Below are 72,089 nucleotides of genomic sequence, written 5' to 3' on the forward strand. Positions count from 1 at the left end.
ACTGGGAGAACACAGCAGTATCCAATGAGGTTGGAGAGACCTGAAGGGAGCTGTATGGGGGAGGGGAAAAGAAGGCCCAGCAGCAGTTTGGTCAGACACAAAAGGCATTGAAATTGGGGGCACAGTGTGATCAGAAGGATCAAAGACTGAGTCTTAGGCTGAGAGAGGAACATTTTACTGAGCCAATAGGACTTGCATAGTGGAACAATTTTGACATAAATGAGGTTGAACATGAAGGAGAGAGAAAACTTGAATATATGGACTATCAGAATATGGTTTGTAGATTGAAAAGAAATTATTGAGATCTTCAATAATTTTTAAATCAATACACCAGCTGGTGACCATCTTGAGTTGTCCAAGTTGTACTGCAGTCACACATTACATAAGAAAATCAGTTTTCCCCTTTAATAACTGATTTAAGATCCAGCGAATTGAAGTTTGCCAGTAAACAAACTAGAGGTATTTTATGCCATTGTTTAGTGTGGTAGTTATATCATCATTTGTCAATTTGATGATTAAGACTGAAGGGGTGGAGTCCAGCCTGTCAATCAAAATTTAAGCAATGGCTCGTGTGTAGGTATGGCCTTCTCCTGACAATTATGGGAATTCTAGAATATGCTCCTTGGAGACAGGAGGCAGATTCTTTCCCTCTCTCTCTCCCTTTCGGCTTACTCCCTTAGAGACCCTCTACTGACCAGACACATGGCAATATGCTGATAGACCTTATGCCCTGGGAACTAGAGAAGCCACGAGAAGACCCCTGCCACTGCTGAGATGCTTACACCACCACTGGATCCAAAGACGTTCTACCCACTGGCCTGGGATCATCCTGCATTAAGCGTCATTGCACGTGTTTCTTCAGTCTGAGGGGGACTTTATAGATAGCTATCAGACATATGGGCTAACATCGGACTCGGGGCTTGAACTGGACTGTGTTGGGGTGCTTTCTTAATGTACAATTACTCTTTATATAAAACGCTTATAACACATGGCTTTCTATGGATTTGTTTCTCTAGCCTACTTCAACACTCACAAGGCTGAGTGTGCTCCCTGCGGCCACACACCAGCTGACAAGAAGAGCCAGGGAGGTTCTAGACCTGGACCTTGGGTTCTCTCCCCGCGCTCCCAGGAGAAGGTACCACACAGGTGACAAGACTTAGCAAACCCCGGGCGAAAGCACTAACGTTTTGTGCACCAGCTGCAGCCACTCGCTTCCTGAGACGCGCTCTCTTCCCTTTGAGCTGACGAGGGACAAGAGTCTCCGGGAGAAGGCACCGCTGTATGGAAAGGAAACAATGGAGGGGGCTTAGCAGAAACCCACAAGGCAACGAACCTGGGAACCCCGAAGACAAGACCCCCAGCCTGGGATTACCCCTTTCTCCAGCGGGGATTCCCACCACGAGCCCCAACCAATCCAAAAGCTGGGGGATGGGATCGGCGTCCCGGGACAGGCGCTCACCTCTCACCACAAGGGGCGCCGCCCGGAGAAGGGCAGGAGGAGAGAAAGGGGGCTTGCACCCCAGCAGGGCTGCTGGGAGCACTACGGTACCCCAAACTGGCCGCCGCCCACACGCGTGTCCGTGGAGACGAGCGCCCCTCACCTGGGAGCGCTGGCTACACGGTGCTCAGGTGGCCGGCGCTCCTCTGGCCCTAAAGTGAGTGCAAAGTAGGAGCCGTTGAAAAGCGACACTTCCGGCTAGGACACCGCACTTCCGCCCCATCTCCGAGGGACCAGGGTGGGAGGAGCCGGCGGGGTCGGGGCCCCGCCTTCACTTCACCTTTGAGGCGGCTCTGGACCCGCCCATTGCGCGGCTGCGCAAACCCAGGTGCCCGGAAGCGGGAGGGGCGGTGCTGTTTGGGCCGGGGGCGGGGCCGCAGCGGCGGAGCCCGGGAGAGGCGCTCGGCAATAATGGGCCCTCAGCCCTGGCTCAGCCTGCAGCTGCGAAGGCTCAGGTCATGATGGCAACTGGGGTCAGAAACGGTACTTTCCCCAGCGTGGAGTATTAGGCTTATTTGGACGCGAAAACAGAATCAAAGACCCAATTAACGAAGTTTTAGAAGCAGGCTTTATTGCGAAGCTGGCCGGCGGGTTCAGCAACTCAGGGTATTGAGCTATTGAAGCTGCGCAGGGAAAAATCCTGGTGGCGTTTTATGTCCACTGCTGGCAGGCACAGCTGGGGAGGATCATAGCTGGGGAGGATCTGCTCACACAGGTGCTTCAGAAGGGAGAAGGTCGATAATCTTATCTATATGTCAGGGAAGGGTCGAGTGACCACATCTTCAGAAAACATTCCGGCTTTGGGAAGAGCTGGTTCCAGGAATTTGGGGTTGAGCAGGGGAGGGGAGGGGAGGTCAGTTAGGGGTCAGTCTTGAGAGCTAAGATGGAGGTACAGAACTCAAAATGGAGTCTGTTGTGCCAAGACCAGACATCGAGAGGGTGCATGGGCGACATAAAACGATGTTCAATGTACGTATGTAAGCCTGTGATCAGATTCCCCAGATGGGGCATCTTTCTAACTAACGCGAAACGCCCAGCCATCCACCCTGCCACAGTGTTACTGGGCTGAAGCAAGAACTGTGACTAATGACCTTTGAGGTGAAGGACCATAGTGCACCGCAAAGCTTTGTGGTGTATGACTGCCTTTAGGAAAAGAGAAGTACCTAGCATCATATGGTCTCGGTAAATTATGTCAGTGTAACAAAATGTAAAAATAAAACTTAAGCAGGAGCACTAAAAAGTGATGGGAGAAAAGGGGTGGTGGTGGTGTTAAACTTGACTGTCCTTAGAATTGGAGTTTGTACTTTTATCTTGTTTCATTTTGCTTGAATTCTATTGGGGCAGTTAAACTTGACAGTTAAGTTCAGTGATACTTATCATGGTTTACTCACTCTGCTAATTTAATTATATCACTTACCAGAGGTTCTATCAGTCCAGTGGTTTCAAGCGCATGGGCAAAATGTTTCTAGAGACTCTTCCAAGTTGAGAGGTCTGGAATTTAAATTTCCTTCCTCTAAGTAACTCTTGCCTGCTGGGTCTCTCAGAACAAGTGCTTATGGGACATATCAAAGTGAAAAATTTCTCTATTAATTTGCATCCAAAAGGATTATGCTTCTCTTATGCCTGATACACTAGAGAATTTCCTTATGAAAGTTCTAGTCAGATTTCAAAGTTGCTGGTTGAAAATTGAGATATGAGGATTGCAATACTTTGTTACATTTCCCAATATGGCCAGACAGTTGTGCAGATGATACAGAAAACACTGTGTCACTTATCAACAAATATTTACTGAATTAAACTGATTTATGTTCCCAGATTTGATGGAGCCACCTTATCATTAGATCTTGGGAAACAGAGGCTAGATTTTGCAACTAAAAGAGACTTCTTTTAAAATACCTGCCCTGTTAGACTGGGTAGGCTAGAGAAACAAATCCAGGGACACTCAATGTGTAAGAAGGAGCTTTATATCAAAGAGTAATTGGATATCAAGAAAACATCCCAACCCAGTCCAGATCAAGTCCATAAGACTGCTATGAACCCATAAGTCCAATACTAGTCCATAGATTCCTCTTCAGACTCACACAGCACATGCAATGATGCTGAATGCAGAAAGATGACAGGTCGGTGGCTTAAAAGTCTTGTGTATCCAGTTGCGGCAGAATTTCTTAGGGCTGGCGCAAGTCTCTCGTGGTTCTTCTACCTCTCCGAACAGAGGGAAGGTGAAGCAGAGAGAGAGGGTAGCCTACCTCCAGTGAGAAAGAGTAGAAGTTCCCAGAATTCTCATGAGACAGTATAGCCCACCAGGAAGCATCATGGAACTGTGATCTGATTGACAGGCTAAACTCCAACCCTAGTCTTATTTATCAAATGAATATGAAATTATGTAACTACTACACCTGCTTTCATGTGAGTTTTTCTGTCCCCATGGATAAATCATGAATTGTCAAAAGAAACAAACAAACAAACAACTCAGTGCCATGGAGTCAATGTGAACTCAGAGTGACGCTATATGACAGGGTAGAACTGCCCATATGAGTTTCCAACACTAAATCTTTGCTGAAGTAAAAAGCTCCATCTTTCGCTGTGGCGTGAATGGTGGATTCAAAGTGCTAGTCTTACAGTTAGCAGTCCAACTCGTAACCACTACACGAACAGGGATCCCTATCTATCTTTGTAGCTCTACCCACCATAGCACACAAGTGTAGTCCAAAAGGATCCCTCAGTTATACAAGCTACTTTCCATTAAATTGCTAACCTAATGTTAGTGATTGATCAGACCCAGATGTGCCCAGCTACCACTACCAAGGGCTCGAAAAGGAATCCCACTAGAAGATCATAGATAGAGTAGGAGGAAAATGTGGACCAAAATTCAGATCACCAAAGAGACCCTCAACACAATGGTCTTTAGTCACCTCTCAAGTCCAGTCTTTGTGTAAACAAGCCTGTGACAATCGTGGGGTTTGTAGTTGAAATTGCATGGCTATAATATACTAAGAGCATAGTAAAGTCTTAGAAGATAGGAGAGAGAAAGTAAAATAAAGGACTCAGACACATTTTATAGTAGCATACTTACTGTAAGGGTGAAACTGAGGAACAGGAAGGAAGACAGACAGGACAGGACGCGGGAGAGCAGAAACAGAAATAGCTTTATTAGGTGGGGGAGCTCCCGGATGAGGTTCCAGGACCTAGGCCAACAGGTAAGGGAAGTCATGCTCAGCAACTGCACATGAGGGATTTTAAAGGGGTGGTGAAGAATGTAGGGCAATTAGTATATGGGGTCTGGAAACTGGGAGGGAGAATTGCTTGCTGCTTTCTTTGAACCAGTAACATCTGTTTTCACTGGTTATCTGGCGCCCAGCAGCTGCTGACCTTTGGGATGTGCAGGGAAGCAAGTGCAGGATCTGGACCTGCTTCAGCTTAGTCCAAAAAGGGGGCTGCCTAGTTCAGACCCGACCCAAACACTTACTTCTGGGACGGCCATGATCTCAGTAGCCAGATTTACGCAAAGAGAGGGAGGAGGAGAGAGTCAATCTTTACTGTCGGGATATTTGTAGGTCACTATAAGTTATGCACATTCAGTAGTTACATACATCACAAGGTGGGTGGTAACCACAGTAAAGTCTCTGAGTTTACTCCTGAGGAAACCTAATACCTGCACTGGGGGAAAGCATGAGGGGGGATGGGTGCTATGCCAGGAGGGGACAACAAGAATGTTGGCTTCTGTAGAGAGATAGAATCAACCACGTGCTCACTTTAAGGCAGCATAGCTGTTAGGGGAGAATCTGTGGAAATGGTATTTAAAGCAGAATAATGTACTTTGACTTTATCTCTACCATACCAAAGTGGTGGCTTTCCTACCATGGAATACTAGCTTTCCAGATTCCCTCCATAATAAGTTAGGGAATATAGTCCTAGTCATATTTCCCTCTCTCTTATTTTCCCACAGTCCGGAACTAAACTCACCCTGTTGATAGACTAACCAACCATGTAAGTCAGATCAAAAGGACAGTACACACCCAAGGACAGAATTTAGGAAATGAGGAATAGAAACAGGAAAGCCTTGTAGAGAGTGGGATGAATGATAGTGTGTTGTTGCTCTTGATAGTTGCCCTCAATTAGGTTCCAGCTCCCAGAGAACCCATGTACAACAGAATGAAACACTGCCAAGTCCTGCTCCATCTCACAGTAGTTTTCTGTTTGTGCTCATTGTTGCAGTCAATGATTCAATCTCTCACAAGGATCTTCCTCTTTTTCACTGCCCTTCTACTTTCCCAAGCATGATATGCTTTTCCAGGGACTGGTTTCTCTTGATAACACATCCAAAGCACATGAGACAACATCTCCCAAGGCGCACTTCTCAGGAGCATTCTCGATGCACTTCTTCTGAGACAGATTGGTTAGTTCTTCTTGAAGCCCATGGTTCTTTCAATATTCTTCGTCAAATGATAATTCAAATGATGCAGGAAGTATCAAAAGAGGATGGAAGGAATACACAAAGCAAAAGGTAGTGTATGATCAAGGACCTATGGTACTGAAAGAAGAAGTCCAACTAGTACTGAAGATATTAGAAAAAAACGAGGCTCCAGAAGTTGACAGAAAACCTGCTGAAATGTTTCAACCAGCTGATGAAGCACAGGAATCACTCATTTCTCTATGTAAGAAATTTAAAACTCAGCTACCTGAACAAAAAAAAAACCTGTAGAAATTATGAACCAATAGAATTAATACCTCATGCACGTAACATTTTGCAAAAGATAATTCAATAATGATTGCTGCAGTACTTCAACAGGGAGACTCCAGAAATGCAATCTGCATTCAGAAGCGAATGTGAAATATGATGTGATTGCTGACATCAGATGGGTCTTTCCTGAAAGGTACCAGAAAAATGTTTACTTGTGTTTCATTGACTATGCAAAAGCATTTAACTGTGGGTCTATGGCAGGTAGATTTATGTCAACTTGAAGATGTAGGAACGTGTAGTGGTGGAATCCAACCTGCCAGTCAGGTCACAGCTTCATGATGCCTCCTTGGGGGTGTGGCCTTCTAATAATTGGAGAATATTTAAATTTCCCATTGTCTGCCACTCCATCTTCCTGCTTGATATAACTCTCTTCCTTTAGGGGTAGCCCCATGTGGGCTGCCTGAGACTGAGAGCTATTGGTGCCCTTCCATACTACGACTGACCTTGGATCCATCTGATCCTGCAGCCACTGGCCTGTTATCTTCCACATCCAGCTTCACCTTTATACATCATCAGGCTGCAGCTCTGTAAGTGTGCAGAGGACCCTGCCCTGCATCAGACTTGTGACCTTGAGTTAGACACGGGTTGGGTGCCTTGTTGGTATAATGTTACTTCTTGATATAAAACTCTTCCTTATGCATACATGAGTGTCACTGGATTTGTTTCTCTAGAAAACCTGGTCTACCACAGGATCATAGCATTGAGATGAATTCAAATTTGAGAACATTTAGTTGTCCTCATGTAGAACTTGTACATGGACCAAGAGGCCCTTATCTATAAAGAAGAGAATATTTTGTGGTTTAGAATCAGGAAAGTTGTATGTCTGAATTGTATCTTTTCATCATGCTTATTCAATCTATATGCTGAGCAAATCATCCAAGAAGCTGGAGTTTCTGAAGAAGAACTTGGCCTTATACTTTGCATTGTCTAGGAGGAAGGTTTCTAACATCTGTCAGTCTACACGTGACACGCCTTGCATGCTGGAAAGGATGGGAACCTTCCGTATGGATTCCAACGCTATGTAAAGAAAACGAAACTCTCATTACGGGACCAATAGATAATATGCTAAATCGGGGAGATATTGAAATTGTCAGGATTTTACCTTATTTGGACATGTGTGCATTGGGCATATCTGGTGTACAAGACCACTTTAAAGTACTGCAGGGGAAAGAGGTCACTTTGAGGACAGAGGTGCACCTTTTTTCAGTCCCATCATATGCATGTGCAAGTTGGATATTGAGAAAGGACCAAAGAAGAATCAATTAATTTGAATTATATTATTGGCAAAGAATGCTGAAAGTACCAAGGACTTCCAGAAGACAGTACCTTAAGGGGATTGAAATGGTTAAGTCAAAACTGATGAGGTTGGGGGGAGAGTGAAAGGGTTAGCCTGCTGTTAGTTAAAATGTGAGAAATATAACTGTATCAGATTTAGTTGTTGGAATTTTAAAATGCAGCAGTCCCCTACTTGCTGTACAAATTACATCTACGCTTAATTAGTGGAGCAAGTCTTTTAATTCAGGAAGATGGTAAACAAGGCCATTAAGATAGGCAGGCAAACAGCAGCATCCTTTTTTAGATAAGCAATGGAGTCGAATGCTTCAGGGGCTCATGGCCTGCTAACCCCTTGAGAAATATATGCATAGATACTTCTTATCTGTGGATGTTGCACAAACCTGCTTTTTGCCACAGAATTTGGAGTACAAGCATGCACACATACTCCAGCAGGCACACAAACCTGCACATGCCAGATGAACCTCAAATGCCATTGTCATTAAAGTAAAATTGACCTACAGATGACGATGCAACTGCACACATCTGAGCATTTCCAACCAGTTGATCAAAAGGCACTCCTAAGGACCTCGCAAGTGGCACATTGTTTTCCAGGGCTCTGGCTACATCAGTGTAGCTGCATGTGGCTTGTCATTTGAAGTGTCTTAAAGGGAGTGAGCTATAGCCCCTTTGAACCTCCAAAAGAGGTCATGAAGCTGCGACCTGATTGAATGGGGAAAGTCCACCCCTTCGGAAGTTGACAGGAGATGACGTAACTGCACATCACCGAACACCTAATTTTTAATGGTGTGCTCCTTTTCCTTTATTTCCTAATTTTCATTAGTTCAATGATGGGTTCACTTGCCACTGTTCTCAATCCACTTTATGTCCCTGCTACATTACCGGTTGTTGTCTACAAAGTGATGGTTCACAATTCTAGGCTTAGACTATGAAGTAATATCCTAGACAGCCTGCCTTCACAAAGACTGGTTAAGTAAACGTTGAATGTGTCCTACCAGCACAGTTGTACTCAGAGGGATCAGTGAAGGGAGTTTTGTTGGTCACTTAGTTCATTAAATATACTTTCATCTCAAGTCTGACAATCGGGACCATGAGAAAAACATATTAATAGGTTGATCCAGACAGGCAGAAATAAAGAAGCAGAACCAGAGTTCCAAGAGGATAAGACTACAATAAGCATTCTAGAGACTACATTGCTCACCTGTGGTGTATCCAAGTGTCACATCACCTTGGCTTCAAGATCTCATGGGATTTGTGAAACTGGGTATCGACAACATGAAAAGTTGACTCTTCCATCACTTTGGACTTCACATGGCTACCTTGAAACCAGAAATTCACAGTTCTTTTAAAGTCAAGAAAGTTATGGAGAATATTTTGATTTAAAAAACAACAAAAAACAAAACATGGACATACATTTGCAAAATGTTGCTTATTATGGCATTTTTATTATACCAAAACAATGGCGACAATCAAAAACTGACTCTAAATGGAGGGCAACTATCAAACGTCTGTATTTATATAATGGAATGTTATGGAATATCACTTAAAAACATGACTCTTTTAGTCATTTTAAGACATGGACTTAGCAAGAGAACATTAAGATTAGGAATGTTAATTCGTCTCACAAAGATAACTATTTTATGAAATCATTATTATAAGAAATTAAGAAAATGTTGTTTTCATAGTAAAAGATAAGGTTTTAATGACTGCAAGGGTGATGGAATGTGGTGTTGGCCATAAGGAGAAAGGGTCATAAAATTTTGGAGGAAGAGACAGCCAAGAAAATAACTGCATAAAGTGGGGGGAGAACTGGGTCACTTTTACTGATTTGACTTGATGAGATGGGCAGTGCAACTACACAGGATATGTTTTTATTTCAAATAATGTTCTACACACAAAAATCAAAGAGAGGTATTTAAAATATATAAAAATTGATAAATACCAAGATAAATAAATGAGTTACTTTATTGTGACAACCTGGTTGATAAACATGTGAGGTCGGTTGAAGGGTGGAGAGATAAATGTCTCAGTAAGCCTCACCTTTCAAGTTCTCAGGTCTATTCCTTTCTGATGATAAGATCAGGGTGTACCTGCCTTAGCCAGTTCTCTGTTTCAGCTGGCAAGGTTCACTTTTTGCAACACATCCTGAAGAGAAGCTACATGGACCTACCCCGATGCAGCCCTGGGTGCTGTGGTAGCCATGTGGAGACCCCTGCCAGCGCTGAGATGGTTACATGTTCACTGATTGGGCTTTCCTCCTGCACTCGGCATCATTGTGTGTATTTTGTGAGATGGAGGAGGACTTTATGGATTGGTGTTGGACATACGGGCTAATGTTGGACGTGTGGGCTTGGGCAGCATTGGGTTGGGACGTTTTCTTGATGGGCATTAACCCGTTATATAAAACTGTCTGATACGTATGACTTTCTGAGGATTTGTTTCTCTAATATACCCAGACTAACACAATAAATAAAGTAAAATTTTCTTTTTTAAAAATATAGGTTGAGAAATGTGGCAGGGTTAAAAGCCATTCAGATTCTTTACGAATCAGACATCAACATTGCTCTGAGTCTCAATAAAAAAGGGAAAAGAAAAACTGAAGAGGACATAGATTCTTTATTGATATAAAATTCATTTTAACATATGAACAGACTGTTTAAGGCACAGGTATATATTAGGCACAGTTATATATATTTATTGTTTAGACATATTTACTTGGAACTACAGAAACATAGAACGAATTCATGTGCATTGAAAATGACATGGTGTATGGATCTTAAGTACAAGAACAACAGCAATTAAAAATGTAAGACCAACAACTACGAAACAAAAACTCAGGCCCAGATTCTGATCCTGTATAAGAATTATTTACGTAGGATTGTGTTTAGAGGTAAGACTTCTTCTTCTCAAAATCCAGTTTCTTTATTTTTAAAGTGATAATTCTTTATTCCTGAAGTCCTAGCTAACATAGGTCTCAGACATAGATGCCCTTCAATCTCACAGTTCTACTAGGGTTGTCGCTCAGAATTATCCTGTGGTAGTTACAAAATCTCTTCTCAATTTGAGACTTGAGAATGAAGGACTGAAGTTTTGCCTGTCAATCAGGTTGCAGCTTGATGACCTCATTTAAATGTGCTAAAGAGATAAATATCTCACTGTAGGTGGGACACACACTCACTCCCTGCCAGACATTCCTGCAGACAAGACTAACCTCTGGCTTATAGACTTCTTTTGGACTGGGCGGGGATGTTTTCTCAATGTTCAATTGCTGTTGTATATAAGGCTCTTTCTTACACAGATATGAGTGTCTGTGCATTTGTTTCTCTAATCTATCTGAACTAACACCTAACATTTAAAGCAATCCCTGTTGGATTCTTAGATTAACCAGTAAGCCAAAGAATTGTTCATTGTGATCTCCACCTGCATTTCTGACACCATCCTACTTAGCAGTCCCACCAAATGTGCACTGTTTTTTGGTTTGTTTGTTTTTTTGCCTCACTCTACTAAGGGAATAGGTGTAAGTCTCTTAAATCAGTAAAGGCTTATGTGGAAAGAAAAGAAACTCGGTATAAATAAAACACTATTAATATGTTTAAAAAAAAGTAGGAAGTCTTTAACCCCCAGACATTAAGACATATTATATTGCCATGGTAAACAAACAGCCTGGTACTGATATAGCAATTCATATGAAGACCAATGGATTAGAATTGAAAACCCAGAAATAAAATCAAATATTTATACACACCTAATCTTTAATAAAGGTTTGAGACAGAGTAAATGGGGCAGACATAGCCTTTTCTCTCAGAGATCCAAATTATGTTAGATCTTCACCTGCCAAAAAAAACCAAAAAAAATGAAGAGGACCCATACTGCACACCATGTACAAAAATGAACTCACCATAAATCAGAGATCTAAATAGAAACCCCAGAAACATAAAGAGTAACAACGAAAATTTAGGGACAAACTAAAGGGCACTAACACAGGACACAAGCATACTGTGAATGTAATGAAATATCTGCAGTATAGAAGAAATGTAAAGAACTGAGATCACCTGAAAATACAACATTTATGCACATCAAAAGACATCATCAAAGAATTTATAACGAATGCATAGAACGAGAAAACCATTTAGTAATAATACATCAGATTAAGGACAAATCTCAAAATCTGTAGGGAACTACAATATTTAACAAGAAAAATACAAACAACCCAATAAAAAAATAGGCACAAGACAAAATTAGACAATTCATTAAAGACGTCATCCAGGTGTCCAACAATGATGTAAAGAAATGTTAATGTTCACTAGGAAGAAGAGAAAAATAGATTAAAACAATAATGAAATACCACCTGATACCCACATTTTAATCAAAATTCAATAAGACAAAATAATCAATGCTACTGGAGAAGAGTAGGAATTGGAATGCTCATACATTGCTGGTGGGACTGTACAATTTTAAAATCTCTGTGGAAAACAGTATGACACTTCCTTAAACAAATGCAAGCACAAATATAACCTAGTAATCTCATCATTTTTAAAAAAGTACTTTTATTGGGGGCACTTACATCTCATCACAATCCATATATTCCTCCACTGTGTCAAGCACAATTGCAAACATGCTGCCATAATCATTTTCAAAGCATTCTCTTCACACTTGAACCCCTGATATCAGCTCCTCGTTTCTTCCCCCTCCCTTCCCACCCGTCCTCCCTCACAAATCCTTGAAAAGTTATTATTTTTTCCATATCTTACATTGTCCTCCTTCACTGTTCACCCACGTTCCTGCTATTCTTCCCCCTGGGAGGGGGTTCTAGTTTGAGCCTTGTGCTCAATTCCCCCTATCTCACTCCACTCTCCTCTAATCCTCCTGGTATTTCTACTCTTCTTGTTGGCCTTGAGGGGTTTGTCTATCCTGGATTCCCTGTGTTGTGGGCTCTTATCTGTAGCAGTGTTCATGCTCTGATCTAGTCCAATTTGTAAGGTAAAATTGAGGTCATGATAGTGCGGTGAAGGAAGCACCAAGAGAACTAGAGAAACGTTGTGTGATTCATTGGTGCTATATGGCGTCCTGACTGGCTCATATCTTCCCTGTGACCCCTCTGTAAGGGGATGTCCAATCTCTACAGATGGACATTGGGTCTCCACTCCATGTGCCTCATCATTCACATTGGGTATGGTTTTATTCTGTGTCTTAGATGCATGATACCTGATCCCATTGACACTTCATGATCATACAGGCTGGTGCGCTTCTTCCATGTGAGCTTTTTTACTTCTGAGATAGATGGCTGCTTGTTTGTCTCCAAGCCTTTAAGATGCCAGATGCTAAATCTTTTGATAACCGTACACCATCAGCTTTTTTCACTGCATTGATTATGTACACATTTTGTCTTCAGCAATGTTGTCAAGAAGGTGAGCATCACAGAATGTCAGATTGTTAGAATAAAGTGTTCCTGTGTTAAGGGAGTACTTGATTTGAGGCCCAATATCCTTCTGCAACTTTAATTCTTATCGTATAGATATGAGTACATAGATCTATTCCCCTCTCATTATATATATTTACATATGTACATTTTTATATATACCCTAAAGAGATAAAGAATACAACACGAACAGACATATGCACACCTATGTTTGTTGCTGTATTTTCCAAAATATAAAAAACAAGGAAACAACCATGGACACCTATTATAAAGCAATAGACAAACCCCGGTACTTCCATGCAATAGAATATCATACATCAATGAAAACAAAATGACTCTAGGGTTAGGCACAAGTGGAGTGAGACAAGGATGGCAGACTCTCAGTTCCCATTTACACTGCATAGGCCATATCTCTGCAAAGATAGTCAATGTATTCCAAGCCCAGAGAACTTTCTGTAAGAAATGCGGCAACCATCAACCTCACAAAGTGACCCAGTATAAGAAGGTCAAGGATTCACTGTATGCGCAAAGAAGGAGACCCTATGATGGGAAGCAGAGTGGCTGTGGTGGGCACACAAAGCCAATTTTCTGGAAGAAGGCTAAAACCACAAAGAAGATCATGCTGAGATTGAATGTGTTGAGCTTAACTGTAGGTCCAAGAAGATGCTGGCCATTTAAAAATGCAAGCATTCTGAACTGGGAGGTGATAAGAGAAAAAGGACCAAGTGATCCAGTTCTAAGCCTTGTTTTATCTTGTAAATTTGAAAAAGTGTTGAATCAATAGTTATATTATCTGTAAGCATATAGAGTTATATACTTACTGGGGGGGGGCGGGGGGCGGGGGGGGGGGGAAGGACTGTCTAAAACACCACGAGGCATGAAAAAACGTATTATGCTTTGCAAACTCAGTCAATCTTACAAACATAAATATTTAATAACACTAGCATTATAATGAAAACCATACATAAAGAAACTTGGATTATACTTGAAAAGATAAGACTTTGATAACTGTGAAGAGGCAAAGGACGGGGGTGGGGGGGTGGGAGGGGGGAACAGGGATAGGAGAGTGATAGTGTTAGGCAGCTAAGCCTAGGGAATTGGGAAGTCCATTTACGCATGCCCAGGAGAGCCCACCTAGAACAAAGCTGGTTTTTCCCGCTGGTGGGCTCAGATTGGCTTTATACCTGGAGCAGCCCACCTGGTCCAGGTGATTGCAATTCAGCCTATGAGAGCGACCTGGGGTCATTCACCACGCCTCCCCCGGGAACCCTTGAAAAGGCAGGGACAGGAAGGGAGAGGGGCTGGTCTGGTCCTCTTCCTGGGAGGAGAGAGATCCTTGCATGATCCTGAGCAGTCTCTGCCAGGCCACATGGTCGAAGGAATCCTATGGGTGCCGCATAAAACCTGAAGCTTCTTTTAACTCTCATTCAATTCACTTGGATCACGAGTCCAGCTTCGGCATGAAATCTTTCTCGCGCAGAGCCAAGGACCAAGGCTGAAATCTAGCCTGGAGAGAGAGACCTTACAATAGGTTGTTGAGGAAGATGGGGCAGAGAAAAAAAAGAGAGTATTATTTGGACTGTTTAAAATATTACTTTTGATATCCATTTCTTGAGGTGGGCTGTGTAAATATATACAGTGTACATATTTCTTAAAAAATCCCTCAAGATTTCTTATTCCTCCAATCTAAATATTGGTCTGAGTAATTAACAAAAACCAAAAAATTCCAAAAAGCAGGAAAGTAAAACTGAACTATATTAGGCTCGTTAACTATAGAAAAAAAAAGTTCAAACAAAAAAGACAAAGGAAATCAGTAAAGGCTTTTTTTTTATGGGTACCCAATTTACTAAGAATCATTGACTTTATTAATCTGTTATGCTGGAAAATGAGAGCAACATAGTATACGCTTAGTCAAACAGACATAAGCAAAGATGCAGAGGAAGGCTCGGGACAAGAGAAAAGAGGGAAGAAACTGTTGTTGCTGTTTTTTAAATTACAATGTGCTTTTTTCCAGAGTTGATAATGAACACATTTCCCTGGCAGAGAAATTTATTATATCTCAGGGTCCAATAGAAATTGTCCTCTGTCAAAAGTCTTTTAAGCCATTTTTTCCATGATGGCCTGATAATCCCTGAGCACTTCTCACTGTGAGCCCAAATTCTGCTTTTTCACTGGTCATTTCAATAGCAATGAAAAACAAGCCTGGCCACAACCCTCAAAGGGGAGCACCTGAACTGAGCAGTTAGGGAAGGTAAAAATCTTGTGGGCCATTGACCACGGAGGACAGACCAAGTATATAAGGCATTGAATGGGACATTGCAGGATTCAGATTCATTAAAAAAACAAAAAAAACCCAAAACGACACCCATGTGATTTTAGGTGAAACAATGAAATGATCAGAAACCTCCTTACCTAATTTACTGAGGTGTTCTTTCAGAATTGCTAATTTTCAATCCCTCAATGATGTGTTCAGTTGTCACTAAGGTCCATTTTTATCAGGTTAATCCTCACTTTATTACCTCTCTCTCCTTAGAACTGTTCTTAAAGGAAAGACTTAGGCAATTAATTTTTTTTGTTTTTAATATGATATACTTTTTCCTGAATTGCTAATTAACAAGTCAAAGAAGTTGGGAAGCATGCCCTCCACCCACTACTTTTCCTTAGTTTGTCTTTCCCTGTTGTGATTCAAATGCGAGCAGGGTCACCCAGAGTGAAGAGTGTTTAGCAGAACTTCCAGACTAAGAAAAAACTACTAAGAATGGATCAGTTGCCACTCCAGGACCTGAGCTTCACTTCCAGGCCACGCCCTCCAGGAGTCTCTTATTACCTCCAGGCCCCGCCCCTTGCGAATGACCCCCCCCCCCACCCCTACCCAGCTGATGCAATTTCCTGCAGAACCCACTTCCTCTGACTGTGACGGTGCAGCCCGAGTGTCCCACACGGGTAAGTGAGTCTCCATGTTTCTGTGCTGATCCTAGGCTTGGAGTCCCCGACAGGCCCGACATCCCCAGCTGTGCCCCTGTCCCCACGGATATTACAGTTCCTGCACCCTGTCTGCCCGCGTTCCAGGTCACCGCGACCCCCTGGGTTATTTCCAGTTAAATCCTTTCTGAGCTGGTTACAAGCCTCTCTGCCTTCTGCCCTGGGAATACTCCTGTCCCCTTTCCTGCTTAGGCCCCCTTTCCTCTTTCACCCTCACCCCTCACGCCAGAAATGCCCAATTGAGGGCAGGTTCTTGCCTATGGCCTGTTCCCTCCTTGTCAGTTAATCGGGCAAGAGAGCAGGGGATCCCGGAGTGGCCTTTACCGAAAGGAGAGGCCAGCCTTGCAGTCATCAGGCCGCTCCACTGCTCACCGAGTTCTGTATTAGAGCTTAACTTCTCAGCACCTTCCTTTGAAAAAGGGTACCGTAGCAGTGACGGCCCCAGATCCCCGCACAGACTGAGTTCTCACTGGGATTGCAGAGTCCCACGTAAACCTCATTGAACGCCTTCTGACCAGGAAGCAAGGTTGTAGGTAACTGGACCCTCAGGCAGAGGGCTTTGGAGTGTGGATTACCTTCACCTCTCTCCAGGCAGCCGGGGGAGGGGTGGTCTTTCTGAGAAGCTTGCAAGCCTGTGTGTCCTTGATGGAGGTCAGCAAACTGCAGACAGTACAGGGGTCTCCTAGCTATCCCCTATCAGACCTGCCCTGACTGCATGGGTCAGAAGGCCCTGGACCATTCGGAATTGCCTGTCATTGGCCACCAATCATGCTTTTGTAGGCGTTTCTTTTGCCCTGCCCCTCCCCCACAACCTCTTTGTCCCATATCTCAATTGTGAACCTGGGAAGCCATTTCAACCTCCTGTTGGTGGCTTCACTCATCCAGATGTATTTGTGTCTGTGCTGCGTTTGTCAGTTAAGATTTAACAAATGTTCACTTTAAACTATATTTAAAATGGTGTCTCTGTTTTACTCTAAAGCATCATTCCTGCTTGTGCCTTGTCAATCAATTCTGCCCCTCAGAAACCAGCTTGTGCTCTGTTTTAGACTGCAAAATGGACTCCAATCTCAAATATAATTTAAGGAGACCATTTATTAAGTCTTAATAGTGACAAAGAGAATACAAGACGCAAACAGACGTCACCCAGATGAAGCAGATCATTGGTGCAGTTCAAGGAAACACTCAAGTCGAGAATCTAATTACGGTAAATTATATTAGAACAAAGGAAACTGTCACAAGTTCATGATTGATGGACAATCATTTTTATAAGTGGGACTACAGAAGAAGGGACAGGACCATAATTGGGACATCTATATTGTCAGATACAACATTTTACAAGAGTGGTCCAGGGCCATCTGACGTAGGTTTCCTGAGCTCAACTTAAGGAATATAGGACACCCTGGATTGGCTGGAGAATGGTGGAGGCCGTCGACTTTCTCATTTCCTCTGCCTCTAGGCAAATCTAATCTATATCCTTGCTTAATAATCAGAAATAATTCCATGGAGGCCTAATCTACGGGTAGACCCTTCAATTTGACTTTAGGCAGTCACTGTCATCCATACACCTTTACTAACTGGGGTGCTAAGACTTTAATCTCTAAGACAGCCCACTGGGACTTGTCTCCTAATTTCTGCTGATGCTGTAACTTTCCACTTGGAGTGTGAAGAATCCAACTTGGGGATATCTCCCCAAATAAACCTCACATGAGAGATTTGTCCTATTTGGCTCAATTCTCTTTATCACTGCACTCTTCAATCCACTGCTATCACTCCCATACCATCCCTCTTGGCTCTTAGTGCATTGCTGGCCCAGATGTAAAGTCCACTCAATTTTTTGTAGGACTTTTTATTTTCTTTTATATTCTCTTGTTTTGCAGAATCCAGCAATTATTGATTGATGTTTCAGGTCCTTTTATGTATAAATCTGGAAAAAGAATAGGTTTTCTTCCTCTGTAAAGAGTTTGGTTTTGAAAATTCAGAGTAGTTCTTCTCTCCTATAGCGTCACTATGAGTCAATTGACTCAACGCAGGGAGTTTGGGTTTTGTGCATTAATATATTTTAGTGACACATGTCCTCAAGGTCAGCACTTTTTTTGCTATTTTATTTTCACAGTGACATAGAATTTAAATCGGTCCTTTATCAGTTATCCTAGTGCAGCGGTTCTCAATCTGTGTGTTGTTAACCCTTTAGGGCGGGGGTGGTAACATGTGTTACCTGAGACCATGGCAAATCACATATTTTAGATGGTTTTAGGACCTGAGACACTGCTCCTCTGTCTCCTGCCAGGTCCACCCACATGCATATACGCCCACATATGAATACCCGGAGGTGAAGACTCTTACTCATGATACACCATGATTCAAGACAAAATTTCCTTTATTTGTAATTAGAAATAAACATTTCACAATATATAATGCATATTGTTTTCTGATTAATCACTGTTTTAGTTATGATCAATTTGTAGCGAGGAAAATACATCCTGCAGATAATTACATTATGATTCATAACAGTATCAAAATTACAATTATGAAATAGCAACGGAAATAATTTTATGGTTGGGCGCACCACAAAGTGAAGAGAACTGTATTAAAGGGTCGCAGCATTAGGAAGGTTAACAACCACTATCCTAGTGGATACAGAAAATGTTTCTTGCAACCAAATTCTAAGTATGTAAATTCTTTTTATCCTTTTGATTTATTTGCTCTGGTTACTTTCTTTTTCAATTTTTTTTTATTTTACTGGGTAGAACTATGTCCCAATGTTAGCTCCTAATTTTCAAAACTGTGCTATAATTGTTTCTAGTAAAAGGCAACATCCAGATATATAATTCTTATATAAAGTAAGATCTCATCTTATTTAAAATAGGTGACCATTTTCTCTGCCACACTGCATGGTAGAACTTAAATGTTCTAACCTTTTATCCAAGTGTCCTTGATAGAAGGCTTGTTTTATTCACTGGTTTATTGTTCTCATGGGCACTCCAGTGCATTTTGGTAGTGATGCCATGGGCCGTTGAACTTTTCCAGGTTTCGTGGCTGTAATCTGTATTTCAACAGATTGCCACCTCGTGGGACTCAACTGCTTTCATTTCATCAAGCTGACACTCATTTAAGCACTGGAGCAGTAGGGCTTCTTCACTGACTAATGTAGACTTGCCAAGATGACATGTTTTGCATAATAGACATGGTGATTCTTATTTATTATTATTATTTAAATCATTTTATTGGGGTCTCATACAACTCTTGTCGTAATCCATATATACATCCATTGTGTCAAGCACATTTTTTGACCCCGTTATTCTGACATGGTGACTCTTAATGAGAATTATTTTTGTGTTTATTTGCACAGAAATGTTTTGTTTTAGTTCATTCATCAGTATGTGAGCAGCTTCAACACTACACAGAAAATTACAGGACTCTAAATCCACGACTTTCCTAAGAACATGGGTGGAATCTAATTCCACATTTCTGGGTCCTAATATGAACAATATTGCACTTTTGCTCATGCTGTGTTTTAAAAGACTTGTGTTATTCAGCAAGGCAACTCTGTTTCCAGTGTGTACCCTTCTCTCCAGTATAGGTTTAGAGTGTGGCCTGATTATTAGAGGTTCATTGTCTTCCAGCCCGTAAACACACATCTTCACTGTTTGAAAGGTGTTAAGGGCTGTTAAGGAACCTCCATAAAAATGAAGATTCTTGTGACATTGCTGTCAGACAGTAACATTTCCCCTATTACAAATGGTATATTCACAGCTATGAGGGAGGAACAGAATTATAAGACAAGTTCAGCACTTCTCTAAGGCAGCTGCTTTTCTAGGGTCTGTGTACAACCCAAGTGAGGTCACTCCCTTCAGACCTGCAGTTAGCACCATCTTTTCTGGTCATCAGTTTCTATACTTTCTCCTAAATGAAAACTGGTTCTGACTGATGTGATGATCTCTGAAGGCAAATAGTTCACATGCAGTTTTTTTAACTTCTAAGGAAGCCCGATGATTGAATTTATAGATCTCAGGGCTTTGGAACATAAGAATACAAATAGAGATGTTTTCTTGGAGAAAACGATGAAATTCAGAACAGGAAACCCACCCTGTCAACCCCTCTCTACCTGCCTCAGAGGCTGGTTCTTGTGCTCACTTGTTCATCAGCACCCTCTGTAGCCCGTTCCTGAAGGTGAGGTTTGTTCCTGGGTTCACACTGACTTCCCTCACCATGTCTCCCACAGTACTAACTGGCCATGTCCCCCATTCCGCTATGGATTCACAGATATAGCTCATCCTTGGCACCTTCTCTATAGATGACTAATCAGGTCTTCATGAAGTCTGCATATTCTTAGCACAAGCATCAGTTTATATTAGGTAATCCACTCCAAGCCCCATGATGGCTGTTCCGAAAAGGAAGGCACCTGGAAGAAAAATTATATTGATTTATTGATCTTGCTGAAGTAATTCTGGGTGGTTACCATTTAATCTGTCTCTAGCATCCCCTTTATTTCCCAGTTGGAGCTCAGACCAAGGTGATCCTGGAGACAGATTATTCGACGTGGTGAAATTGGGACAGATGTGGATCTCAGATCAGGCTATGCTGTGTGGAAAGATAGTAGATCATTCTTGTTTGGCAGTTTTGTGCTTCTTGGATGGTAAAAGACCCTGGAACCTGTGCACGCGGGCCTATCCTAGGCCAGGTACCCTCCTCCAGTAGGTATGTAATAACAGGCTCAGGGAGAAACAATGTCTTTTGCCTCTGGAAGCCCCTGTGGTTACAGTCAAAGGTATTCAGACCTGTGCCATCATCCTGGCCGTGATGTGTCCACTAGTGACTTCTTTTATTTATTTTTTTCCATGGCTGAAAATCCCTTTATTTTGGGAGGTTTGGGGTGCTCTCCTGTTGATAGTATGGCTGGTTTTAAAAATCTATATTGAAAAATAGTTTTCCCCCCGAGCTTTGATGATGCTCCCTAGGATTCTTGTGCCCAATATAGCTGGCCAGAGGGACTCTCGAGTTTGTCTAAATCTTGCCTCAAGCCGTCTAGTTATTCTTGTTCTGAAGAAAGTTTTGCTTTTTTGTCTTTATCCATAGCATTCTCTCATTGGACTAAACTGGACTTTAGTTCATAAATCCTTCTTTTTTAAAAAAATCATTTTATTGGGGCTCGTAGAATTATTATCACATCCATACATCCATCCATTGTGTCAAGGACATTTGTACATTTGCTGCTTTAATCATTCTCCACTAATGACTTCTTAGTTGCTAATTGGCCCATACCAAGTTCTCACTTTCATTTCAGAGTTCATTGAGATATCCATGTGCCCAGGGTGTCCGGTCAGCATTTCACAGGTTAGGTCCGAGAGGGGTTGCCCCGCTGTTGTTATCATGAGGAAGTATTTGAGGACTTACTTTTCTCAGTGAGAGGAGAACCCCAGTGTGCTCTGACAGGGAGTCCCTGGCACTGGACACACAGAGTATCCTTAGGATTGACATGTTTCCAGTTTGGGGTGAAGATACAGCCCCACTTGAAGTATGTCCTGTGAGGTTAAGCTGTTGGTTCACACAGATCTAAAGATTGACTGGAGTCAGATATTTTCGGGTTATCAGTGCACACTGGTAGAGGAGGTATATAAAATCATTCACTGAGCCCTTTCCCTAGGTCTCAGTAAAAGGCCAATGTTAGTTTTGAAAAGTGGATACAATGCTTCCTATGTATGTACCTTTAATTTTCTGCCTCCTGCATCTTTTGTGACCTGAGTGTCCTGTGGGAATGAGGGGAGGGAAGGGGTCGGTGACAAAATTAAGAAGTAATTAATATGCCTTATTGATCATGGGTTTCGCTACATCTTTGAGGAAGAAACCAGATGAAATTGGGATGTATAAATTAATAAATCAGTACAACTGAACCCTCAGGCACCTTGCTTATTGGGTAACATCCTTGCATATGTCCGATAGCAGAAAAGACTCCTTGAGGCCAGGACAGAGTAGAGGGGAGATCCACAAGACACCTGTCATATGGACATGTTGTTGTTATCATATATAAACATTTATCAACCAGTTTATTTTGCCAACTACCATGAATTAGATGAAAATGATTTAATAGTTAAAAAAAAGAAAAGAAAATGATTTAATAGTTTACTGAAAATGTGCCTGTGATTCCTGGTTTTGTCTGTCTACCTACCTTATTAGTTCCCTACATTTAGGTAAAGTCTGAGAGAGAAGATAGCTCCACATACATACCTAGCAATGTGACTTTCTTGATGGGTTAGATTTGGGTTCAATTTAGGGTTGTAGGGTGCTAGAGTCAGAATCTGTAGGTAAGATTGGAATTAGGTCCTGGGATTAATGTTCCTGGTTCAAGAACAAGAGTCAATGGATAGAAATAGAACATAAGTGTCAGGAGTCAGATGTTAATGGAGAGATTAAAGTAAGGTGACCAGATTTTAACATTGGTAAAGCAAGATACCAGCAGGACACCATTGATCAAACTCAGATCCTGGTGAAATAGCCACATGGCAGCCAAAAACCGGATACTCTAGCTTGTCATGCATTCTTTCCAAAAATCGCGACTTTTTAAAAACACCGCGGGAGGTGAGAAAAATTGTTAAAAATCAAGACGTCTGGTAAAGGGCTTTATGTTTAGAATGTGTCCTGCCTGACAGCTTATGTTTGCAGTTGCTTACGGCTTATGTATTATGGTATAAAGATGTAGAGCTATGATTTAAACAGTACAGTTTGGGAGTTGGTTCCTCAATTTGAGACTTTGAGTTATATAGTTAGGATTTAGGTTATAGAATATATTCCAAGTTGTGTTCCTGATTTTTTAAATTGGAATAAATGAATTAGGCTAAATTTTTTTAATTGGTTTTTGCTATCAGGGAGTGCTCAGGGTATTAATAGCCATTCTGGATGGTGAGGGGCTTTTCAGGTAGTTAGGGTTTCAGTGTTTGGGAAGATTATCAGTGTGTTGTCAGGATGCTCAGCATGTTAAGGTGTAAGGGTTAATAGTCTGGGAGCTGTTGTTTAGCAATTGATGGTTTGTGAATTAAGTTCCCAAAGTTATTTTTACGTATTGAAATGTAGCCTACGTTTTTATATTTATTACCTATTTATGGCATATCTTAAAGATTTCATGGATACAATCATTAATTTATGTTTAGAGGAATTTTTATTTCTCTTTGGCAGCCTTGTCCTTAAAGAAATCTTATTTTGATTACTGTAGTTTTAATATACAGTCAGTTTTTAATATCTGGTGAAAGTGGATATTTTTGTAGTTTTTCTAAGTCTGACATTTTGACCTTTTTTTAAAAAAAGCAATGTTTATTAGCATATTAACCTATTGAAGTATACCCATTTTATGTTAGATTTGTGGAGGGTTTTTTCCCTTAACATTAAAAGCCTTTGATTTTGTTTGGTATGTTTTATGTGTCTATTTAGATAATTGATAATTATCAATTCTTTTGTAGTATAAAAAAGATAATTTGTTTATATTTTTTGGTATATAACAGTGCTTATTTGATGTTAAATCAACTCTAGGACAGATTTCAATTAATTGTGGTATATAATTATTTGGATGTGTTGTCTGACTCAATTTCCAATAATTTTAAGAACTTTTTCATGTAGATCCATTACCAATATCAGTCTACAGTTTTCTTGAAGTATCATCTGACCTTGGTATCAGCTTATTACTGGTCTCATAGAAAATGTTAGTAATGTACTCTCACAATCATGGTTATGTTTGTACCCAATAACTTGAGCTTAAATAACACAACACAAAGTGATTATTCATACTGTATGAATACTCTGGTCTCTAGCTACCAGAATCTTCAACTTTAACCTATCTTATAGTTAACCTTGATGTTTCTCATGGAATTTAATTTTGATTCAGTGATGATAGACCTCAGTGATTTTGTCATTACTTTGTTACACACACACACACACATACACACACACACCAAACCCATTCCTTCTTTTTAATAAGAGAGCTTATGTTCCAGCAAATGTCACATGAAAGGTTTGGCATCAGTTACCATGGAAATAACTTTTGTAAATATAACTTACACACTGGTATTTTGTGCTTGTCTTGGGTACTGATTAGTGGTTTCTGAGGTGGTTGTTGTTAGGTGTCACTGAGTTGACTCCATATCATAGGGACCCAGTACACAACAGAAGGAAACACAGTCTTCTATGCCAGACTCACTGTTTAGGATGAACCGTTGTTGTCGTCACTGTGTCTGTTCATTTAGTTGGGGATTCCTATTTATCCCTGACCTTCTACTTTACCACATACAATATCCTTCTCCAGGGACTGCTCCTTTCTGACAACATTGTCCAAAGTATGTAATAGGAACGCTTACTATCTTTGACTCTAACTAGCACTCTGAGCTTACTTCTTCAAAGACAGATTGGTTTGTGCTTTTGGACACCAATGTTATTTCAGTGTTCTTAGCCAGCAGTATAACTCAAATAAATGAATTCTCCAGTTTTCCTTATGCAGTGTTCAGCTGCCAATACATAAGAGGCAATTGACAATACCATGATTTGGGTGATGTGCACCTAGTCCTCAAAGTAAGATCCTTCCTCTGAAATACTCTAAATAAGCATAATAAGGCATGTATACAATGTAGCTATTGATCTCAACGGTTACTATCACCATTCTGTTTTTTTGTATTTTTCGCATAAGTTATCAGTATTTCTGGAAGGCATTAAAACTTAATCAAGCTTAAATTAAGAATGTTGCTCAGGAGGGGCCTGGAAGCCAACTTTACTCTGCTACCAACCAATGTAAGGCGCTAGAGTTGAAACCTGTGGTTAACACCCGGTGCAATGGTGAGCATTATATTCAAAGTAAGCTTCATGACTGGTATACATGACAGAGTCTAAAACAAATTGCGCTTTTCTCTAGTTGTCTGACTTGCTGATTTGTTTTAGAGGAGCACTAGTCTACACCCCTTATCCTATAACTGCAACCTCACAGCCCTGCGTTCAGAGACACCCTGGGGGTTACAAAAGGGAAGTGACAATGATATCCAACTAACCACTCAGGCTAATGCCTCACTACTTTATCACACCATTGCCTCTTCCCACCACATTCATTTTGTTGTCCTGCCGAACTGGGTCCTGGTGGAACATGTTTCACCAGCTCAAGTCTAGGCACTAGCTTTTCCTCTTCTCCCTAGCAGACCAAGACTATGGATGGGACATCCTAGAACCCAAGCCAATAAGCCCACTCCTACAGTTTTTGCTGTTTGCCATCTGTCAGCGTTACCTAGAAAGCTTGGAATCCAGAATGTAGGCCAAGATTACAAAATCGTTGATCAGTCATTTCTTCCCTGGATCCACATTGTACTTTTAAGCTTCTGGCCTCACCTTGGCTCTTGGGATCACCCATCTCCCTACCCCTTGCCATTCCTTGACTGTAGGCTGCAGTCTTTCCCAAAGGCTTTTAAATTGGACATCAGTAAGCAGAAGAGCTTAAAAGAGTAGCACGTAAGGATTCGCCTGGCTTGTTTTCTTGTTTAGGATATCTCTGTCTTGGCCAACGTGCATCTCGATGTCCTATTGGTGTCTCTCTGTCACTTGTTGTCCACCTCCACAAGAAGTTTCTGTAATTACCATAGTGTTGCACTTAAATGTGCTACCCAACCATAGGCATTTCTTCACACATAATAGATATTGTAAAGAATACAAAGGATGCAAGCAGATTGGAGAAGGTTAAACATGATGAAAAGCTAAGCATCAGTTGGAGTGGCATGTAAGAGCATTATTCAACTTGATCACATTCGCCAAATATGTCAAGGGTTATAGTCTTTGGGGTAGTACTGGCTGGTAGAGAACATTCTTCACAAAATATTCCTTTTAAAGTTAGATTTCTGGTGAAGGAAGATGTTTACCTTCAATGAAGCTTGAGAATTATGAGGCCTTAAATACTTGTACCTTGGAGGGAAGGGAGTGTAGAAAGGGAGAACCGATCTGGGGGATCTACATGTAACCTCCTATCTGGGGGATGAGCAACAGGAAGGTGGGTGAGGGAAGACTCCGGGCAGTGTAAGATAAGATAAAATAATAATTTATAAATTATTAAGGGTTCATGAGGGAGGGGGGAGTGGTGAGGGAGGGAGAGGGGTTAAAATGAAAATGAGCTGATTCCTGGAACCCAAGTGGAAGGCAAATTTTTAGAATGATGAGGGCAACGAATGTATAAGGGTGCTTTCCTCAATTGATGTATGTATGGATTGTGATAAGAGTCTTATGAGCCCCGATAAAATGATTTATTAAAAAAAATACTTGCACTTTATTCTGAAAATGAATATTGTATACATATAGGATGTGGATCCAAAGTTGATAATTATATTTGAGAAATTGGTAAAATTGCTCTGTAAATGTAGAGTGGGCTCTGTTTTTAATGCAAGCACCCTCAGATAAGGGCATGGTTTTGATTCCAAGGGTTCGGGGTGGTCACTATTTAGCTCAAGAAGTATAGGCCAAGAACTTGACATGTTTCTCAAAATTGTCTGCTCATCAACAAAGATTTGGCACTGAGAAATGCAGTCCAGTCTATGGAGCTAGAAGTCTGTTACTACTGTCTTGCACATTGAAGCCTCACAAGAAAGATTTCAACTTCTGACTGGGTTGTGAACCAGATCCATTCACCTGACTCCAAGCAGGGTGAGCAACCCTGGGGCTCCTGGGGGTGGGGCCAGGGTGGAGGAGCTTGAGGGGAAGTAGGGATCCATGCTTCCTGGGGTCTGACCCCAGGAGAGCGCCAGTGTACAGGGGCCCATGCTGTCCTGTCCATCATGGTCCAATGTCTCATCTCATCTCCCTGAATGATAGAATTCACTGGGTAAGTAGTCAATTTGCAAAAGGCCTAGTGGTTACAGATTGGGCTTCTACCTGCAGGGTCAGCAGTTCAGAATTACAAGTAACACCTGGGGGAAAGACAGGGTTTCTACTCTTGTAAAGGGCTACAGTTTCAGAAACTCACCAGGGGCAGGTCCACCTCCTAAAGGGTTGCTGTAGCAGGAACCCGCTTGATGGCAGTGAGTTGGGTTTTAGGTTTGGGTTGCTGATGACAGTGACAACAGAGTGTCTGTTTGCTGTGTCCCCGCTTTGATTAGGTCTCCATTGAATCCTTTCTGATAATTATCCAAAGATGTAGATCATCTTCCCCCAGGGGAGAATGCCTTTGAAGTAGATTGCCTGCACTCCTTTCCAGCCAGCTCCTCTCTACGGGCCTGCCTAGGTCAACTGTCAAACTGCATTAGGTTACCACAAATAATGCTACATTAAAACATCATTTATCTTTGGATTCAAAAGTGCACTCACTATGGGGATATATACTTCTTACTTCATTCCAAAATCTGCACATAAATTTCAATCTATTTTTTTAAAATGTTTTATTAGGGGCTCATACAACTCTTATCACAGTCCATGCATACATCAGTGGTGTAAAGCACATCTGTACAATCTTTGCCCTCATCGTTTTCACAACATTTTCTCTCCACTTAAGCCCTTTGCATCAGGTCCCCTATTTTTCCCCTCCCTCCCGCTCCCCCCTCTCACATGAGCCCTTGATAATTTATAAATTATTGTTTTGTCATATCTTGCCCTGCCCGACATCTCCCTTCACCCCTTTTTCTGTTGTCCGTCCCCCAGGAAGGAGGTCACATATTGATCCTTGTAATCGGTTCCCTATTTCCAACCCCTCTCCCTCTACCCTCCCAGTATCACCACTCACTCCCCTGACCCTGAAGGTTTCATCCGCCCTGGATTCCCTGTGCTTCCAACTCCTGTCTGCACCAGTGTACATCCTCTGCTCTATCCCTACTTGCAAAGTAGAATTCAGATCATGATACTTGGGGTTGGGGTTGAGGGGGAAAAGAAGCATTTAGGAACTTGAGGAAAGCTGTATATAAAAAAAATTCAATGTAATAGATGATATATAAGTGTTTATATGGAACCCTTGTTTTGACATGTGTTAAGGGTTGGACTGCTAATCTCCAGGTTAGAGGTACATACCTATTAACTGCTTGTCATGTCTTTATAGTCTTTGAAACTCTGTCGAGCAGTTCTCCTGTGTCCCATCAACAGCTTATTCATCTAACTCTACTTGATGGGGAGTTTCACAGTGTTTCTAAAGTGATTTTACAATGTATAGTTCCTCTAGAAAATAGTGTTCACTTTATACTAGCTTTTTTATATAGCCCTTTCAAAATGTTTCCAGCTGCTTTAATTAACATAACCATCTTCAAGGTTCATTGATTTATCATTCTCCTTGAGAATCACACAGTAAGGAATTGATAGTTACGTGTGCTGTGAGGTAGGGATCCTGCTTTTTGTTTCTTTTGGACAGCTTATTTGACTTTGTCCAATGTATGTTTGATTGTCCAATCTCTATTTATTATAAAGCCATCTTTACTCACATGTCTGAAGGTTATGAGTTTTAGATTTTATTGCTCATGATAAAATCATTTTTCCATCACTCAGTAAGGGCACAGTTAACAGTATTGAGGACTTTGTGCAATAAGAGGAAGGGAATTGTTATAGCTTTTGGACCTACAGATTATGTGTTATTCACATTGTATTCTCCCATCAGCTTGCAGATTGTGTATCACCAGCAGCGGCGTACAGGAAGGAGGAAGAAGTTCCTGATTTTGGTATTATTATTTCTGGGATGTCCTCATAAGAGATTGAAATTTGTGAACATCTTTATTGCTGATCCAGATAAGACAAACATAGAGTATCCCAGTTGCTGGCAGTGTTCTAAGGACCGAAGAAAATGACCAAGGCCCAGGTGATTCTGATGTGTTTTATCCTTTTCTATATTTCATACTGGGATTGTGGAAACCTGCATAATACAGATCCAGTTCATTGGAAAAGTGGAAATTTGAAATTGTAGACGTTAGAGATAAACTTGAACTCTGATTTCAGCATTGGGCTTGAGATTAGGAATAGATAGATCATAGGATTAAAACTAAACTATTGACATTGAACATAATGCGTCTCTGAAGATTCTTGGGATCACGTTATCATCTAAATCATTCTATGGCCAAACTATGGCAGTCATTCAAATTATAGGCTATGCCTAGTTTTTAAGGGGAAATAAGATCATTTCTTTAGAAGTGTCTGTATTCCATGGGATTTTTGTTTGACTAAGTTTCTTTAATGCTTCTTTCTGAAGGTGATGTGTTACATAATCTCCCAAAGAGCCGCATTTTCATTAATGAATCTAAAATTGAAAACCCAAATTTTTAACCTCAGCCAATAGTGGTTCAAAAATGATTGACATCTTCTCCCCTCCTCTAACTATAGATGCAGGAGAGAGAATCAACCATCAACGTCAGGTCGGATTCATATGAGGCAGAGCTTAAGCATACCTGTACTCTCCATACTTTTCCAGTGATGGCACCAGTTATTGTTCCCACAGTCCTCTCCTACTGTGCTCATTAACTTTTTGCAGTGGCCCTATGCAAATGTACAGTCCAGAGCCACAGGTACAAGTTTTATTAAGTAACAGCATATAATTTGGTATCAGAATGAATAGGCTGCACATTGGGATTCATATTAAAGAGCCATATAGAAAATTTTGCTCTTCTTCAGGGCAGGCTTGTTTTTTCGGTCCCTCAGACATTTTACCCACGGAGGCAGGCTCATTTCATAGTTCCATCTGTCTAGCCTTCTCTCATCTCCTTGGGGGATATCCTCCTCTTGATCTTGCCTGCCTGCCCCACTATCTTGGCTGAAAAGTCCTTTCTGGACCTGTAACCATTGACTCTGTCACTGTGTCCCTTCTGCCCTGGTCATTATCTCCATCAGTCTAGCTCTTGAACCATGAATATTAACGTTCATTTTGCAGAACCAGCAGTAGATGAGTGAGTGCCTATGAGATAGAGGTTCACGGTGTTCCATGATTTACTTTGTAGCATCTCACAAAGCTAAATATTCATCAAGTAAACAAATACCTCGTCAAGATGTGGATTCTGGTGAGTCCCTAATCTGTATAGAGGTCAGGGATCAATCTGTACGGTTCTCCTCATTCATGTGTTTGCAAAGGCTGATGAACCAGATCATCAGGGCAGACAACAGTCCACTGCCTCACAAAGTGAAGTTGTTGAATCTGGTCAGATAATAAGTTGCAGGGGATGAGGAACCCAAATGGGAAAGTCATACCGCAAGCTGTTGACTCATGGAGTAGGGGAAGTTCTCAAGTCAGGTCACACAGTGGGTTCACAGGTGTTCAAGGAAATGGCTCAAGCATTTCTTGAAATTGGCAAATCCCTAATCCATGGGATCAATGTGAACTATGTGGCTTCAGGGTCTAACAAAGCCAAATCAACAAACCAATGTCTCACTGTCTCTTCTCATACCATGCGTGCAGGCAGTTCTCTCTCTCTCCCTCTTGATATGATGGCTTCTTGGGTCAACCTAGCACCTTCCCTGCCTAGGCAAGGTTAGGAGGGCTCCAGAGGTCCACCCAACAAAACTACGAAGACCCCTTGGAGAGCATGTGGTGGAAGATGGCAGTTGCAAGAGGACCTTGCAATTAAAGTTAAGGCAATCTGGTCTGAAAGTGGCTGCGAAGAATTTGTCCTAAGGTTGTCATGAGGAGCTTGTCCTAAGGTGACATTTAAGAGCTTAGAAAGTTCTACTGCATCCAGGAAGGGAGATATTGCCTATGAACATTTTGATCTTGGTTCTCAGTTATATCTTTTTGTTCCTGAACCCGAGTTTTACCTTGTTCATTAATAGACCACTTTAATCTGTTGAGTTTTGTGTGACCGTAGCAACAGATTATCAATGAGACATAGAGTGCTGTGGGAGGAATGACTTGATTAAGAGTTAACAAAAATGTGGAGAGTTGAGGTATGTTTGACCTCCCCCATCTGAACTCTTCCTGATAATTGTTGACACTGATACTGCTAGAAGTCCTAATTCCATTTGATAATAAACAGGTGTTTATCTACTTTGTGCAAGTATAAATCTTGGCTATTTCTAGCTCATTCAGATAGTTTCACTGGACCTCAAAGTTCTAATGTTATGAGTGGGTGCATTATTATAGAGCACGGGAGTCCGCTATACTCGAACAGTGATTCTCAGGAACGACATTGCAATTGTGGCAAATATTAAAGACTGACCAGTGTGGCACGGGGCTCCTCAACCTATGTCAGGACTGAGAAAGTGAATGTATTTTCCAATGGGTATATGTACTGGAGTTTACAGATCTTTCCATAGGCGTGCACGTCATGCAGTTAGCGTGTACATAGTCAGTGGGTACTATCATCAGCGGGTAACATAATAAGCAGGATGGTGAGTCACCCTGTTGACCTAGTGCTAGTTGATTTCAATCCCACCCTGAGCCCTCCCCAGGTATTTGTGACATTTATGGTGGCTTAGCTATGGAACCTGATTTCTCTGATCTACAAATAACCTTCAGGCACAGTGAAGTAGCCAGGCACGGAAACTGTTCATCTACTATGGTAATTCCTTTAACACTGCTCCTTAATGGAGAGCTATATGAATGTGTATTTGAAAACATTTCTTAGAACAGTGGGGACCTTTCTGGAAATAGGACTCGTGTTCTGTCCTCATAATTGCGAATGTAGAAATAAGGTCAAATACTTTTTACCAAGTCCTCAGTTTTCCACACATTATGGAATGCACTGTCACAATAGTTTTTCTTACTGTTTTGCTTTCTTTACTGTAAGATATATTTTTAAAATCTTCAAGTATAAAATACGCCATTAAATCGACTCCTCTTTCTACAGGAATCACTGACATTCAACGATGTGGCTGTAAAGTTCACCTGGGAGGAATGGCAGCTCCTGAACCCTGCTCAGAAGACCCTATATCAGGATGTGATGTTGGAGAACTATCACAACCTGGTTTCCATTGGTGAGGAGAATTCTCAAGTCATTGACCTCGTCATTGGCGTTTCCTGTCTTATGTGTTAAAATTTTTGCAGTGTCTGTGGTGTTCTCAAAGAGGTAGATTCTCATTGCATCCTCTGGTCTTAAGTTAGTGGGTTGGGTCTTCTGCCCTTGAGAGAACACTTTGTTCCTTTGAACATTATTTTCCTAGAAATACAACATTCTGCAGGCTTTACAAACTTTAGGTTAATTTTGGTGTGTCTAAGATTGTGCAATTTCTCATGAACAGGTTATCTAGTTGTCACCCCAGAATCTGTCTCTCAATTGTAACAAGGAGAACTGTGGTCGGTATTAGAAACAAGCTATAGTGGAATTTTATCAGGTGTATAGTCAAAATACCTTAAGGGTAATAGGCTGGGGGTATTGATTCAACGGGCAGAGGGCCTCACATCCATGATAGATGTTGGAAAATGCATAAAAGTCTGTGCTTCTTTGAATGTGAGCACTCACTTTTCCTAGCAGTTAAGAAAAGTACCCCTGTAGCTCTAAATGAGATTAAATTTCCATTTATTTGATTTATAGTATTGTATGTTTGCTTCCATAATTTTCTTTCTTTAAGATTCTCAAAACTTTCCCTCTCTTATATGCGTCTCTCTTATTTTGAATATCCATCTTGCAAGCCTCTCTCCAAACAGATGGAGCACCATCTTGGATGTTCAACTCGAACCATAAATGGGCCTCCTTTGTGCTTTCTTAGCTCCCCACCTTGGAGTTTCTCTAAAGATTTTGGTGTCCATTTTCTCATTTGTTCTCCTGGTTCTTTAAAGTTTTCTTCATTCTGGTGAAATAAGTTCTTTCTATTTTCTTTTAGAGACGGTCAAATTGCCTTGTCTGTTGGAATTCTTTAACAGACATGTTTCTCCATAGTTTGCTCCTTTTGGTGAAACACATTTATGACTTCGGTTATTTTCAGGTATCTAAAGTCACCTTCCTAGCAAGAAAATTGTTATCAGCTTAGCATATAATTTTGCACTGCACCTTCAATTTTTTTCTACCTGTAAGATTTTGTTTTGTTTTTCTTAGAAAAGTACAAATACTTTAATTCTAAGTGACCTGCTCTGCTTAGGACCCACCCAAGAGACGTTCAAAGTGAAATCCAATTGTTCACACTTCATCTAGTATCACACAGGCCGCTTTCCAATGTGTGCACACGCGCATACACATGGGAGGAAGGAGGGGACGGGTTGGGAGTGCAGGCACAATGGACTTTGACCACAGGATGCAAAACGCTTCAGAAACCAGACCTGTCAGACAGCTAAGTACAAAACTGCCTAAAATAGCAGGGCTACTTTTCCCAGACGGCCTGCATACAACCTGACGAAGATGACTTGGATTTGTTTCCCTTCAGTCAGTTTGGAGCTGTGGCCGAAGATGCTGCCTCTGGAAAGCTGAGTGCGCTGCTGAGGCAGACCCGGAGTCTGCCTGGGACTGGGAAGCACAGGCTCACTGGGGGCCACTGCAGGTTCCTCACCGCCACTGTCAGAAAGCTCCTGTCTGGCTCTTCCAACAGCTTCCTGGAGAGGATTTCAGGATGGCTTCCGTGCTCCTCTGTCAGTGCAGTTCTGCAGCAGTCCCAACAGCTGTCTTCGTTGTACTGAATCAGGAACTTCTGGCACGTTCTAATTGTTCCTGTGGCAGGAGGGAGATGAGCGCAGGACTGAGGGTTGGGGGTCCAGGGGCCGGGCCGGATTGGCTCACCTGTGCTTGAATCGCACCATGGCCGCCTGCGTCATGTAAGATTTTTTTTTAAGTTGCCTGTTCCTCCAATAACTTTGTAAGTGGAAAGGGCATTTTTAACATCCTGTATTCTTGGATTTTTCCTTAAGCGTATGTCTGCTTTATATTCTTTACTATGCAGTGTGCCTTCTTTAGGCCCACCCCTTCTTAACAGGTCCTCAACCCAAAAGATGACCTTTGCTGCTTCTAAAGAACATTTTTGCAGGACATTCCAACAGAATTTTTTACTGTAATTCAAACAATGCATAGAATAATCAATATCATTCTCTTTTCTTTTTTGTCTTTGAAGTATCCTTTTGATTTCTAAATGTATGATTTCTTTTGTGTCATCCCAGAACTCATCTGGTCTCAGTCATTAGTCTTCAGTCATCAGTCTTTTATTACTCCAGTTTATTCTTTACATAGTCTCTCAGCTCTGTGATCTAGGTATTTTGGTTAGCTTCTACTTGGATTTGAGCAATTGATGGTCTGTTCCACAGTTAACCCCTGGACATGTTTTGACTAATGAGCTTCTCCACCATTTCTTTCTAGGGATGTGGTTGATTTGATTTTCATGTGTTCCATTCAGAAATATCCATATGTATAGTTTCCATTTCTGTTGTTTAATAAGAAATTTGGTATGAATTCATCATTCATCTCACATTTTTATTGCTAAACTTGCATATCCTTTCTGTCATGGAGGTCACATTTCCCACCTACTGACAATTTCCCCAAATGTTACGTTCATCAGTGTACATGATTGTATGATTGATCAATATCAGGCTATAAAAGTCATGTAAAATTTTCAATATATATGTTTAATCTTTTTGGGGGGAGCTCTTACAGATATAACATTTCATAGTTCAATCACTGTACAATTGCTACCACAGTTTCAAAACATTTTCCTCTTGACTTCCTTTCTATCTGCTCTCCTTTATCCCTTCCCTTCCCCACCCTCAATTTCTTTATTGTGGAAAAGAGAACCTGGATTAAAGCAGCCTTATCTCTTTACTCCTGACTTCAGGGCTTGGAAGACCAGTACTAGTGTTAGAAGAAAACCTCCACAAGTCCCAAGGATAAAGCTAGAGCTGAAATGCACAATTTCCAGATAGAATTTTTTCCACAACTGCCCTCCAGTAAGATGTTAGTATACAGCTTCTACAGGTGCCTCACTTCTTGCTACTCAGCTAAAAGATGCCTAGCTTAAAAAGCAATCAGGTTCCCTTTGATGCTATCACTCAAGGAGTCAAGTATCCCTTTGTCTCTTAAATGCCCTCTGGATGGGTCCTATGGGAGGGTTGTATAATTGAAGGGCAGAAATAAAAAGGCTTTATATTCTTTCACCAATTTATACAGTCTCAGGGCTTGCAATCTCCCTCCCCCACCCCTCCGCTCCTTCCCCAGCACACACACACACACACACACACACACACACACACACAGACACCTACCTACCTAACAAGGTAGGTAGGACTTTTACCCTGGGGGGTCCCTGAAATAATTGGGTGAGCAACTGAAAACCATTTGTGAGGGCAGGTGAATTGAAGTACTCTCTCCTCAGTGGGGAGAACAAGAACAACATGTCTGCTCTTGTAGTTAAAATTGCTGGCAGATAGTAATAAGCCATGTGCTTGTATGAGGTATCATTAAGATAATACTATAATGAGAGGATATTGTGAGGATAATTTTTAATTAGGAGAATGTGACTTGGATTCTTCTCCAATTTACAAATGTGAATTCCTCCCTCCACCCAAATGCCTGGCCTTGCAATCTTCTTTAATTCTGAGAATAAGCAATTAGGCTGTGTCCTCTCTTCTAGGTCCTCAGTTTCCCACAGCCTAATACTTACCATGAAGTGTTCTAAAAGAATGCAGGATATTCCCATGTTCACACTATTCCGTTCTGTTGTGTCCGTGCCTTCTGAAGGCTTGCATGGCTCGCTACTATATAAACTCACTGTTAAATGACCTCGCTGTCTCATTCCGGGATTGGAGATGAGGCCACTCTTCCCCGTTTTGCTGTCTGCTTTGTCTTCCTTAATTGCACACACTATTCCTAAGGGCCCATTTGAGTGTGGGGCTGGATCCCCCACGGTTTACGTTTGCTTAAACTGTTGGTGTACCAATCTAAATAGCACTTATAACTGGTCTTACTTGCAGGCATATGAATATTAACCTTCCACTGACAGAATTATTCTTTAGCGAAGATATTACCATGTACTGTTTGATGATGGATACGATGCCAGGCTTCTTTCATTTGTCATTCTTAGCCTTATAAACCACGTGATTATGTAATTATAAGTAGACAATACCAGTCTATTTAAGTTTAATAATCATACACAATCGATTTTTAAACATTCCATTTTGTTTTGAAAACTTGCAGATTTTTGTTGATAATACTTCATATATTCCATCTTCACATTCTTAGAATATGTGTGCAGCTATTTTTTCTCATTTTCAGTCAAGTTTTCCTCCATTCACGTCATTACTGTTGACTTTACTTTGAGGATTTAGTACTTCGTCAGTGTTATTTTCTTGTCATTAAACCTAAGGGGTTCATGTTCCAGAAGTAGATCCCCAGGTCTTCCTCCCAGTCCTTGTTTCTGCAGATTCCACTAAGACCTGTCTACCATGGCTGATCCTGCTTCTATTATTTGAAATACTGGGTGGCATTGCTTTTGGCATCACAGTAACGTGCAAGCCACCGCAGGACAACACTGAAAGATGAGTGGTGTAAACTAGAATATAGGCTCTATAAACATAAAGCATATGTTTCTGTACCACAATACCTTTCATATATACTTCTAAAAATGCTTTCCCCCCAAGTAGAACATTCTGCAATGTTCACATTTCCAACTTTATGTAGTACTCAGTTGTCTTTCAGTAAAGCTTGATGAATAGAATACATGTAACCCCTACCGGCTGGAATTAGCAAGCCTTATCCGACCTGTGGTCTATTGTTCTCAATGTCTTCCTTCTATTACATTTGTTGTTCATTTTCATATACCTCTTTAAGCAAATGCCAAATCTGTGTTCACTCATCCTTTCATATCCAACCAGAGTTCTACAATAACTATTTTTACCATTTGGATTATTTACACGCTTGTATTTCTTCCAATGAGCAATAAACATCAAGCATAGTGTTTTATTTATATTCATATAAGAGGGTTGTCACTAAAGATCTACTTCGTATCGATGCATATTTTAAGGAGTCCATTGTAAGTCAAGATTTTGAAAAGAATCAATGTTCTGTTCTTTTATAGAAATCCAGAAAGATGCCGACCATTTGCTTGAACACATGCAATGTGAAAGATACATGGACAGAATGGAACAATAGTATACATTTAATACATTGGAAAGTACTGTTTATCAGCGCAGAAATTATTTTCTTCCAAAGGAAACGTATGAGTTGTTTGGATTACATGGAAAAATAGTAAAATCAGATTTAATCATTCTGAAATTAAATCAGAACAGAAGCAACAAAACACAGAAGTCAGTTGTGCTCAAGGAAGATGAGGACAATTTCCTCCACACTGAGCAAGAGCAATTTTGTACTGAAATGAAATTCTCTGAGTGTGAACAATCCAGGATCTCGAAGTCACAGCATCAGGAATCTGATCAAATTGAGAAACCGCACACTGGTGATAAATGTGGGACGACCTTCATTGAGGAGTCTTTGCTCTATGAATGCCAGCTCATTCATATACTAGATAAGACCTGTCAGTGTGGGCAAAAATACAATAATGTGTTCCAACTCAATGAACATTATCAAAAATCTCACGAAGGACAAAAGCTTTATAAATGCTTGGATTGTGGCAAAACTTATCACAGTAAGTCATACCTCAAGGGATGTTGTGAAACTCATGTGGCAGGGATGCCCTACATATGCAGTGAATGTGGGAAGGACTTCACCATGAAGAGTGATCTCACTGTTCATCAGCAAACTCATACTGAAGAAAAACCCCATGTATGTGGTGAATGTGGCAAAGGCTTCATTCAGAAAATACAACTCAAAACTCATCTACTAACTCATACTGGAGATAAACCCAATATATGTAATGAATGTGGCAAAACCTTTATCAGGAAGAATGCTCTCACTGTTCATCAGCAAACTCATACTGGAGAGAAACCCCATGTATGTCGTGAATATGGAAAAGCCTCTACCAGGAAGTCTTTTCTCACCGTTCATCAGAGAGCTCATACTAGAGAGAAACCCCATATATGTGGTGAATGTGGCAAAGGCTTCACTCATAAAGTAAATCTGAAAACTCATCCACGAAATCATACTGGAGAGAAACCCCATGCATGTGATGAATGTGGCAAAGCCTTCTTTTGGAAAACTGCTCTCACTGTTCATCAGCAAAGTCATAGTGGGGAGAAACCCCATGTATGTGGTGAATGTGGAAAAGTCTTTATTCAGAAAATCACTCTCACTTATCTTCAGCAAACTCATACTGGAGAGAAACCCCATATATGTGATAAATGTGGCAAAGGCTTTACCAGGAAGACTTCATTCACTATTCATCAGCAAACTCATACTGGAGAGAAACCCCATGTATGTGGTGAATGTGGAAAAGCCTTTATTCAGAAAATCGCTCTCACTTATCATCAGCGAACTCATACTGGAGAGAAACCCCATGTATGTGGTGAATGTGGAAAAGCCTTTATTGGAAAGACTGCTCTCGCTTATCATCTACGAACTCATATTGGAGAGAAACCCATGTATGTGATGAATGTGGAAAAGGTTTTCTCAGGAAGTAAACGCTCCCTGTTCATCAGGAAACTCACCAGAGAGAAACCCCATGTATGTGGTGAAAGTGGAAAAGCCTTTATTGGAAAGACTGCTTTCACTGTTTATCAGCGAACTCATACTGGAGAGAAACCCATGTATGTGATGAATGTGGAAAAGGTTTTCTCAGGAAGTACATGCTCCCTGTTCATCAGGAAACTCACCAGAGAGAATCCCCATGTATGTGGTGAAAGTGGGAAAGCCTTTATTGGAAAGACTGCTTTCACTGTTTATCAGCGAACTCATACTGGAGAGAAACCCATGTATGTGATGAATGTGGAAAAGGTTTTCTCAGGAAGTACATGCTCCCTGTTCATCAGGAAACTCACCAGAGAGAAACCCCATGTATGTGGTGAATGTGGCAAAGTTTTTATCAGGAAGAAGGACCTCAGTGTTCTTCAGGGAATTCTTCCTGGAGAGAAACCTCATGTACGTTAGTGAATCTGGCAAAAGCTTCATTCGGAAAGGAGGTCTCAAAATTCATCTATGAGTTTACACAGGAGCTAATCCCTATGTATGTGGTGAATGTGGAAAAACGCCTTTATCTGGTACAGTGAGCTAACTGAGCATCAGCAAACTCATACTCCAGAGAAACCCCATGTATGTGGTGAATGTGGAAAAGCCTTTCTCAGGAAGAATGCGCTCATTGTTCATCACGAACTCATCCTGGAGAGAGAGAAATCCCATATATGTAGTGAATGGAACAAAGGCTTCATTCAGAAAGCACATCTCAAAACTCATCTATGAATTCATACCGGAGGAAAACCTTTCATGTGATGAATGCAGTAAAGCTTTCAGCCAGAAGTGGTGTCTTAAGCACATCAGAGATTTCACAAAGGAGAGAATCCCTTTGCATGAACTAAATGTGGAAAATTTTATTTCCTAATTTTCATTAGTTCAATGATGGATTCACTTGCCACTATTCTCAATCCATTTTCTGTCCCTACTATATTTCCGGTTGTTGTCTACAAAGTGATAGTACACAATTCTAGGCTGAGACTATGAAGCAACGTCCTAGACAGCCTGCCTTCACAAAGGCTGGTTAAGTACACGTTGAATGTGTCCTACCAGCACAGTTGTACTCAGAGGGATCAGTGAAGGGAGTTTTGTTGGTCACTTAGATCATTAAATATACTTTCATCTCAAGTCTGACAATTAGGAACTTGAGACCAACATATTAATAGGCTGATCCAGACAGGCAGAAATAAGGAAGCAGAACCAAAGTTACAAGAGGATAAGACTACAAGAAGCATTCTGGAGACTACATTGATCCCCTGTGGTGTATCCAAGTGTCACATCACCTTGGCTTCAAGATCTCATGGGATATTTGTGAAACTGGGTATCGACAACATGAAAAGTTAACTCTTCCATCACTTTGGACTTCACATGGCTTCCTTGAAACCAGAAATACACAGTTCTTTTTTTTTTTTTTAACGTTTTATTAGGGGCTCATACAACTCTTATCACAGTCCATACATATACATACATCAATTGTATAAAGCACATCTGTACATTCTTTGCCCTAATCATTTTCTTTTCTTTTTTTTTTCCTTTTCTTTTTTTACATTTTATTAGGGACTCATACAACTTTTATCACAATCCATACATATACATACATCAATTGTATAAAGCACATCCATACATTCCCTGCCCCAATCATTCTCAAAGCATTTACTCTCCACTTAAGCCCTTTGCATTAGGTCCTCTTTTTTTTCCCCTCCCTCCCCGCTCCCCCCCCTCATGTGCCCTTGGTAATTTATACATCGTTGTTTTGTCATATCTTGCTCTATCCGGAGTCTCCCTTCCCCCCTTCTCTGCCGTCCCTCTCCCAGGGAGGAGGTCACATATGCATCCCTGTAATCAGTTCCCCCTTTCCAACCCACTCATCCTACACTCTCCCAGCATCACCCCTCACACCCTTGGTCCTGAAGGTAACATCCACCCTGGATTCCCTGTGCCTCTAGCCATCATATGTACCAGTGTACAACCTCTGCCCTATCCAGCCCTGCAAGGTAGAATTCAAATCATGGTAGTTGTGGGGAGGAAGCATCCAGTATCTGGGGGAAAGCTGTGTTCTTCATCGGTACTACCTCGCACCCTGACTGACCCATCTCCTCTCCTAAACTCCTCTATGAGGGGATCTCCAGTGGCCGACACTTGGGCCTTGGGTCTCCACTCTGCACTTCCCCCTTCATTCAATATGGTATATATATATATGCATATATATATATATATATATATATATATATACACACACACACATACATATATTCTTTTTTTTTTTTTTGCATGATGCCTTATATCTTTTCCCTTGGGCACCTCGTGATCGCACTGGCTGGTGTGCTTCTTCCATGTGGGCTTTTTTGCTTCTGAGCTAGATGGCTGCTTGTTCACCTTCAATCCTTTAGGACCCCAGACACTATCTCTTTTGATAGCCGGGAACCATCAGCTTTCTTCGCCACATTTGCTTATGCACGGAAATGAACAATCTCTTCCACCAAAACCACACCCACTGTGAGTGCATCTTTTCTGACTCATAGTAATCCTATCAGACTGGTTAGGACTGCTCGCTAGGCTTTCTCTGCCTATAATTATTTATAGGAATAGACAAGTTCATCTTACTCAGGAGGACCCCTTGTCTGGTTTGAATCCCTGACCTTGTGGTGAGCAACCACATCTGATCCCACAGCACCACCATAGCCCTGTCTCTGCACCAACAGGCCCATAGTACAAGGTTTCTTAACTGTCACTTTTAGAAGCCAAGTCATGATATTTTCAATATTATTATATAGATATGAACTCGACTATGAATAAGGAAGGCCGTAGGAAAAATGATGGCCTTTGACTTATGGTGTTGTAAAAGAATGATGAAAGTACTGTGGGGCAGACTGGTAATAAGATAAACAGGTCTGTTTTGAAGGGAGTACAGCCAGTGAGTGCTTTAGAATCAAGGATGGTGAGACCTTGTTTCATGGAAAATTTTCATTCCTGTCACTTCAAAAAGATATCAACCATGATAAAGTAGGAGATCAATGAAGACCAAGGCCCGTGATGAGATAGATTGACACAGTGGCTGTTTCAATGAGCTCAAAATATCCATTGCAATTATGATGCTGAGAGAGGCATTGAGAATAGGAACTGACTCTGTGGCACTTAACAAAAAAGAAATCAAAATACACAACATTCTTCCCAGGCTAAATAACAGTGCTTGGGAAATCGTATGTGTTTTATGCAGGAAAACACACCTAACAAAGGGAAATATGTAACAGAATACACTGTCTTTATCATTGCTCTTACGTTGAAGTTGACTGTGTCTTGGGTAATTATTGGTAGCATATGTCTACATATTTATAGAGCTTTAAGCATCCAAAGTTACATGGGCGCAGGATGGTTGTTAGAGACTCGTAAAGAAGTTTAACGTGAAAGAGAAGAACTGTCTGAATAGGATTTTCTTTTCTGAAATACTGATGGCAGAAAGTTAGCAGGTCTTTAACCAAGGGAGTCACTGGATGGTTTTGAACTGCCAACCTTTTGGCTCAAAGTTGAGCATTTAATCATTGTGCCACATTCTTTTTTGGTCCAGGTTCTCCTGAGCATAACTTACATGCATCAAGTTAATATTCTAAAGATGAACATTCCTGTTCATATTGTCCAGTGTTAAGACACCATATAGATTTCTTCAACGTCAGTGCTACTGCTATTTTTTGCTCCTTGAGTATTCATTGTCGCATACGTAGAGTATGCTGTCCTATATATTGTGTGTTTTCTGTAGCAACCCTGGACAGTATCTGTAGTGTCAGAAACAGCTGCCACAATTGGGATAACTAAGAGTGACTCTAAGAAAGGTCAAATACCCTACCAGAAATATCAAAAGAATTGATGCACTTGTGTTATGGTGTTAGAGAATAATATTAACTGTATTGTGGGCTGCCTGAAGGACAAACAGGTCTGTCTTGGAATAAGCACATCTGGCTTCTTGGAAGCATTCAAGTCAGACGTTATCTCCCTCATTTGAACATGTCGGTAGGAGCACCACAACCCGGAGAATGGTCTTGTGCTTGGTAAATTAGAGTCGGTGAAAAAGAGAGTCTTTCCAGGAGCTGGATTGTCACAAAGTCTGCTACGGTGAGTCCAAACGGAGGAATCACTGTGAGCACAGTGCACTTCCGGGCAGTATTTATTCCTGTTGTACCTGGGATCTCTGCGAGTTGAAACCAACTCAATAACAATTCAACATATTCAGTATTATTTAGATCATTCTAAGTTAAATTTATTACATAAACCTACACTTGTGAGTGTTCACTGGAATGAAAACACTGAACATCCATCTGATGGCTTGGAGAAAATTTGGAGCTCACTTGAGAAATTTTTCCTGCATTAATATTTTTATACTCACATTAGTGACATAGTGGTTATGTGTTGGGCTGAGATCTGCATACCAGTGCCCACTCCAAACAAGATAGGGCTTTCTTCTCCGATAAGCAGTTAGAATCTCAGAAACCCACATGGGCGTCACTATAAATTAACAACTTGATGGCAGTCAGTTTGGTTTTTTTTTAAATAATATTTCTAACTGACAAAAAAACAGGACTAGTTGTTTCCCTGGATTGTCAACAGATTGAACCGATAACTATTACTTTGAAGTCTGCCTTTCAATAAATGGCCAAATCGACAAAGCCCATTCCAATGAGAAGAAGGCAAGTTCAGATACATGAAGGTTCCCTAGAGTCTGTGCTTGGTGGTCCCTAGAGAGGTGCTGACAAGGTGGGGAAACTACAGCTTTTGAGAGGAAAACATCGCTGACTTATCTCTTTCACGTCTCCTAAAACCATGACTTGATGTACTAAGTTTTGTGTTTGGGTTCACACCGAATTCCCATCTCTGTGTGTCTGGCACAGTAATACAGGGCTGTGTCCTCAGGATGCACGGAGCTCAGTTTTAAATAAGCTTCGCCCTAGGAGGTGTCCCTGGTGATGCTGACTCGGGATTGGAGAGCTGGATTATACTTTGTGCCCCCATCAGTATCTATTACACCAAACCTCTCCAGTCCCATTCCTGGAGCCCGGCAGATCCAGTGCACAGCATAGCTGGTTAAAGAGAATCCAGAGACAGCACAGGTGAGAGACAGGGTCTGTGAGGGCTTCACCAGTCCAGAGTCTGACTCTTGTAGCTGCACCTGGGCCAGGACACCTGGGGATGAAGAGAAACAGAGTCCTGGGCTGCGATGCTGCCACCCTAGACTTCATGTAGGAGTGCCTGAAGCACTTACCTCCCGGAGTCACCACCAGAAAAGGAAACCCACACACAATTCGTGTTCTTGTGGATAAGACTCGTCACACCCAGAAAATGCTCTCCGGGTGAAAAGGAATAGGACTTTCAGTACATGCGCGCTGCGGTTTCACGGGGCTGGTATTTGCATGTGGGAGGTGCACTTGTATGTAAAGGTGGACAGGGCCGAATGGAGCCCAGAGCTCTGGCACTCAGATGAGAAGCGCGATGCTGGTGGAGTCCTTGGGAGAACACAGTCCTATGAGGTCTTCACTCTACCAACCATATGCACATCTGTGCAGATTTCAAGTTCAGTGTAACTTTATGTGCATTCCCGTCGAAAGTACCCAAATGATCTATTGAAATTAAAGACCATCTCTATCCTCATGTTTGGAATCAAGACTGGGGCCACCTGAATCTTTCATCCATCTGAACACACAGGGAAACAAGTGTATGTCATCCCAAATTCTTCTTTCCCCTGTTTTATTTCACAGTATTTGGAAAGAAGTAAAAGGTACTTCAATGTTATGTTCTCTATTTAGAGTTGGAATGAAAAGGTTTCCTAACATCAGGGTCATTTGTGAGGCTAAAAGAAACCACAAAAATAAAAAGAAATTCCATTTTCTTCCATGAATTAGTACCGGGTGGGTGTTGGGCTCAGTGTATTCAGAGAGCGCCCTGCTGACAGCATCCCATCACTTACAGGAGAGGTGTTCCCTGGCCTCACACTGTCCTCCAACTTCTGTGGGTCGCACAGCAACATTTTTTCTGGCCCTAAGCTTTCACGCTATTGGTCAGGAGTGTTACCTGGCACTGTCTCCGCAGGTTTCCTGCCCTGGGCCGTAGAGTTACCATAGTGGTCAGCACAGCAGTTCTAGCCGACCCGGCACTGCAGTCCCTCATCCACGCTCCTGCCCTCACTTCTTTCTTCTCTTGGTCCAAAGCTGGTGGCTCTTAACATCCCTGCAGGTCCGCTTTCTCCCTGAGGTTAGTTTTATGTCTGGACTCACACTGACCCTCCCTCACTGTGAACAGCTTTGGAGGTAGAGAGTGCTACAACTTGCAGACAATCTGAATTCGGTACAGCGGAAGGAAGTATGATCTATAGACACAGATATTTATACAGATATGATATTGAGATGCATTCCACAATAAATACTGATTAAGAGAGAGATTTGCCTGAAAGACAAGGGAGGTACGGAGCAGAGTTTAGGCTTCAGTCTTTCCGCAGGAAGAGAAAGGCCCTTAAAGCAGGCTTCTGTTTAATAATCGAAGCAGGAAAGTAATAAAGTTATTCCGTGTGAAGGAGGAAATTGTCAAGTCAGAATTCTTTTTTATGGGTTTCTGTGATGTGTGTGATAGGAAATTTTACAGTTTTTGGCAATTGTTGAGCATAATGACAATCTAATGCCACTTAATTATGCATGCGAAGAATGTTGAAAATATTATTTGATTGCCTGTACATGTACCATGAGAAAAAATAAGTTAAAAATGAAAGATAACTTTTTCCTTCATAATCAGAAACTGATGGAAAGTCTTACGGGAACAACAATTCAAAAAACTAGTGAAAATATTGAACTATAGAAGATTGTTATATAAGCCAGAAATATGAAATTAAAACTTGTTAGTAATGGAATAGTATTTAATATTTTAGTTATTTTCTTAGTTTTCCTCTAAAACCATTTTATTTGGTGCTAATAATCTTATCAAATCGTAGTTCAAGTGCATCAAACAGTATTGTATAATTGTTACCAAAATCAGTTTCAAAACTCTCTCTTCCTTCTTGAACTCCTTGGCATCAGTTCCCTTTTATCCCCGCCACCCCCTACTACAGGCCCCAGAATCCCTTATTGTCTTAGCTATGTCTATATGTTCATAAATTCCACGTTTCATCTAATGTAAAACAGAAAAACAAAGAGCAAAAATTCAAGAATGTTACCCCCAATGCCAATATACATCTGAGATAAACCCCAGTAAGAATCGGAAATTGAGGAAGCAGGCAGTTCAAGTGCAGTCTGCTGTCCTTCCCCAGAGTCCATAACAGACCCAGGTGTGCTTAGGTCTTAGGACCAAATGTGTCAGTCTGGCTCCTCGAATGTGATGACCTTGCTCTCTGACTGCCTTTCCCAAGGCTTCTGGATCCAAATACACTCTTTATGAGCTGGCGTCCTACAGCATACCTCTTCTACTTTCTTCTGAACACATGCTAGCATTCCCCAACCTGACTGTTATTCACATTACACGGAATATACAAAACAGCAACAACAAAACCATCTCACTGCCTTCCAGGAGATTCCACCTCCTAGCACAACCCTACTTCTCTATCTTTGCTGGTGAGGAGGGAACACTGTTGTTCAACTGCAGCACTGGCCGCTGAGTGAAACCACTGGCTGTGAGGACTGGAGCCCACTCCTGATGATGAGCTGCTTCGGTCTCTTCTCTGTGTGAGCAAACAACTGTTGCATCCAATGCCTGTGTGTAAGCTGTGCTTTTGCTGGTGACCTCAGGCATTGGTTTAACAGAAATACACTGTTAAGTCGTCCTTACACTACAAAAGAAGGGAAAAATACAGATGGAAGGAAGAATAAGGTTATTTTCACTAAGCTACCTTGTAAATTGAAGCACAGACAAAAAATATATTTAAAAGGAAAACCATTAACACGTTAATAAAGATATTATAAATAATACCATCAGTGATGCGACAGAAAAAGATGGCATCATTAACCTAAAACACAATGTAGGCGATTCTATGGAGACCAAGGTAATGGGAAAAAAAGATCAATTCCTGACAATCGTATTAAATATGATTCAACCAAATACAGAAAACAAACTAATGGACATAAGCAACCAAAATAAGATTCAAATTGGAAACACAACATAACTCACTGGCACCAAGTGAATTCTGACTCATAGTGACTGTCTAGAGCAGAGTAGATCTGCTCCTTAGAGTTTTACGCACCGTAAAACTTTTTTTTAATTGAGAAATTGGCAAATTTTATTAATAAGTAGATAACATTATATCAATGTTAGATTTCTTATTTAATTTGCAATATTATTTTATTAAAATGAATTTTGAGATTATTCAAAATGAAAATGCTTTAAAACATTTGTTCCACAGCTACTATGTTTTAAAATGTTATTTCTTTCAAACAAAAACCCTTTTATTAGGACCTAATCCAGACATCTTCCCATCTATAGTTAAATCATATGAAGCAGTGTTGTACAATCAGAAAACATGTTCTTCCTTCTTGAACTCCTTTCTGTTACCTCCCCCACCTCTCTTCCTGAAGCTCCCATTACCCTTATTCTAGTTATTGACTCTGTAGAGTCACCCACCCTGTGCTTCATAAACTAAGAAACATATAAAAATATATGAGAATCAAAAACGCTACCAACAATGACAAACATAGCAGAAATAAACCCCTAAATGTTTAAAAATAAATCCATAAAATGTTAAAACCCAGATCAGCACAAAGTATATCAAAGGGGAGATCAAATGAATGACAAGTTGCTAATCATCCATGTCAGATGTGTCATTTTGATCTCCTACAGTCATCTCTCCAATACTCTCTGATCACCACCTTCTTCCATCCCTCAGTTACGGTGAGAGGGAATCACAGGAGGTGTATTCCCTGTGGAGATCCTGCACATGGATTTTGAACTTCCACTGTCCTCCGTGGCCTTCTGCATGCCAGAATCTCACAATTAAGCTCTGATATTATTTCCTCCTCTGGATTTGGATTACAATTATTATTTGGACTATAATTTACAATCCTTGTGAATCTTTTTTCGAGCCTCATCTGTCTCCCTTGGAGTGGCTGGTGATTCTGAACTGCTGACCTAGCACTTAGCATCCCAATGTGAAATCCACTATGCCATCAGGGATAGTGGTGTTGTAAATAACCTTTATTTGCATATGTATTTACTACTTATTTATTACACATTGTTTTTCTAATTGAAAAGCGTGTAGCTGTAACTTAATTAGGAATGTTATATGTATTGAATTTTAAATGTTAAATAATTTTAACATTTTTAAAATTTAAAAATGGTATAATATGTGATTATATTAGGTAATTACAATTAGCTGACCAAAATTAATCTCAGTATTCTGTACCTCACGCCATCAAAGATGTTGTTGGGTGTTTCTGAGTCACGTTTACTCATAATGTCTCACAGGAAATACGTAAACTTCCAAGTCCTGAACCATCCTCACTTGCTCTTAAGTTTGAGACCATGTTTGCAGCCACTGTGTCTGTGTTTCTAACTGAGCGTTTTCCTCTGTTTTGCGGACACTCTACCAAACAGGATGTACTTTCTCTAGAAACCAGTTCCCCGTATCACAGGTTCAAAATACGTGAGAAGTCACGCTATTCTCAGTTCTAAAAACATTCTGCTATATGAGCCTGCAATGTCCTCTTCTTGTGATACATTTTCTATCTTTTGGAAATTAAAGTTTTCTTTCCAACATGTGTTCCCTTCCTTGGGACTTCAATGAGTAATCTTAGAAAGGAGTCCTCGAACCAGACAGCTCATTCCTGTTCAACTGTTCCCCTCTGGGCCTGGAACACTTGTTTCTGCATCAAAGGACACAGTGGGGAGAAAGCATCACGAAGGATATGTCACATGTTTAACCCCCAAAGTCACCTCAATTATTTTCTCAGACTTAGAGATTTTTAGTCAGTTACTACCCACAGTGCACAGGGAGCATGTCAAAGAGACCTCCAGAGTCCTAACCAGGGGCTGTAATAGATCAGTGAGCTCAGAGCAATTGAAATCGTGCTCTGCACTCATGAATGTGTACATGCCTGTATTTCATTGTCTACAGATTTTGAGTAACAGAGAGGATGAGAACGACCATGGTAATCTGTTTGCCGAGAAGAAAAATGGGTCATCCAGGAAGAGTATGAAGTTTCAGAGTCACTTTAATATTTTTTCCTCCATTCAAGCCTGCAGTGAGGAGAAACTCTGGGGGTGGGGTGGGAGGAGGAAAACTGTCCCTGGAGATGCTAAGATGTAAGAGAGGAAGCCCTAATTTCAACAGGAAATCTTCCCTGTCATTCACATGTGCCTGTCTAGGGCTGGGTGTGTGTGTCCTGTGGGACCTGTGAGCCCCCCGCTGCCCAATGTCTCCCCTGCAGGGGAGGTTTGTGTCTGGGCTCACACTGACTTCCCCTCACTGTGATCCTTGCACAGTAATACACAGCTGTGTCCTCAGCAGTCACGGAGCTCAGCTGCAGAGAAAATTGATTCTTCGATGTGTCTCTGGTGATAGAGAGTTGGCTTTGGAAGGACGGGTTATAATCTGTATCACCATCATAATCTCTGTATCCCATCCACTGAGGTCTGGCAGATCCAGTTCCAATCATAACCAATGCTGGTGATGGAGAAACCAGAGACAGTGCAGGTGAGGGACAGTTTCTCGGAGGGTTCCACCAATCCTGGACCCGACTCCTGAAGCTGCACCAGGGGCAGGATGCCTATAAATAAAGATAATTGGAATCCGTCCATCACTTGCAGTCACAACCATCCCCATAGACTCCACACTGATCTCTGAGACCCTCACCTTGGGGAACTGTCATCAGGCACAGGAGAACACACAGCAATGGCATCTTTAGACCACAGCTGTGCTTTCCCAAGGGACCCACAGCCCTGTCCAAAGAGAACTGATAGCCTTCAGTGCCCAAGGCTGGGATTTCAACCTAGTGCCTGAAGAAGGATTTGCATAGGAGGGAACCCTGTGTTTACCAATAGAGGCTTTTTTGTTTCTTCTAAGTCCATTGTAGGGTAATTCTTTTGAACTCATTTGTGTGTTAGTCTGTAATAAGAGATCATTTTTCCTAAGAGGTGTGTGTGAATGGTCAAAGGGAAACCCAGCATTTCTGAGCCCAGTATTCTCTCCCTCCAGCCTTCATTGCTCCTGCCCTGACTGAGGCTCCCGTATGTCCTGTGTGTCGAGGACTGGACAGTACAGAGTTCCTTGAAACCATCAGGTCCACCCCAGAGTATCATCATTGCCCCACACTCTCCAAAACCCATTCCTTATTTAGACCCTGATGCTGTGAGGTAGCTAGAGGCAGAACTGAGGGCTGGCCCTCTACATTGCCAAAGCCTCCCGCTGCCCTTACAGGAAGTTGGAAGCTGCTTAAGGGTAGAGGGCATGCTCACATTCAGGACTTTGGGAGAGGAAGCCTGTACACCTGGGTGGGACGCCATCTAGGCCAGGTGGGCTTAATTCAGCCAATGGGGTTAACCAGTATCATCGACCACGCCTCCCTTGAAAAAGCCAAAAACGTTGAATCATGGCTCTCTCCCAGCAGCTACTACACGGTTCAGAGCAGCCTGGTTGTGGTCCGGTGCAGCAGCTGTGCCGTGTTATCTTGCTCCTGCTCTCGCTCTCTCTTTAGTTCAATTTACTCTAACACCTGAAAACGGTTTCTATCCTTTATAAAAATAAAATTCACTTTGATCACAAACCAGGCTGCGGTGTGAATTCTTTCTGGTGCAAACCCAAGGACTGAGGTATTTCTAACTCAAGGGATCTAAAAATGCCTCTTAATCAACCTCCTCAAAGTCCTTGGTAGTTTTTCTATGTGGGAATATATGTTTTAGAAGAATTAATGCCAGACATATTCCAAGGAGTTGGGGATTAATGATGCCTCAAATATTCAACTCTTCCAGGAAGCCATTCAGGGCTATTTTCCACCCTCTTCTCCCTTGATTATATCCTCTCATGTTTCTGGGCTCTGAAAATTATCGCAACGTCCAACAGAAACCCATGACCGTGGTTGAAATGGTTTACGTGCTGGTGGGTGCCCTTCAGTCCAAATTCTTAAGGTCAGGAAGCGGCATGCCAGATGCTGGCACCAGAGGTTGCCCTCCACTTCTGTCTCTGTATTTTATGACCTGCCGACTCTGGCAGGATGTCTCTAGTAGATTTTGGCCACCTACTACTGTTAATCAGCCAGGGATTTCCCCACCTTGGGCCACGATCATCAGAAACCCACGGATCTTACAAGCAACGCACACACTATATCCCAGTGCAAGATGCCTAAGGAAAAGCTCAGTGTCAGTACAGTGATTCATGTCTCATAGTGTCTCGGTGTTAGTACAGTGATTCATGTGTCAGAGTGTCTCAGTGTCAGTACAGTGATTCATGTGTCAGAGTGTCTCGGTGTCAGTACAGTGATTCATGTGTCATAGTGTCTCGGTGTCAGTACAGTGATTCATGTGTCATAGTGTCTCGGTGTCAGTACAGTGATTCATGTGTCATAGTGTCTCGGTGTCAGTACAGTAATTCATGTGGCAGAGTGTCTCGGTGTCAGTACAGTGATTCATGTGGCAGAGTGTCTCGGTGTCAGTACAGTGATTCATGTGTCATAATGTCTCGGGGAAGAAGTTGCCACCTAGAAAAGGTGGGCACTATTTCAAGGGTCATGAATCTGAGTAAAGAGATTATTCAGAGCAGGAAGTGGGAAACACTTGTTTAGTAGATAGGGCAAAGTAAGAATAAGATCCATAAACGATATTTCAGATCTTGAACCAAAATACACCAGCCTCAGACCCAAAAAGCACTCTGGGTTAAATGAGGTCCATTCAGATTCTCAAAATGTAGGAATGAGTGCAGACTGTTCTAAATGTCCCTTGCCCAGGGGACTCTGGCTCACCTGAAATGGGAGCATTTCCAACCAAAGTGTGCCTCTCTATTTGTCCTTTACGTGTGACCCCTTGATAACTGCTCAGGGATCTCAACCTTGAATTTATCACCAAAATTCATAGATCATCTCATTTGGAATATATATGTATAACATCATATATATAATGTTATTGACCAGGAACTCAGTAGCACTATCCCTAAATATATATATTTTTAATTTTAACTCCCATCTAGATTATTTTCTCATTTATATACACCATCAGAAGCATTTTTCTCCATTCTCACAGTTGACACCACTAAGTTACAGAATGATTGTTTGTATATCTGAACTAATATGTATTTTAACAACGCAGAAATCCAAGTACAAGGTGGTGGTCACTTGGATTTTTTGAACCAGATTTTGCTAAGGAGAATAAACAAAAGTTTTGCAAAAAATACTCATGAGGTTCACCAAAATCTAAGATTTCAAGCAAATGACATGATAATATTTTTCATTGGGAGTGCATTAGATTCATTCAGCTTGCACACACAGACTGGCATGGCTTTACTTGAACCTGGTCATTCTAGCACACGCAGCTCATGACATCTGTTGCTGGTGGTTGGCGGGACAATTTAAGGTTCACACTGTAATGGAGCTGCACACTAGTCCAGGTCACCTCCATCTCCGAATGTGGATGCCATGATTGTACAGTAAACAGGTATAAAACTTTGCAGATTAAAATTACAACTTTTTATTTTTGTTTTGTTGTCTGATTTTATAGCTAGGAAATAACATGGAGGAGAAGGTTTCATCCCAGAACCCATGGCGTGCCTGTTTGAAAATCTTAATGCATGGATGGTGACCCCTGTTTCAGGAAGGCACTTCCATCGGTCTGGCAAGCTGCCCTGGCTGGAGGCCTGGAATGCATCCGGGCCGAGAGGGAAGCATTTGTTCCAACACCTGGATCTCTCCTTTGGACTCAGCTCACAGCATTGTGCGTAGGTGAATGTTGAAATGGAAATAAAGTGACATTTAAATTATATTAATTATTGAATTACATTTATGTTTAAATTATAATTAAATACACCTACTTAAATTAATATGCTCCTATGAAATCTGACACGTGTCATTTGTAAACATTTGTGAGGGGGTGGGGCCAATGCAATCCACGGCACAAGGCAAACAGTAGATGAGGTTTGCTCAGTGAAAGCACCTCTCCTCACTCTACACAAGGTAGCACAATGCTCCAGGCCCTCAAATGTGTCCTCCGAAACCCATCGCCTCTTTGGTCCTGATTCCCTGTCAGTGTCTGTACATGTTAAGGGGATTAAGATACAAGAGTTTTTGAAATACACAAGACAGCTCCGATGCCCAACTATGGCTTGAGGACACTGAGATGTGCTTGCTGGTTCATCCTGGACTGAGCTAACTTCTAGGAAATTCCAGCTGCCCTTGCCTCCCAATACCCTTACTGGGGACAGATTTGCATCATGGTTGAAAGATCCCCCATGTTTTCCTTGTGCCCTCTGTGTGTATCTGACTCCATATGTGTCCTTCTGCTCTTTGGAAATAGGAGACTGTTTCCTCCCCTTACAATGCAAAGTTTCTAATTCAGTGGTTGATACAAACCCTCACATCGAGAGAAGCTCCAAGGGAAACTGTAAGATGGAGACACTGACAGGCAGCCAGCTCTTAACCCCCCTCCAGCCTGTCTGCCAGAACTGAGTCCTGGCTGAGAGCCCTCAGCAATCCCTGAAGTCCAAACCTTCCTGTAGGGAGGTTTCTGTCCAGACGCTTACAGATTTACTTTACCCTGTCTCCATTATTGGAATAGAAGGTTGTGTTACCAACATTGAGGCTGTCCATTTGAAGATGCAGTATGTTCTTGGCATTACTTCTGACTGTCAATCAGCTACTCCCAGTGTATATGTAGGCTAGGGAATCACCATAAGGACCAGCAATTGTTACTCACTTAAGCCCCTACAGGGAACTGGCAGTGAAATCCGTGTCCTAACCGCTGGTGGCCAATCCACAAGTTGGGCAGGAGAATCCAGGGGTGCCCTAGTCTGCCTCAAGTCTCCCAGAGCCCACCAGCTGCACTGGAAACATGCAAACGCAAAGACATCCTGATGAGGAAAGCATCACACATTGTTTCTCTCTCTTGTTCACCACATTTTCTTTTCCTTTTTAATACTGCAACAAGCGAAGCTCACTCAGATCAGCAGTTCCAGTGGGACTTATGCAGAATCACGCCTTTCCTGTGAATTGGGGGAGCTGGGCATCCTACGGCTGTTGAGGCTGTATTCTCTCCTGTAGCTGAAGGACTGGGCTAGGCTGGATGTCATTAGCAGAGTAACATGCCATTGTGCGTGTCTTTTATTGTAAATATACCTGAGCGGCAGATATGAATGTCCCAGGGGAACTAGCTGTCAAATAATAGTTGGGAAAATATAATTTCTTATCATGCCAGTATACTATATTGGTTAAACCACATAGACACCAAGGGGAACAGAGGATACCATATACCTTTTTCCCCGGAAAATAGACCCTCTTGTCCATAAGATATCAATGCAAAAAAAAAAAAAAAGATATCAATGCCTAGATGTACAAGCTAAAGGTTCCAAACAATAAGTTATGGTCACATGTGGTAAACTACAGTAACTGAGGGGGAAATGGATGAGGTAAAAAAGAAGATCTATCCTGGCAGAGGGTCAGGAATTTCTTCTGGGCCTATATTGCCACTGGGGTATAAACATGGATGTTTGTAAGGCAACACCTCAGACCTCGTTCACAATGTTTCCTTAAGAATGATGAAGTCAGAGGGTCAGATTAATCACCCCTCCCTTTAGCAAAGCTCCACACAAAACTTACAGTCATCAAATATAATAAACCTGGAATGTACCTGGGAATGCGGAAAAAAACAAGTGCGGAACAAACATCTGTAAGCATCTGTTTTTTCCTGGTGACCTCAAAGCCAAGAGAGGAAGAAAAACAACAGAACTTCACTAGAAGCTTGGAGTCTCTGCTGTCCACAACCAAGAGAACTTCAACACTGATAGCCACTGAATTGAACCTCTAATACCATTCCCTCCTCTGATCTTGGCTTTTCCATTTGAAAATCTTGGATCATACCCTGAAGCCCAAGACTTCGGGATATCAGTCATCTGTGCCTCCCACAACAGCAAGTTTCAGCTTTAAGTTCAACAGAGTAGTTCGGAGATTCTAGTACATTGAAGTAATCCTGGGATGCTGTCAGAAGCTATTTGCCCCTTTCCATTTCCTGCTAGATGACAACATATCCCAACTGAGGTGGATCCTCCACTACAGAAATGTTTGTTGTTGTTTTCTTATTTTGTTTTGCTTAGTCTTTTAAAATTTTAGATGAACAAATGAGAGAGCGATACCTAGTACATAGTTAGAGAATCATGTTACAACATTGCCTGGGATGTCGTATTAAATGTTTACATGATCTTAGCAGAGTTGTCAGGTTCTGTTGCTGTTTATGCTGACAGTGGTCTGATACAACATTTGTTCTTTTGTGATTGTCCAGTTTCACTCATTAAAATTTTCTACAGGTCTAAGTCATAATGTGCTTTGTGTTTTCTCCAGCAGTTTTAGACATGTGTAGTATTCCATTGTGTGTATGTACCAAAGTTTCTTTATCCAATCTTCTAAAGAGAGTCTTTGGGATTATTCCAATTTCTTGATACTGTGAACAGTGCTCTGATGAGCATGGAAGTGCATAGGTCTGTCTGCGATATGCGATTTTACTTTTTTAGGATATAAACCCACAAAACTTGTTGATGGATGGTATGCAATTTCTTATCCCATTTATTTGTAGTGTGTAATATTTGCTTGTAGCATTACCAGATAGGTTTGCAGAGCCATTGGACAGAACCATCAGTCCAGTGGGTGAAAGTCCCAATCTCCCTGCTTCGTCTCCAGTAGGGTTTTTTGGGTTTTCTTTTTCTTTTTAATTGGGCTATCATTGTCAGTGTGACATGATATCACTTTTTTAAAAAATCTGCATCTCCTTTATGACTAATGTTTGTGAATATTGTTTTCATGTCTTTTGCTATTTGAATGTCTCTTTTAATTAACTATGGGTTTTGCTGCCTTTATAATTGAGTTATTTGTTTTTTATTGTGGTATTACAGCATTCTCTAGATTTTAGATTTAAGTTGGCCATTGTGTCCTTGCTTAGGATTGTTTTCTAGTCTGTGGAAAACATTTTGTTCTCTTATTGAATGTTTTGATGCACATATGGGTCTTATTGTAAGTAAGACTAACCATTTATTTTGTCTTCCATTGTGTGTGTTTCCTCTAAAATATTTGATAATATGTGCATGCCTTGCAACTGGGCCCTTAAGTTTGTACCTATGTTCCCACTGATGATCTTTGTAGCTCTGGATTGATGTTTGGTTTTTTTTAAAATCATGCTATCGGGGGCTCTTACAGCTCTTATAACAATCCATCCAAACATTGTGTCAAGAACATCTGTATATGTGTCACCATCATCCTTTTCAAAACATTTTCTTTCTACTCTGACCCTTGGCATCAGCTCCTCATTTTTGCCCTCCCTCCCCCCACCTTCCCACCCTCAGAACTATTGATACATTATAGATTATTATTATTTTATGCTGCCTCCCTTAACCCATGTTTCTGTTGCTTTTCACCCTGGGTGGGAGGTGTTATATGTCGATCATTGTGATCAGTTTCCCCTTTCTCCCCCTGCCTTCCCCCTACCCTCATGGTATCGCTACTCCCATTATTCTTCCTGGGGAGCTTATCTGTCCTGGATTCCATGTGTCCAGACCTCTTAGGGAAAACTGGTACAGACATCTGTACCAGTGTACATGCTCTGATACAGCCAGATTTGTAATGCAGAACTGGGGTCATGATAGTGGGGGGAGGGGAATATTTATAGGTTTAGTATTAAAGCAGCAAATGGACATTGGACCTCCACTCAAGTACTTACTCAATGGAAGAACACTTTGTTCTATTAAATTGGCATTCCATGATGCATACCTACCCACCATAATCACTGAAGACAAATGTGTCCATAGGCAAATGTGATGAAGAAAGCTGAGGATGCCCGCCTGGCAAAAGATATAGCATCTGGGGTCTTAAAGGCTTGAAGATAAACAAGTGTCCATCTAACTCAGAAAAAAACAAAGCCCACATGGAGAAAGCATACCAGCCTTTGTGACCACGAGGTGTGAACGTGATCAGGTATCAGGCAAAAAGAACAAAAATCATATCATTTTAAATGAGGGTGAGTGCAGAGTGGAAACCCAATGCCCATCTAGGCAACTGGACACCTCCTTATAGAAGGGTCTCAGGGAGGAGAGCAGCCAGTCAGGGTGCAGTGCAGCAACGATGAAACATACAACTTTCCTCTAGTTCTTAAGTGCTCCCTCCCCTCCCACCCCCACTATCATGATCCCAGTTCTACCTTACAAATATGGTTAGACCAGAGGATATACACTGATACAGATAGGAACTGGAAACACAGGGAACCCACGACAGATGATCTCTTCAGGACCAGTGCTGAAAGTGGTGATACCAGGAGGGTGGACGGCAGGTGGGGTAGAAAGGGGGTACCGATTATGAGGAGTTACATATTACTTCCTCCCTGGGGGATGGACAACAGAAAAGTGGGTGAAGGGAGACATCAGACAGTGTAAGATATAACAAAAGAATAATAATTTATAAATAAGGGTTCATGAGCGAGGGGAAGTGGGGAAGGAAAGGGAAAAATGAGAAGCTGATATCAAGGGCTCAAGTAGAAAGCTAATATTTGAGAATGATCATCGCAACAAATGTACAAATGTGCTTGACACAGTGGGTGTATGTATGTATTCTGATAAGGGTTGTACAGGTCCCCAATAACATGCTTAAAATGATAATAATTTTATGGTTGGGGGTCACCACAGCATGAGGGGCTGTATTAAAAGGTCACAGCATTAGGAAGTTGAGAACCACTGCTCTAAAGCAATAATTCCTTACTAGCCATGAAACCTTATTAATTACAAAGATTTTCAAAGGTACAGATTACTTGAGCTCTTCCCCAGTCTTATTGATCAAAACTTATTCATAATGCCATGTACAGACCTGTATTTTGGGAAAGCCAGTTTATTAATATCCATGTGTTAATACTGGCCATCCTTATTAATACTAAAAACTACTTGCTTATATGTTACCAGTTTTTAGTATTCTCCAGATGTCTCTATCAAGGTGATTGATATGCATGGGAGTAACAAAGTTATATTCACCTTTCCATCAAGTATTCATTGTTAATTTATTAAGAGCATAAAAACATTAGCATGCCATTATATCCATCTATTTAAAAATATTTTTTCTTATCATCTAAGAATAGAAACTTGCAAGAAAATTACAATAAAAAAAGCTAGAGGAATGAACTGGGAGGGAAAGTACTTTTATAGATTTATAAATACAGTTATAAATTTATAGAGTTATATAGATGTAAATATATTTTTATATAATGATAGGGACATAGACATATGTACATATACTTATGTATACATATACTTATATGTTAAGTATTGAGGTAGCAGACAAACATTGGGCCTCTACTCAATCACCCCCCTCAACGAAAGAACACTTTGTTCTAATAATATGGCATTCAGTGATGCTCACCTTCTGGACACAATCGGTGAAGACAAAATGAGTGCATAAGCAAATGAATGAAGCAGTGGGTGCCCAGCTATTAAAGATAAAACATCTGGGATCTTAGAGGCTTGCAGATAAACTAGCAGCTATCTAGCTAGGAAGCAAAAAAGTCTACATGAAAGAAATACACCAGCCTGTGTGATCATGAAGTGTTGACAGGATCAGGTATCAGGCATTTTAAAACCTAAAACAAACAAGCATATCGATGCAAGTGAGGGGTGTCAGAGTGTAGACCCAAAGCCTATCTGTAGACAGTTAGACATCTCACAGAAAGGCCACAAGGGAGGGACGGACCAGGCAGCGTGCAGTGCAGCACCTATGAAACATACACCATTCCTTTAGTTCTTTAATTCTTCCTTCCACCCACTATGTTTAGTTTTGTGGTTTTTTCCCATCAATCTTCCGCTAGCTTTTGTCATGGGATGAGGCATGGATCTTGTTTTACTCTTCTACAGATGGAGATCCAATTTGCAATCACCATTGGTTGAAGCATAAGATTCTTTCCCATTCAATATCTTTTAAGTCCTGTGTTGAAGGGTTTTCTATACTTTTCCAAAGTGCCAGGCAGTTTTAACTACTGTGGCTGTTTAATGTTTTTTGAGGTTGGTAGCGGAAAGTCTCTTACTTCATTCTTCTTGTTTTTGCAGTTCATTGCTTATCGTGTATATCTTCCCTGTTCGTATGAAGTTGATATTTACTTTTAACATTTCTATATAGCATAAAGTTGCTACTTCGCAATTATTTTGGTGTGATTAAAATTGTTTTCAGTGACATTTATATTTATATGATATTGACTTTTCTTATCCATGAGGGCTATTATTCCACTTGTGTAGGTCTCTTTGGGTTTCTTGTTGTTCTTAGGTACCATTGAATAAGTTTCTGACTTAAAGCAACCCCATGCACAACACAAGGAAACACTGTCGGGAAAGAAGGATCAGACTTCAACCCAATGCTCCAAGATATGAATGCAACATGCTGGCGAGGAGTAGGGAACCAGTGGAGAGGTCTGGGGGTGCCGGCTCCAATCTCATATAGTAAGTGGACACCTGCCCCTCACCCCAGAAGAATTTATTTCAAAAGATGGCATTGAATCTGCAGCTTTGGGAGAGGGAAATATCTGATCAGAGCACACAAGTGCTGAAGAAGGGGGAGGAGGAGAGAGTGGAGCATATCCTGGCCCACAAGGCCTTGAGGATGATGATCCCAATTAGAGCAGCGAGTCCAGAGAGGCTCAAATAGCCAACCCCACCATTAGACATGACGACCCTCACTGACCCATAGCCCTACAGGGGACAACCCCAGAGGCACAGTGTGGGAATTGTACCTGATCTATTCCTGCCACACCGAGGCAAAACACTAAGGTGGTGCAACAGAACAGCAAGGGAATGGAGCAGCGAGGTCCCCAGGTAAAGCTGAAGGTGGACTTTGGGGTCAGAGCATGGTGTCCCAACAGACTGGACTGGAAAACACTCTGAAAGGTCAACAAATGATTCTTGAACTAACTACAAGCTTTTCTTTCTTGTCATGTTTTGTTTTTGTCATTGGTTTGTTGTTGTTGTTTTGTTGTACATTGTTGCTTGGTTTTGTTCTGTCTTGTTTTTGTGCATGTTATTATCTCCACAGGTCTGTCTAAATAAGATAGGCTGTATGAACAATTTGGAGGAGAAAACAATGGGACTGACAGTTCCAGGGGGGACATGGGAGAGGGGAAAGTGGCGGGGGGTTAAGGAAGTGGTGTTAACAAACCCAGGCACAAGGAAAAAAGTGATACAAATTGGTGGTGAAGAGGGTGTGGGAGTCCTGGTAGGGCATGATCAAGGGTAATGTAACAAAGAGGAATTGCTGAAACCCTTGTGGGGACTGAGCATGGTGGTGACACAGGAGGAAAGTCAAGGGAAATAGAGGAAAGAGCTTGGAAGCAAAGGGCATTTATAGAGGTCTAGATAAAGACATGTATATATGCAAATATATTTATATATGAGGATGGGGAAATAGATCTATGTGCATATATTTATAGGTTTAGTATTAGGTAGCAGAAGGACATTGGGCCTCTACTTAAGCACTCCCTCAATGCAAGAATACTTTCTTCTATTAAATTTGCATTCTATGATGCTCACCTTCCCAACACAAGCGATGAAGCCTAAGCGGGTGAATAAGCAAATGTGGTGAAGAAAGCTGATGGTGCCTGACTATCAAAAGAGATAGCATCTGGCGTTTTAAAAGCTTGAAGGTAAACAAGCGGCCACCTAGCTCAAAAGCAACAAAGCCCACATAGAAGAAGTACACCAGCTTGTGTGATCACGAGGTGCCGAAGGGATCAGTTATCAGGCATCAAAAAACAAAAAAATTTATCATTGTGTGTTCAACTGCATGATACGATCACTGAAGACAAATGGGTGCATAAGCAACTGTGGCGAAGAAAGTCGATGGTGCCCGACTGTCAAAAGATATAGCGTCTGGAGTCAAAGACTTGAAGATAAAGAAGCGGCCATCTAGCTCAGGAGCAACAAAACCCACATAGAAGAAGCACTTTAGCATGTGCCATCATGAGGTGTTGAGGGGATTGGGTATCAGGCATCATCAGAACAAAAACTCTTACCAGAGTGAATGAGGTGGGGAGTGTGCAGTGGAGACCCAAAGTCCATTTGTAGGCCACTAGAGACAGGGTGCAGCACAACAACGATGAAAAATACAACTTTCCTCTAGTTCCTAAATGCTTACTTCCCCCCCCCACCCCCAAGCACTATTCATGATCCCAATTCTGCCTTGCAAGTCTAGCTAGACCAGAGGATGTACACTGGTACAGATAGGAACCAGAATAACAGGGAATCCAGGGTGGATGATCCCTTCAGGACCAGTGATGTGAGTTGCGATACCGGGAGGGTGGGTTGGAAAAGGGAAACCGATTACAAGGATCTACATGTGACCTCTTCCCTCAGGGACCGACAACAGAAAAGTGGGTGAAGGGAGACGTTGGACAGGGAAAGATATGAAAAATAATAATAATTTATAATTTATCAAGGGTTCATGAGGGAGGGGGAGCAGGGAGGAAGGGGTAAAAATGAGGACCTGATGCCAGGGGCTTAACTGGAGAGCAAATGTTTTGAGAATGATGAGGACAATGAATGCACGAATGTGCTTTGCACAATTGATGTATGTATGGATTGTGTTGAGTTGTATGTGTCCCTAATAAAATGATTTAAAAACAACAACAACAAAGAAACACTGTGTAGTCCTGCACTACCCTCATAATTTTTCTATGGTTTGAGCCCATTGTTGCAGCTACTGTGTCAATCCATTGCATTGAGAGTATTCCACTTTTTCGCTGACCCTCTTATTTACCAAGCATAATGTTCTACTCCAGCAACTGTTCTCTGCTGACATAGTCTTGTCATCCTTCACTGTAATAACATTCTGGCGCATTGTTTCATAATATTCTTTGTAGACATATCTTATTTTACTGGATCTGTTTTTTGGTGTGTGTGTGTGTTTTAATCACTTTATTGGAATCTCATACAACTCTTATCGCACTCCATACATCCATCGTGTCAAGGCCATTTGTACACTTGTTGCCATAATCATTCTCAAAACATTTGCTTTCTACTTTAGCCCTTGATATCAGCTCATTTTCACCACCCTTTCTACTTCCCTCCCTCATGAACCCTTGATAATTTATAAATTATTGTTTTGTCATATCTTACACTGTCCAACATCTGCCTTCACCCACTTTTCTCTTATCCATCCCCCAAAGAGAAGGTTATATGAAGATCCTTGTAATCAGTACCCCCTTTCTACCCCACCTTCCATCCACCCTCCCGGTATCCCCCTCTCAGCACTGGTCCTAAAGAGACAATCTGTCTTGGATTCCCTGTGTTACAGTTCCTATCTGTACCAGTGTACATCCTCTGGTCTAGCCAGATTTGTAAGGTAGAATTGGGATCATGATAGTGGGGGTGGGTGGGGAAGCATTTAAGAACTAGAGGAGAGTTTTATATTTCATTGTTGTTGCACTGCACCCTGACTGGCTTTTATCCTCCTTGCATCCCTTCTGCAAGGGGATGTCCAAGTCCCCAAAGAAGGGTTTTGGGTCCCCAATCTGTACTCCCCCTCATTCACAATGATATATTTTGTGCCTTGATGCCTTATACCTGATCCCTTTGGCACCTATTGATCACACAGGCTGGTGTGTTTCTTTCATGTGGGCTTTGTTGCTCACTTTGAGCTAGATGGTCGCTTGATTACTTTCAAGCCTTTAAGGCCCCACATGGTATGTCCTTTGATAGTCAGACACCACCAGCTTTCTCCCCACTGGGTTTTTTAAAAAAATATTTTATTAGGGGCTCATACAACTCTTATCACAACCCATACATATACATACATCAATTGTATAAAGCACATCTGTACATTCTTTGCCCCAATCATTTTCTTTCTTTTTTTGGGGTACAATTTATTAGGGGCTCATACAACTCTTACCACAATCCATACATATACATACATCAATTGTATAAAGCACATCTGTACATTCTTTGCCCTAATCATTTTCAAAGCATTTGCTCTCCACTTAAGCCCTTTACATCAGGTCCTCTTTTTTCCCCCTCCCTTTCTTCTCCCCCCTCCCTCATGAGCCCTTTATAATTTATAGATTGTTATTTTGTCATATCTTGCCCTATCTGGAGTCTCCCTTCCCCCCCTTCTCTGCCGTCCATCTCCCAGGGAGGAGGTCACATGTGGATCCTTGTAATCAGTTCTACCCTCTACTCTCCCAGCATCACCCTTCACACCCCTGGTCCTGAAGGTATCATCCACCCTGGATTCCCTGTGCCTCCAGCTTCCATATGCACCAGTGTACACCTCTGCCCTATCCAGTCCTGCAAGGTTAAAATTCAATGTTAAGAAAATTAAACTCTCTACTATGGGACCAATGGAAAAAATCAGGATGAATGGAGATAATATTGAAATTATCTTGCTTGGATCTGCAATCAATATTCATGAAAGCTTGAGTCAATCAAGTGGTGCATTTCATTGAGCAAACCTGCTGCACAGACCTCTTTAAAGGTGAAGAGCAAGGATGTCTCTTTGAGGTTTCAGATGTACCTGGCCAAACTCTGAGGTTTTCAATTGTCTCATGTGCATGTGAAACAAGGACAATGAATGAAAAAGATCAGAGATCAAATGATGTACTTGAATTATTGTACTGGGGAATAATTTGATGGTAGGATGGACCACCAGAAGAACAAATAATTATACATTGGGTGATGTATACTTCTGATGCTTAATAGAAAGAAGTGAGGCGGTGATTTCTTCATCCCAAGTGCTTTGGATATTTGTTAGGAGAATGAGAATTGGATAAGAACATAATGCTTTATAAAGCATAAGGTCATTTTAAAAAGCTGACCTTTAATATGATAGATTGGCACAGTAACTGCTCCAAAGGCCTCATGCATCACAACTGTGAGGATGAAGCAAGACCTATGCTTCATTCTGTTTTCTCTAGTGTTGGTGTGGGTCCAAACTGATTTGATAGGACTTAAAATAGCAAACTACGAGGCCAATGACAGACATTGCACTCAATGGAGAGGAAGTGCACGCATTCACCTTTCAAATTGGAATCAAATAAGGATATCATTAAATACCAATCTTATTTCATATTGTGCTGAAACTCTGTGGTGGTTGCATAATCTGCTGTCCACTTGAGTATGTTAAAAGTGAAGGGGTAGAATTTAGCCTGTCAATCAGGTCGCAGCTTGATAACCTCATTTGGTAACAGTATGGAAATAAATAGCTTGCTGGAGGTGGGATACACACGTACTCCCTTCTAGATACAAAAAACTTCCCGAGCTTTGTCTCCCCCAAAGATGTGCTACATACTGAGGCTATTTTCCAGCACATGGTGGGAGGTCAGATGCTTCTAGAGATATACTCCCTGAAGGTCTCTGATACACTGTGGGTGGGATTCGCACCCTAATGATAATGGTTTCCACGGAGAGCCAGAGAACAGGTCAAATCTGCTAGGTGACATCCAAAGTTAGGCTGCCATCCTGAATCTACAATCAGCCCATCCTGTCATATGTATACCCTTAATCTCTCCTTTTCCTTTAGGTATGTACCCTTGGCCACCCCCTCCCAATACTGTATTACCTATAGCACAACCCTGTCCTGTAATGCATGCCTTTACCTATAATTAGGGGCCTTGCATGCCCCCCTCAAAAAAAAAGATATATAAACCTGGGTTAGCAGTAAAAAGCTCTCTCCCCTCACTCTCCCTGTCTCGCCACTCCAATATTTCCTTTCCCCTTTTCCTCCTCCCCCTCCCCCTACTTCCTGCCCTCCTGTCTCCCATCTCCACTTGGGCCACCAATTGGGGCTGAGATGAGCATACTACCATGAAATGTGTCTGACTCCATTATTTCAATCTCTCCTTATTCTCTATGACTTTATTATAATCTTTATATACCTCACCTGTACAATTGTACCTATAAAACCCATGATTAGTTGGGGGGGGCTGACCTTTCACCCACACTTCCTATGAGGCATTCCTGCTTATAAGACACATGAAGATACACTAGAGTGCTGCAGCTGGAAGAGCCTGTAGAGACCACTGCCAGCATTCAGATGCTTCCATTGCCACTGGATCGACAAGTCTTTCCACCTACTGGCCTATTGATCTTCCTGTAATCAGGGCCATTGCATGTGCTGCATGAGTCTGAAGAGGAATTTATAGATTGGCATTGGACATATGGGTTAATATAGGACTTATGGATTTGATCTGTACTTGGCTGGGATGTTTTCTCAATATACAATTGCTCTTTTGCAGTCAAATGCTCTACCACTGAGCTATACCCCCATACAATTGCTCTTTTATATAAAGGTTTTTCTTAAACAGCTTTGAGTGTCTATGAATTTGTTTCTATAGCCAACCCTGACTAACACAATCTGTTAACAATAGCTATCAATCAACAAATGTAAACCAACTGCATCCAAAATGGCAACAAAGAAGTTAAACTCTGTAATTGCTGATGATAACTCTAATCACAGAAAATTCAAAAGCCCTAGAATAAAATTATTGAAAGTTCTAAAAAGGAAATCAGAAAATAATGCCACTTACAATAGCCCCCTAAAAGATAAGAAAAAATAGAATAAACCTAAGCAGAAAAACAAGTCTTGTAGAAAGAAGCCTTTAAGAAAAACACTACTACAAGGTACCAAAAGAAAAGCAAATAATTAGAATACTGGACCATGTTCATGAAGAGGAAGACTCAACTTTGTGAAAATAACACACTCTAAGCAATCTATAATTATAATGCAGTTATCATTATAAGTAACTTCTGAACAAGGTCCCAGCATCTCTCTTCAAGGACAAGGAAATTACTGAACAAAGTTTAAAAGAAATTACTTATCGACTTTAAAAAATGAAATAGAACCGTCTTTAAAAAGGTCAAAACTACACCACCACCCCATACCTAGGAGATCCAATGGTGTGAATTACACAATAGACTATTAATTGCAAGTTCTGAAGTTCAAGAACACCATCTAATCCTCAGGAGAAAGATGTAGCTTTCTGTTCATGGAAGGTTTTACAGTCTCAGAAATCCAAAGGAGCAATGATGTTTTATCCTGTACAGTTTCTATGAGTCTGAATTGATTCAACAGCAGTAAGTTGGGTGTTGGGATGGGGATGGGGCCATCCCTATAACTGCACCAGCGATTGACCTAAAGGAAAAAGGACAGTTGCAGTTCAAGTGGAGTATCACTAGACTTGTCTCTGAATCCCTAAGACACTCTTCTCTGGAAATGTCCACCAGAAAGAAAACCAACACTCACTTGTGTTTCAGGTTTTCTGGATGTGAATTATCTTGTTTCTAGAGAAGATATTAGAACAGATTGATCCGTATATAAAGCCACGGTCACACAACAGAATGTTTCACTAATCCAGGCAGATGAACTACCTCAAGAAATGATTTCAAAGATGTCTTCCCCATGCAAATGAATGAATTGCGATTGAGGACACAACCTCGTGTGTCAGTTGCAATTTTGTAGCATTCTTTATTTAGAGTGTTGTGCAACCTGCTGAGGAATGGAATGGAAATGCCCAAAGGAGGACCTGATGTCATTGCTGCACACGTGTGAAGGAGATGTCTGTTCCTTACCACCCGGACACCTCAAATCCTCTTCTGGGAGCAGTGCCTATAGCTGGATCTCAGTTCTCCGAAAGCAGAGATCAAACAAGCAGCTGGATTGACCTTCCTAAGGACACATTGTTCTAGGGAAGAATTCAGGACCTCCAAGCGTTTTTCTTTTCAGGCAAGCATTCTGAAAGACCTTTAAACAGCGGGGTTCTTACAAGACTTTAAAACAAAGCTGTTAATTAACAAGGTGATTCTTCAGCTTGTCTAAAGTATTGGAAATCTCCACTGCACCAGAGAAAATTCCTAAACTCATTCAAGATAATTCAACCTTCTTGTGACATATTGCCTGTTGCCGTTGTTGCTAATTTCCACGTCTGTCAGTTAGTATCTCCTGCCTGGCTTATTCTTCACTAATTTGGTGGCAGAGTTCATAGAACGAAGGGACTTGAGAGATGCTTTGGATATATCTTAACAGAGACACTGCTAAAATGATTGATGGGAAGATGTAGCCAGTTTGAAGAAAGGATCCCAAGGATGTTATTACTGGTTTTCAGCAACATGTTTAGAGAATTCGTAAAATGGATCAGACATCAACCCAATGAACACAATGATTGGTATATTAAAGTTTATATGGACAAGGTGTGACTTTCTGAAATGGGCCAAAGGAGCTCCTTTGAGATTCCTCCTGCCAGGAATGTAGAAAATGGGTACAATTTGAGGAGCATTCTGTTCCAGGCATTAGTGTCTTTGGTTTTTGGTAACAATGAGAATGTAAGTGGATCTTCTTGACACTGTGCTCTGCTGTTCTGACAAGGATGCAGAAAGGTTAAGGGGAAGGTTGGGCTGATAAACGAGAAACCTGTGTCATGTCACCTGTCTTAACTGCTGGGCTTTCACATCCTGCCACCTTCCCCTTGTAAGGTTGATCAAAACCCTTTTGAAGATGAAGGGATTGTATCAAGATTTCCTGATGCTGAAAATATTAAGTCAGTCTTACACCATGGTTTGATGTACGGATGGTTGGCTCTGAATTAAACCATCCACCTTTGGTTTGTACAACAGTATTAGTACATAGGGGTAGACTCATAAATGTTCAAATGTTCTGTGTTAGAGTTGTGTTTAGGTTCTAAAGCTTTTTTTAAAAGCAAAAAACGCAGTGCTCAACTTTCACCCCTGAGCACGCTCAGTGAGATTGGCCATGCGAGCATTTATAGTGCCATGCTCTTTAAGCCTATATTTTCTTGTATAAATGTTTACCTATTTGTCTTCACCAGTGTACAATTCATTTTTTATTTTGGTGAGGGTGTGGTAGGATACCTGCCATTTAAGAAAATGAAATGTTAAAATCAGTGCACAAGAAATAGGCTGGTTTGAGCCCAGCACCACACTGAAGTGGCCTCCTGCTTTTGGAGTGAAGAAGCCTTACTCCATCCACTTTTCCTCTTGCTCCCACACAAAAAGACAGCAATGGAAAAGCTCTTTCCCCCTTTGCTTGCCCAAGGGGATTTGAGAGCTGGCCAAGGAAAATACTTGTAAGGAATGGTGCTTTCTGTGTCAGTCCTGAACAGTGCCTGGTCTGGAAGTGTACAGTGATGGACACCTCAGAAACACGTATGGCAGGTTGCTCTCAGGAAAAACAGAAGCCTGGATTATCCATGTGGCAGCTCTGCTAGGGAGATGACAGCTCTGAACTGCCTTCCACCTGCTTGACCAGATCAGTCATGAGGGTGTCCAGATACATATATGATTTGTAGATGGAAGGAAGTGAGTTTTCTGCTTAGTGTTACCTTTGTCCTTGAGCTGCATAAACTGAACAGTAGGTAATCAGATTTCACAGAACCAATCTGACTGCTGGCTTGGTTCATAGTTTATATCATCCTTTGCTGTGAGTGCCTTTTGGTCTGAAAAATTGGGTTGTTTCATAATACCCACAGCTAGGACATACTCTATAAATTGTCCTCACTTTACATTAAAGGGATTGTGTTTGATCACTAGGGTTTGTCGATACTGGATTGTTTCCACTGTGAGTTTCTTAAAACGTTGTCTCTGCATAATAAAGCCACTCGTGTTAGAGAACCTTTCAACAAGAAAGTTTTGTAGGTGAAGTACTGCATATTGTTATAATATCTATACAAAAGAAGCCCTGGGTGTCAATTTAAGATTTGCACAATATCTGTTTTCCATATGTTAACACCCACAAATACACTAAATTGTTATTTTCTGCTGGGTTTCTGGAACCTTGGAAGTTATGTGTTTGTTTTGTTTCGTTACATCTGTTTCTCCGAAGCAGATTTGTATGGCATTCAGTACAAAGACTTCAGAATAAGTCTCTGTGTTACACTCTGTTGCCTCTTGGCTATATAGCTTACGAGTGCAAATCGTTGAACTCCAACAAAATATTGTAGAGAACAAACCATAATGGGCTAAAATAAAATTTTAAAAAAGAGTTACATCCAGAGAAAAGCACAAAGACATCTCCACCATGTCCTATAGGGTCGAACTGATGTCATTGAGTCTGTTTGGCTAGTTCTCTTGGTTCATATTTTACATTAAGTGTTATTTTTGATATTACCATCTTCATGCTATTTTTCTTTACCAGATTGTTTCTTTACTTGCATTTCTGGAAACCTTCACTTATGTTGAATGTTTCTGAATTATTGTCTTTAGATTTACTTTTTAAAAAACCCCTAGAGGCACTTCTTGTTAGTGGAATTGGAGATTTCACATGATTGCAACTGAAATTAAGTATCAACTAATACAGATACCCTTCCAACTGAGTAACCTTCCAGAGCAGCATACTGAGGCAGGGGCAGTCTGGGAAAAACCACTCCATGTGGACAAGTCCTGTCTCTTTGGGGGAAAACAATAGCTGTCCACCATAGTAGAATTCCCTTAGTGAATCAACATGCCGGGAGGAAGTACATTTGCTCTCACGGAGAAATCAATACACTGGAATAAATTTTCAGAGAGATAAAGAAACAAAAGCCCAGAATTCCAAGATACACAGAACGGCCATGAGAACAGGGTTTTATGACTTTATTTTGCAGCCTGAAGTCCCCTGATTATCAAAGCCAGAACACAAGTCTTAAAATCATGATTTTCTGGCCCCTCATGGAAGAATTGAAAGGATTTCAACAAATATATTGTTTATATGGAATACCAAGGTGCCCACCATGCAGGCCTGGCAAAGATAATCACACCGAAGGGTGGACAGCCAGACAGAACTGACAATGTGGATGCCACCTCATAGCCAGTCCTGTTCAGCAGGTAGCTATGGGGCAGGCAGGTGTCTTTTTGCAAGACCATAAAATGAAGAAATCAATGACCGTAAAGGAGCATCGCCACTTGGCCAACACTGACAGACATCGCACTCCATCACATTGGGATGTTGAGGATTTCGAGCGAACATATTGGAAGAGCTGCCTGTACCATTCTCCCATTTATGGGGCTAAGGTATGCGGCTCCTTGTTTGGTGAAAAGACAGGGCATTGGAACCTCACACACCTGGGGACGATCCAGGGTCTCCTGGAGCAGGAGTGTGGAGTTGTTGTCAAAGGCGTCAATCCCTACTCCCTGTACTTTGGCCTGTGGAAGACCACCTCCGCTTGGCACACGTAGGACAAGGACCTGTACAGCATCACCCACCTGCACTTCAAGGAGCACAACACTTGGTATGCGGTGCCCCCTGAGCAAGGAGCCCGCCTGGAAAAGCTCCCTGGCAGTTCTAGTGTCTGTGAGAGAACTTCCTGCGGCACAAGGTGGCCCTCATCTCACCCAGCCTCCTCAGGGAAAATGCATTCCCTTTGGTCGGATCACCCAGGAAGCAGGCGCGTTCATGGTCACATTCCCCTAGGGCTCCCACGCTGGCTTCCATCGCGGTTTCAACTGTGCGGAATCCATCCATTTCGCCGTCCTGCGCTGGGTTAATTACGGTAAAGCTGCTTCTCAGTGCAGCTGCGGGGAAGCTGGGGTCACATTTCCCATGGATGCCTTCGTGCGCATTCTGCAACCTGGGCGCCATGAGCTGTGGAAACAGGGCAGGGACCGCACCTCCGTGGACCACGTGGAGCCCACAGCACTGACCAGCCCGGAGTGGACGGCCTGGAAGGAAGCCCAAGCTCTTCAGGGACATCTGCAGTCCTTTAATCCACGCAGGGCCAGGACTTGCTCTCTGACTCTGGCTGCAACACAGTGGGCTTGGGGGCTGTGCACTGGTGTGTCCTGGTCTCACACATCCCTCCTGGGCAGGCAGCTCTGCTGTGCAGCCTGAGGGCCCTACCTTCAATGTCAGTAGTCCTGCGGGATCCAGTGTCTCCCCACTTCCCACCTCAGTTCCATCTGTCCAGTGTCTCCAGCCTCCACAATTGGGAGTCGCACTAGGAGCCCTTGGGACTGAATCCCACCAGCAGTCCAGGGAGTCCAGGGACATGAGGCACACAGCACGATCACTTGTGCACCTTCCCTGCCTGCTGATGGATCGTCAACAGATGACCCTGTCCCTCGGAGTTTTGAGATGCAGCATCCTGTCAAAGCTCTGGGTGCTGCTGTGACCCCATCTTCCGACCTTGGAACCCCCGCTTGATCCTGATTCCCTGACCATGCTCGCCCCTGCCTGCTGTCACTGGACATCTCAGGGAATCTCGTGGACATGGTCATGGTTATGCAGAGTCCTACCAGTGAGTGTTTGCCTTCGAAAACATTCTCAAGCCAAGTTGCTGTGCACTCCATGTCCCTTGTAACCTACTCAGTTTTTGCTATGTACCACTCAGACGCCTGTAAATTCCTGCCTTCAATGATGTCAACAATCAACTTGACTGATCACTGGGCACAGAATAATGGAGCTGCTTCTCCTAAATCCTGAAAGAGGGCCAATACCAAGGTTCTTCTTTCTCTTTGAGCTCAGCTCAATTGAAGTTCTTGTCAAATGTGAGTGTGACTCTCATGCTCTCAGCCCCAGGAACAACAGTCTCACCAGCCAATATTCAACTTGGAAAGTGGTGCCCTATCGTGACCCATTTACTTCACCCTCAGAAGTGCAAATTCTAGGTGTCCCAATATTTTCTCTTACTATGAATCTTCCCATCTCAATGACTACTATGTTGTTTGAACTCTCAGAGCACTTGGAAACACTTATGTGTCTTTTCTGAACAAGAATTGGGTGCTGTCCTTGAAAAAGAAATCCCTTGTCTGGATATCTTGAGCCCACTGTTTTCCAGTGTGTCTTGATACCTGGCAGCATCAAGTATCAAGATCAACTGTTTCAAAGGTGACTCTGTGATATTTAAGGAGGCAAACTGCCAGGCTTTTCTCTGATAATGCAGGATGTTGATTCAAATGGTCACACTTTAGCCCCCACAAAAAATTTGGACCAACATTGGATGATGTTGAGAATCTAAATGAGACTCTTAACTCATTTGCACTCTGAAAAATTGATCCAGTCTTCTACCAGTGAACATAGCTACTTCTTCTAATGAACCCCACACCTTTAACACACTCCATTAATTAAACCAAACAACTACTCATGTAGAAACTGCACCTTTGTCCCTTGGAGTCTGTTATTATTTGGGGTTCAAGGATATCTAATTTGTGTTCATTAAATTTGTTGTTTTCAGTGTGTATCAAAAAAGGAAATAAATGGTGAAGGGAGACATCGGATAATGCAAGATAGGACAAAATAATCATTTATAAATTATCAAGGTTCATGAGGGAAGGTGTGCAGGGAGGAAGGGAGAAAATGAGGAGCTGATGCCAAGGGCTCAAGTGGAAACCAAATGTTTTGAGAATGATGATGGCAACCAATGTACAAATGTGCTTTTTAATTGTTTATCTTTTATTTCATAATCATAAACGTAACTCTCCTTTCCAGCTGGACTTGGGGAATAAGGAAAGAGAAAACTCGAAGAACTGGAGTGAGAGCACAAGATTAATCAATACTGCCAGCACATGGGGAGTAGAAGGGTGATTTCCCAAGCTACACAAGGAATGGTCTGGTGCTTAAGATAAAACAGAAAATTCTG

The 72,089-nt window shown here is 41.6% G+C and overlaps 1 long non-coding RNA gene across 2 annotated transcripts; it reads left to right on the plus strand.

The window, feature by feature from the left end:
• The first annotated feature begins 15,864 nt into the window (after positions 1 to 15,864).
• On the plus strand, positions 15,865 to 52,295 carry LOC142427869 (uncharacterized). Of its 2 annotated transcripts, none has more exons than XR_012780104.1 (4): positions 15,865 to 15,894; positions 28,517 to 28,714; positions 31,686 to 31,812; positions 52,035 to 52,295. It is a non-coding gene; the product is annotated as an uncharacterized LOC142427869 (long non-coding RNA). The 2 variants fall into 2 exon arrangements; XR_012780103.1 differs by lacking the exon at positions 15,865 to 15,894 and adding an exon at positions 26,455 to 26,586.
• Positions 52,296 to 72,089: the final 19,794 nt, after the last annotated feature.

Source organism: Tenrec ecaudatus, chromosome 15, assembly GCF_050624435.1.
Source record: "Tenrec ecaudatus isolate mTenEca1 chromosome 15, mTenEca1.hap1, whole genome shotgun sequence".
NCBI classification, from domain to species: Eukaryota; Metazoa; Chordata; class Mammalia; order Afrosoricida; family Tenrecidae; genus Tenrec; species Tenrec ecaudatus.